We start from the raw sequence: 71,842 nt of genomic DNA on the forward strand, positions 1-71,842 counted from the left end.
GCAACATTTTTTTCAGTCTTTTATTGCCCAGTTTTGATAAGCCAATGTGAGTTGTACTCTCCTCAAACTCGAATAGGACCCAGCATGGTCTTCTGCTGCTGTAGGCCATCTGCCACATATTGTATGTTCAGACATGCTCCTCTGCATACCTTGACTGTGACCGCAACTTTGTAGTGTGCCTGATAAAGCAGTCGGTGAATATATATATATATATACAGCACGCCCCTGCGGACGGTTTATCCTTCAAGTTCGGGTCCTCTACCAGAGGCCTGGGAGCTTGAGGGTCCTGCGCAGTATCTTAGCTGTTCCCAGGACTGCGCTCTTCTGGACAGAGATCTCCGATGTTGTTCCCGGGATCTGCTGGAGCCACTCGCCTAGCTTGGGAGTCACCGCACCTAGTGCTCCGAGTACCACGGGGATATATACATATACACAAACAAATAAGTAGGAAAGAACTGTGTGCATCAAGACTCAAATTCATGACTGCTTGACACTTCATAGGAAAATAAAGATATAAATTTATGTTTAAAGGATCAACATAAAAAGAAAGTATGCATGCCTTGATGTCATTGAAACTCCCATGCAACCCGTGGTAATGACCAATACTGCTATTACATGTCTGTCTCTCCTTTTGGATAGTTTTGGCTCCAATTCTGAATCAAGCCTGTACCAAACCTGGCAGGCAACTAACCTCAAACTGGATTACAAAGTCCCAGAGGCTTTATCTAAAGTTCAATTTAGCCAATACAACAAAGTTCTAGACGGGGTGTGCCCTTTAAGGTAAAATATCTGAAAACACGGCAAAGCACTGAATGAATACCTATCTTATTTAATACACCCGCACTGTCACGGCAGGGTTGCATCCACACAGACTTCACCGGGTCAGATAACCAGAGAGACTAAACTTTACCTTCATCAGTTCAACAAAAGCAATAAGGACATATAGGAAGGAAGGGAGAGTGATAAAGAACTGCTCGAATCCTGTTTTTTTCTTTTTTTGCCCAGTTTATCCTTTGTTATTTTCAGTTCTCCACTCTGACAACCACATACCAAATCTCTGTCCTGATCTAAACCAGACCATTGACCCCTGACCTCCCTTTTTGTCTGTGGATCTGTTCACTCCTTCTCTCTGGTAAACCTGGAGCCTTTCAGTAAAGACAACACCCTTATTTAACCTGTGACACCCATGTGTTAAATTAGCTTTCCAGCTGTCAGACTTGACTCACATTCTACTTCACAAAAACACTCAATCCCTCTCTTTTTGTTTGCATCTTCCTCTAACATATTCTCTCTTCAGTTTATTTCATATTAAACACGTACAAAATTCTTCTGTCTTATCTTGGCCACCTGCAGACTTCCCGCCTCCATACAGACTCTAACAATTACATCTAGAGCTTCTTGGAATCAAGCAAAGTCATTCCTTTAATCATGAGCAATTCCTCAAAAACACCCTCTTCCATTGTGTCTGCTCTTGTCATTTTCACGACATGGGAACAATGGCAAAGACATTTCCCGACATCTGATCTTGTGCGATTAGTGCTTTAGTGGTGTCTGAGTCAACCTCTGCACCTGGTGGGCATGTTGCACACACCTGTAAATTGTCTACACACAAGTGCTTACCATGTGAGTCTTTATGAGCTTCTTAACGGCTCACTCACACTAGAGTAAAAATATCACAGCAACTTCTGTGCGACAAAGAAAATCTGTGGTTTCCTGGTGATTGCATCCATTTTTTATTTTTTATTTTTGCATTGAAATAGTTATAGTAACAACTTTTGGTCACAAAGTGATTCTACGGCAGTAAACCTGTCTCCAAACCACTGTGGTCTGACTCAGACTGACTGCAATCACTCTCAGACAGATTGGCGAAGGTTTTTTCAATGCTTTTCCTATGTAAGTGCTTTCTATCTAACATTTATACGCCAATCGATGCATCAGAGAGCAACTAGGGGTTAGTATCTTGCCCAAGGACATTTGGCGTGCAGACTAGAGCGACGGGATTGAACCACCAATCTTCTGATCAGTAGGTGACCTTCTCTATATCCTGAGCTCCAGCCACCCCAAGCAGGTATCTATGTAATTTTGCAGCTAAATCACCATCCTGCAGCAACTTTCACTGTTTATGAAGGAAGTTCAGTTTCACATCTATGACGTTTTGGCTGAACACTAAATGTAAGCAGTAAATGTCAATTTCTGTCTAATGTTAATTTGTGTGTATCACCACAGTTAGTCACCATGTTATCACAAACAGATTACATGTTTGTGCCATGTAATCTATTGAATGGAGCCAGTTTGACTCCATTCAATAGCAAACTTATCACAGACTGATGCCAGGCTGAATCCTTATCCCTTCTTATTGAAGGGATAAGGATTCAAAGTCACTGAAGACTGAAACCACTGTGGTCACGTTTTCCCTAGTGTGACTGTACTGTTATGCTTCTGTGTGGCATCTTGCCACAGGCTGTTTTTAGGTATTCTCTGTGATTCTCTGCTCATTCATGTTATTTGCATATTCAGGAATGACTGCTGAGTAGAAGTACACCATGAGGGTCATAAGAAGGTTTTAATGGTGTGGGTTAGGGGTTAACAATGTTATCTAACAGCAAGGGAGTCCTTGTTTTCAAACCTGGGAGCTATGTGTTGCTTGCATGTCCTCTCTGCCACTGAACAAAAACCACTCTAGGTTAATTATTGCTATATTTACCCAGAAACACTACTAAAAGAAATGCTTGTATCTCATTTTCTGGTTATAAAATTCTGTAATTGTTGGGCTTTTTTGCCCCCTAATTAGTTTTCTGAAGTGGTCACAACATGGGCTCTCCCTTGCTTGTTGTTGCAGTAAGAGTTAATCTGTGAGACATCATGAATGAAGGTCCTTGTGTCAGTAGTTTTAATGGGAGTTCCACAGAAATTCCTCAGTGATGGTTTGTCCTCCTAATGAATAAGGTGCTGAGTGATAAAGTGCAGCCAAGGTCAGATGTTTGACAAGTCCTTGGCCCGGCCAGTGCATTAGACCTCTCGGCGGTCTTCCTTTGCTTCTGTCAGGCCTGCTCTGATTTAGCACTTTCTGTGGGTGTTCTGGACCCTGAGGCCAGAACAGGGAAATTATGGTCCAGCAGAACAAAATCCCTACAGTCCCTCTGATCTGCTCAAGCCAGCCAAGCTAATTTTTACCCCAGTGAAGTTTCAACTCAACATCAGATGATCATGAGTCAAACTCAGGCATTTAACAACAAACACAACCCTTGTGACCAAAGAGAGTGCCGTCTAAACAGAAAAGCGATGACCTTTCAGGTCACTTTCACACTGCCAGATTAAATGTCATATATGAGCATGCACATGTGACACTTTTCCCATCTACATACAGTATTTAACAAGAGTGAGAGCAGAGCCATTGCAGAACATTGATCATAAGGCAAGTATGACTAGCTTATGAATTCCCAGACTCCATCACAGTCAACTGCATTATTACACAAGGCTGATAAGGGTGTTGAAGTAGCGTAAACAGAGGCTGAGCATTGCTCAACCCATTTCCAGTTAACTTTTCTAAAAAAGTGTCACTCTTTCCTGAGCATTTTAGGATGGAAACAAACAAGTCTGAACAATAATTTGCTTTGACTTTAAATCCTTATAATGATTTCTTGCTGTACATAATAGTTAATATTGAATGGAAAACATAGTTGTAAACACAGCTATGAAAATGATCAAAGTGTATGCACAAAAATGGAGAGGAGGTGATTGCACCAGTTTATGCCCAGTCTATGCAATTTTGAAAAAGTTTCACTTATTTTTTAAATTAAAATATGTACAGATATATTTACATAAACTCTGATGTGCCCTTTGAAGTTTGTCAGGTTAGCGTGCAAGTAGGAGGGGAACTTGCGTGATGACTATCAGGGCAGTAATGGGCAAAGATTCTTGGCACTGGGCCAGGACCTCTGAGCTTTCGCCCTAACTGGCATCAGCCAAACATTGTGACTAAGGATAAGGGTTCAACATCAAACAGTTGGATGGGCACTTTCCCGTTCATATTTCACAATCATCAGTCAGGTAAACCAATGATGTCATAATGTGATTTTTATTTGTTGTGCAATAGATATCAGACCCAGAAATCAGACTAGTATTATCTGTGCCTTCCCCTTATCATAATACGGGTGGTTTTCCTAACACCATGACAATGTTTATTTTACGTGAAATCAATGCTTTATTGTGAGCAAAGAGTAACATTTAGATCCTGCAAGAAAAAAAGAAAAACACCTGAAGTAGAGGTGTGGTGCCATTTGTTCAAGTCGTGGAGTGTGTCCATGTGATGGAGTTAGTTCACAAAGATTTCAGGTTTATATTGTGTAAAAGTTTGAAATTAAATTAATTCACATTTATATAAAACCATGCTGATTCTTTTTTAGCCTCCTTTCATTTTTCTACATTGATGCACTGTTTTCACAAAACTAACACTACAATCCTGCAGCAGCTTTTTGAAGCCATTAGCGGTTTGCTAAGTCATTACCAAATCTGGCCATAGATATCTTCATGGCAGCTTTTACTACTCAATTTCTGTTTATACATTTCTTACATGAAACGGTCTACTCTTAAAGTGACAAGTGCATTTCAATTGATTAAGCTTACTGTAATTATTTTATATGCTCCCTTAGAAAAAAAAAGTGATGAAGAGTGGCTCCTGATCTGCTAGCGCTACATCTAAATTAGAGATGTTTATGGATCATCAAGATTTGTGAAACAACAGGAGGTCGCACATTTTCAATATTTAAACTGTTCTTTTAATTTTCTGAGGTTAGCTAAGGTGTTAGGTACCACTGTCATGTCAGGATGTTAAGATGCTGGAATGATGACTTTTTAGCTTAGCAACTAGCTTGAATGACAGAGAGAGTGTTAACAAGCTAGCATGATTCTTTTTATTTCACGCTTAGAAATTTACTGACCTAGTTAAAGCCCAATTTATTTTTAAATGGTCATTGTTATATAAAAAGCAAAAAAAAAGCATGTTTTTGGATATTCAAATATTTAGTGAGCACAAATATCAGCAGCTGCTAAATGTAATAATGGTCCTCTGTTGATCTCTACAAGACCTCCAAAAAATGTGTTTTCACATTTTTTTATATACATTTTAAGCAAATAAGAAATATGTTAAGTGGTGATATTCTAAAGTGTTAATTTCCATATTATTTCATGTTCAGTGGAGCTAGTTTTTTCCACTACTTCCAGTGTCAGTGCTATGCTAACCTGGCACCAGCTTCATACTTACACTGAACTACTCGTTTAAGATAGGATTTACAAAAAGGCTACAAGGCCACATTTTTATACCGGAAAGAGCTGCAGCTGAGGCAAATTTTCACCAACTGGTGAAATTCTAAAATGTTCATATTCTGTTTCCGTTCTCAAGTTTAGCTAATTTTGTCCTGTGCTGTACTTGCGTTATGTGTTCAAAATAAAGTGTAAAACCCACATTGTTGTTGTTGTTGTTGTGTCAGGCTTAAGGTAACCCCTGTTATTCACCTTACAAATAATGTACACATACTATGGTCAGCTATTATCCTCAAACCTTAATCTTTGTTTTCTCTGCTGGGTGTGGCAGCCATTAGATTCAGACAAAGCACAATCATTCTCCACCACTACAAGACAAACAAAATCGTGGGAAAAAACAAAACAAAAAAAACAGTCATCCATAAAATGATCCTAGCTAGTTTTCCATATTTACTAATTACTAATTTCAGAAGAAATAGAATTTCTTAAATCTATTTGTAGATCAGAAACATGTTTTTTGTCTACTCTCTTATCTCTTGCTTGATTTGTGTCTGTTCTTCAGTTTCTACTGACTGCCCTCAAAATATCTCAGAGACTTACAGGTAAGCTTAAATACATGTTTGTGAAGCAGCTTCTTATGAAGCCACTTTATTGCAATGCTTACGACAAATCCATTTGTTTACCGGCTCATCTGCAGAGCAAGAGTATTTCTGATTTTGTCAGGGGCCCTTTATCCTTTAATATCCTGCTGCATATTCCTTCCTAAAAAAAAAACCCCCCAAAAAAACAGAAAAATGTGGAGCAACAATAATACTGAACAACAAAACCTTAAGCAGGATCTTTATCTGGGAACAAGTCGATGATGATACAGACGACTGTGCGTAGGAAGATAACTTTGAGTATTAAAAATGATTAATTGTTCTGCAAAACAGAAATCTGACAGTGACGCATATTATAAAATGCATATCTGTACAGTTTATGTAAAACTGTGAAGAAAACAAAGAAAAGAAGTTATTCCTTGTTTTAAGACCACCAAGTAGAGGAATGTGTCTGGAATGTTCTTGTGTTAAAAAGCTGCAGGGGGGCCCCTGAAGTATGTTTACTGGTGTAGAAAAGTCATTGTTCTTACATATCTACTAACCAGACTGCAGAATTGTTCCTTTGTTTGACCATATCCTTTATGGGAGGGGGGCAATCAGGCACACATCCGGCTAAGCAGGACAGATAACATGCTGGAGTACACATAACATCTGGAGTTAACACCTTGAAAACTTTTTTCTTATTTAACTGATGTTTTTTATTCAGGTTTAAACACCAAAGATCATGGGTTGTGTTTGTGGTATGTTAGATTTGAAAATGTACTTTCACATCAAACCAACAGACACCTGGAATGGTATAAAAATACCTTTAACAATAATTAGCTGGATCCCAAATAATGCTTTTATAAAATACTATGATTGCAGATGTTTATTGAGAGTTTTGTTTATGTTAAATCAGTAAGAGTGCTGACAAACACAAAAGATTACATTTTTAAACGACAGCTAATGCACTTCTGCATTAGCTGTCGTGTCTTCCTCATGTAGGTATGAAATGACCTGATCTCATCAGCTCCGATGAGTAGAGCAGTGATGACATCATTTGAGCATGTGATCACTCACTGAATCTGTGGGTCACTTTTGGGTGTGTCACTCCTATAGGGTGGAGATTATGATGAGTCTAACGTGGAGCCAAAAGGAGGTATAGCTGTTTATGTAACTCAGTACTGTTAATCCTATTACTGTTGGAACCATTGTTAATAAACATTGAGTGCAAAGGCCTAATATTATTTTAGGCATTCCTTAACTGTCAGTGTGGGTTTTATTCTCTTTAAAGGTTTTGTTAGTAAAATTAACAAGCAGAACTAATCTTAGACTTTACTGTTGTGTCAGTAAAGTCCAAAATTAAGGCCACTCTAGTCCCATATAGGGAAAAAAAGGTTTTATAATTCTACCAAATATCAAGTTACTGAATACCACAGAGTCAAGATTTACTAACTTAGGGAGCCTTCAAGGACAAAGGCAGGTTCTGAGCAGTAAGTATGGCTGAGGCCAGTGGAAAAAAAGGGAGGTGACACAGGCTAGGAGGAGTGGTCAGAGGGGCGGACCTGAGGGCCCACAAGGTTTATATAGTTTAAAACTTTCCCTCTCCTCCTGCCTTGTGTCTGTGAGCTCCAATTTCTGCCTGCCCAGGCTGTGCCTCTGTCTCTCTTACTGACAGTCTCTCTCACTGAGTCTCACACTATAGCGACAATGCAAACCTCCAGACATAGTACATACTCTGTGCGCTCCTCCTCTAGTAGCAGGGCTCCTGCTATGTCCATCACTCGCACCTCTGCTCCGCTCTACAAATCCAGCAGCATTCATGGTGGGGCCGGTGGGACCAAAATCAGCGTCTCCTCCAGCTACCGCAGTGGACTGGGATCCAGCATGGCAGCTGGCTCTGGAGCAGGAGGCTTCTCCAGCAACATCCAGGTGAGCGGGAACAGCGCCGACATCATGGGCAATGAGAAGTTTGCCATGCAGAACCTGAATGACCGCCTGGCCAGTTACCTGGAGACGGTGAGGAACCTGGAGCAGGCCAACCTCAAGCTGGAGATTAAGATCAAGGAGGCCCTGGAGAAGAGCGGACCCGACTTCAGAGACTACAGCAAGTACCAGGCCATCCTGGATGACCTGCGGAAGAAGGTGAGGAGGGAAATGGGGTTGGGAGGGATGACGAGGGTAGACAGGGGAATGTGACCGTTTATGTGTTAATAAAAAAAGAACGAGAGATGAAAGAAGATGAACATGAAAAGCAGAATGAGATGTGCTGTGATAAACATTTTAAGATGTTGTGAGTGTACCTGATTGGTTATGTATTTTTGACTAAATATATCCCCATTAGTTCTCAGGGTCTCGTATAGTTTGTAGAATCCTAACAAAGTGGATTCCTGCTAGTGCTTGGCATAGCGCCACTGCTGCTTTGAGCTGGGGGCTGAGGGTTGGACCGGAAACAGTATGGAGGAGGAATGCTGGATCATCAGGGGTCACAGACACAGGAAACCAGAGAGAGAATCCTGCGACTACTTATAAACCCCATACTTCCCATCCTTAACTACCCTTTCCCTCCTTGTTTAGTCTTCTTAAATTGAGAGTGTGACTGTAACAATTTCACTCTGCGTTCATCCAACAGAAAGTGAGAGATAAAAGGGAAACTTATTAGACACAGAAGGATCTATCAGCATTTTATAAGTGACTGAATGTTAACTCATGCTTAAATGACAAATGCTATGAAGTCAGTTCAGCTGTAATTTCCACACAGTTTCAAGATTTCAAAGTAAAGGTACTACTCATGCAGCAAAAACATGTTAATCATTTATTCGAGATTTCTTGGTATTGCGTGCCACAGAAAAAAACAGCAGGATCCCTGAAGCACAAAATCCTGACATTCTACATTCAAAACTGCTATTTGACAGCATTAAGTCAGACTTGCCACATGGAACATTCTGGACTTTCGACTGTAGCATAGCGTATCTCTGCATCTTATCACTGTGGGGAAACATATTTGTAGTCTAATCTTTGTAATAGGATACTAGCATCAAGGTCGGAAAATTTCTTTTTTGAATAAGCGGCTTTTCCCCCAATCCTTTACTTCTCAAAACATTACATAAGATCAAACGCTGTCTGGAATTGGGTTTTGTTTGCTCTACTAACAACTGAGGACCTCAGCTTAGCCAAACAGATAAAGGTCGAACACACCTAATATTTCGTCTGCAATGATGCAAAGAAATCACCCATAACCTCAGAAAAAAACCCAAAAAATTCTCACAGAGATTTAACAGAGTCTAAAAATAAATTTAGTTCTGACATGAAAAGTCGACTACCCTCAGAATCACAGACTTGCATGTGAAGTGAACAAACACACACACAAACACACCGGCACAGCCATAGTCACCACCATCCTCATGCAAATTGTCTGCCGACAAGATCCTGTTTCTTAGCACCAACAGCCCGGCAGCCACTGATTGGCGCATTCTGCATACCTCCCTTGCCATCCATCCCAGCCTTTATCTGTCATATCTCTCAGCTAGAACAAATATTCTAACCATTTAGTTTTTGAAGCAGCTGCCACTATTCACATTTATACACACAGACAGTGACACTTATCCTCTAACAGTAAACCCCAATAAACTTTTATAGTTTTCTATGAAAACTTAAAACTAAAAAGCACACATAGCATGAGTAGAAAATTATTTTTATCTATATATAACATCAGGCTAGTTTTGAACTACGCTTTTTGAGTTTGATTGAGCAAAGATGTTTGTTTGCTAATAGCATAGCGATAGCCAGCAGCTGGTTGACTTAGCCAAGCAGCACTGAAAAACGCAAAATAAAAAAAGAATACCTAGCTTAGTCATTAACTTGGTATAATAATCTTTTTTTCCCTTTACATGAAGTCTTACCAAAGCTAAAAGGTTCTGAGGTACAGCTGTTTTCAGGCTTTATGCTAGGCTAACTGGCTGTTAGCCATAGCTTAGCATTTAGCAAACAAATGTAATTCTAGTCTTCAGCTTCTCATCTAACTTTTCAAAGTACAATATATGATAATATTAAATATAATATTCAAATTTTTATACACTACCAGTTCAAACTACAGGTAACTTCTGGTGATTCTAATAGTATGAAAAATACATTCTTAAGCAATATTACAAAACTACGCTAATAAAATATATACAATAGTCATTGTCTCTCTTTGTTGATTCTTTTGTAATTGCTCGCTCTACTGTTAGCTGCTTCATGTTTTAACTTTGCAGTTGAAATAAAGTTTTTCTTTTGTTATCCGATTCTAGGTGTTTGATGCCACTATCGACAATGCTCGTCTGGTTCTCAACATTGACAACGCTCGCCTGGCAGCTGATGACTTCCGAGTGAAGTAAGACCCGCCTGCTTTACCGCTGACATTGTAAAACACTGAAATAGACAACTGCTGGCACACCCTCTTTTAGTGCAGGATGGGTTGTAGGACGAATCTAGTGTGAAGATCTAAAGGAGGAGTCAGTCATCAGTCATGTAGTCGTAAATTGTCACCTTTGAATCACAACTGCTGGAGTTGTGTCATAAATTATGTGTAGTTGCAAACAGAGCTGACCATAAAGTTAACAGTATTATACGCTGACCAAATAATGATGTACACTGACATTTTCTAAACATACACAGTTCACACAAACACATAAATAATCATGAGCAACTCAAGACAAAGTACGGCAACTCTCTAAATAAGTGTAGCAAAATATTTAACAAAAATTTACAGGTAGACTAAGTTCATTAAGCCTCTGTGAATGTGAGCAGCTGCGCCAAACTCTGACGTTATCCTGACTGCTTTGCCCTGTCCTGTTTAGATATGAGTCCGAGCTGGCCATTCGCCAGTCTGTGGAGGCCGACATTGTTGGTCTGAGGAAAGTCATCGATGATACCAACTTGACCCGCATGAACCTGGAGAGTGAGATCGAAGCACTGAAGGAGGAGCTCATCCACCTCAAGAAAAACCATGAAAATGTGAGTTTGATTACTTTAACTTATTTCAAAAACAAAATTTCAAATATAAAATATTTAATTCAGGTCTATAGGCTATATTTGTGCTGCTTTCAACATAGTCGAACTCAGAAAGATACATAATTATATACATATTATTTGCAGATCTGTTCATCTCATTAATCCTTCTCATTGAAACCATATGTGCTTAAGTTCCATCCACATGCAGTGAAAGCCACGACTACAGCCTACACCTCCTTGAGTGGGATGTTGTGGAAAACAGTCTTTAGAAAACTTTGCTGGGAATGCAGAGGTTGCTTAAGAAATCTGAAATATCTGTATGTGAGATCTGTGGGAAGCCTCATCGTAAAAATGGTTCCCAGCCACAATTGGCAACAGAGAAAGCTCCAAAGATTTCAAATGACTATGATTTGAGTGCATAAGCCAAAACACAACCATTTGTTTACTGAGGGAAATATTAAATTAAGTGTTAAGGGACTCAGGCACAGACCTGTATATTTGCCTGACCGAAGCGTGTGATTATGGTTGGATAGAGGCTAAGGGTCACCGCTGGGTCATGACTCAGTTCAAGCAGTAGAATGAAAAAGAATTAAGAAGTATTCTATAGACCTGGAAGTAGTTAGGTAAGGTAAACAATAAGAGTGACTTTCTATTGACTTTCTTTTTTTCTTTAGGAAGTTATCGAGCTTCGTAACCAGATCGCCCAGTCTGGAGTCCACGTGGATGTCGACGCTCCTAAAGGCCAGGATCTGGCTCAGATCATGGCAGAAATCAGGGCCAAGTATGAGAAGATGGCAAAGAAGAACCAGGAAGAACTGAAAGCATGGCATGAATCTCAGGTAAACCATTAGCAAAAACAAATCAAGTTAAAAAATGTAAATAAATAAACTCTTGACTAACTTGTCTTTTAACCTCAATCAGATAACAGAAGTGCAGACACAGGTGACCCAGAACACAGAGGCCCTGAAGGGTGCCCAGACAGAGGTGCACGAACTGCGCAGACAGATACAAACGCTGGAGATTGAACTGGAATCACAGAAGAGTCTGGTGAGCAGTCTGCCCCTCATTTACCTCTAAACACGCTTATCTGAACTCTCCACATTGCCCAACTCAGCACTCTCACTTCAAGTCTCTCGGGTGTATTCTGTTGACACAAGCGTTGCACTCCGGTGATTTGTCTCTATGGAGCTGTCATCACTAATCTGAGTCCACTGTAAAAATGTAACCCCTTCTTGTCACTTACAGAAAGCCTCTCTGGAGGGCACGCTAAGGGACACGGAGCTCCGTTACAACATGGAGATAGAGTCTTTAAACACCATCATCCTGGGCCTGGAGGCAGAGCTCACACAGCTGCGAAGCAAAATCCAGTTGCAGACACAGGATTACGAGGCCCTGCTCAATACAAAGATGAAGCTGGAGGCTGAGATCGCAACATACCGACGGCTGCTGGACGGTGGAGACTTCAAGTGCGTAGGATAGTTTTCCTATCATTTAGAAGTCTAAAAGTAGAAACTACCTGGAAGTTAACTGAGTATTAATGTTTTTACTTAGGCTCCAGGATGCTCTGGAAGAGCAGAAAACAACAGTGACCAAGACCAAAAAAGTGATGACCGTCACACAGACGCTGGTGGACGGCAAGGTGGTGTCCTCCAGCACAGAGACAAAGAACCTCTGAATACAAGGAGCAAGCAGCTGATTCTCTCACCAGTCACTGTCACAGCATTATAACACTAGCATACAACTGGTCAAATTTTACCTCTTTGCTTCTTAGTGATAGAGCACTAACAACAATAAGACCCTTCAGCCGTCTCTACCAATAGTTTGACTTCCTGGGTATACAGCTCTCCCACAGGCTGCTAAAAAAAAACTGGATCAAAAGAAAACAAAGTCATTTTTTATTTATTTCATCATGAGTTATTTATGTGTTTGTGTGTCGACATGCAGATGTTTACAAAAGTTTCAAATTGGAGAACTTTTTCAAAAACACAAAAAGATTCAAGACGTTATTTCAAAGTCATAAAATTCTCAGAAAAAATGAAATTATTTTTATATTTCATCATCTTTTTTGTTTTCTTTCTGTCCAGTTTTGTCTGCCTGCTTTGCTGTTATGTTCAGACATTTCAATAAAGTCCATCTGAAATTATACTTGCTATCACGGTGTCTTGTTCATTCAGAAATCGCTCGAGATACAGATTTGTTTAGTCTGCTGAGCAGACAAGTAAACAGGAATCCCAAACCCCTGTTCCCATTAACACACACTGAAGCAGCTTAAAAATATTAATAACATAAAAAGGGGGATGGGAATAGGAGATAAGAATAACATAACAACATTGTTCGCATAATTGAGCTCCAGGCTCTTCCAAAGCGTTCACTGAACCCCTCAGCTGAATTGTACTGACAGACTTTTACAACATTTACCATTTGAAGTTATACAGCTTGGACTGTTTAGAGTATTTAGGGTTTAACACTTCACGGGCAATAAATTACTGCAGTAACAACCAAACTTGAGCTAATTATTCAGCTGATGGTAGCATAGTGAAATAACTAGCAAACCTAAGTAAGAGTCTGATGGAGACTGACCTTCGCTCCTGTTATTCATCATATACCTGTACACTGGATTAATATCGCTGCCTTTTGCAGTACTATTATGAATCCAAATGTAAGATAATTCCTACTTTTACAACTTAGTGTCTGACTTTTCTTGTGATATAATTATAGATACTGTGTGTGAGTGCACCACAACTTTCCCTCTCTGTCACGGTTTGTGCCTTTTATGAATCACCAAAGTAAGAATATCCCCACACCTGTGAAAGTTGGTGCCAGTACTTACGTTCTGAAACCAACCCATTGTAGTAGCCCTTGTTCTAGGTCTAAGCATCTACTGCTTCAGATGAGCGTCTGGTCTTTTTAATGTACCAATTGCTTTTGACTTTTCTCTGGAAACATACAAGCACCAAGTCTCTCCCAGAAAGGACTATTTAGTTCACTTACCATTCTTTGACTTTCCAGCTTTTAATTGATGCTGTTTATGAGTACCACGTCAACTAAGCTAGGTTTTAATGCACACTGCAGCCTATAGACTCACTGCATCTCAGACAGTACAAACCAAATCCCAACAAAAGGAGAGAAAGAAAGAAACTATGGCATTTTAAGGAAATGGTCACTTATTTTGATTTTGACGCCAGCAGAAAAATTGTCTCAAAAGAAGTTGGGACAGGGATAACACAAGACCAGAAGAGTAAGTGGGAGTAAAAAGGAAAAGCTGGAAGAACGTCTAATTAGGGTAACTGTCTTCCTCTTGTCTGTTATTCAGTCTTACTGTCTTGCTGTTTTTATTTTTAATTTTATTTTATTTTTGATTTTGATTTTTCCATGAACGGTTGGTGTAGCGCACCCACAATTTTGTTGTACATGTACAATGACAATAAAAGGTTATTCTATTTTCTGATTATTATAAAAACACTTTCAGAAAAATGTGCAACATAAAGTTGTGAAAAATTGTGCTAGAGGGAGAGTAAGGGTTAGAGATGCTGCGATTCTCAAGAAGAGGATGGACCAAGATTAAAATGCACTACAATGATGGGATGAGAAAAGTACAGAGAAGAAATGAACCGCTCACGATCCAACACACATCAAATCATATGAAATCCTATGTTTAAAAAGAAATTTCTGTAATTCCTAAACAATTAATGAAATATTTAAATCCTTTGAATTAAAGTTGAAAGTCTGCCCCTCAATCTTATCTTGGTTGTTTGATTTAAAATCCACTGTGGAGGTTTAAAAAACATTGTCGGGTCACCGAAACACTAAACGACCTAACTGTAAATGTGAAATAAGTTGCTAACTTAATGCCAACTGCTAACTTAACCAAGCCTTTAAAATCATTTTTCATGCATGTGTGAAAATGGAAACTCACTTCTCAGTTTATTTCTATCTCGATATACAGCTATGTTATATTAAACTGCATAGTTAGCAATTAGCATTAAGGCTTATGGATATTGGCATGGCAATCACTTTGCAGGGTTAAAAACTCTAATAGCCCGAAAAAACGGGAATTGGCAGGCTTTTGAATTTGCACAAATGAATTTAGTTAATGCTACACAAGCTTTTCATGTTTCTCTTATTTACATGATTAAATAAAGTACCATTTACTTGATTATAAACAATACTGAGACTACTCATTTTTCTTGCATTGATTTAAAGTGACTAAATTAGATTACTAAAACCATTGTAATCATGTTTGACCGCAACCGGAAATGATGCAATATATTCAAAGACAACAACTAAATATGATTGGATAATACGACCTAGAGTCTTATCCAATAAGACAACAACATAATTTAAGGAGAGCGCAATTGACCGCCAGATTCTGGAAGACTGTTTAGCCACATGCAACCTTTGGCACCGAGTCAGGCATACTGAGAAGGTAAGTAATTTAAATACATTTGTTTTAGTTTGGTACGTTTTCACAGAATTGTTGCAGTGCATGCTATATAAAAAGTAATCTGTAATGCATCTACATGTTGTTTTTACAGTGCTAGCTAAAGTTGGTATTAGCTTTGTGGCTAAAGCTGAAAAATAGTAACAAATTGCACATAGTCGGAAGAAAGCAGCTGTTGTCGGTCAGATATGGAATTTATGCATGTGACAGAGAGCACTGACGTTTTTGATGGCTTAGCAAGTTAAAACGTCACTGAGAGAGCACAATAGTGTTTGTGTTACTGGTGCTAGTTATTATGGCTACATTGGCTAATTAGTCTGGCTGTAACCGTCAGAGTTTAAGAAGCTGGGAGCCCCACAGTGCTATACCTTAATTCTTGCTGCTGACACGCACTCAAGTTATAATAAGGATCCTGCCACCTTAGACGTGGGTTTAAGAACCTGTGCCCATAAACGCCAAGTCATCTTTCCATTTAGTCATTGTTTTAGATGAAGTGTCACTTACTTGACTATTCTATCGGTCATGCCCAAATAATACAGCAGATATCTACAAGGAGATAAGTTTGTTCAACAGACTATGTCTTATTAAGTGATGTATTGTGAATTTTCCAACATCGTCCTAACAAAAATTAGGATCCCCCCCCCCCTTTTTTTCTACTTTGTGTTGAACATATGTGAGCTCATTTATACATTATGTATAAATGAGGGAAAGATTGGTACTTTAAAGAAACCATTGTATCTCTTCTGGACTGGAATACCGTTTTTCAATTAAAATTAATGTTTTTTGTGATGGTGAAATTGTTACCTTTATGATTACAGAAGTCAAAACATCAGATGATGATAGCTTACCATCTAAACTCCCCATCTCTTGGCAAGTCTGAAGTAGAGGTCTCAGCTGTATCGGCCTTTCTAGTGGATTTGCTTAAAGAGGAGATAGCTTAAGTCATTAGGTATATATTCCCTGACATTCTAGAGGTCAACCTTGCACAATATGTGACATTAAAGGGCATAACTTATAGAAATGGAATGGTACTGGCCCAAAGGGCAGCAGGTGGATTGCCAGAATACTGAAAAACCATATCTGCATTGTACCACAGCATATTCTACATTGTCAGAGAGCTTGGTGGCTGGTACAGAGAGCACGACAGAGCTTTTGAGCTCCGCCCAGTATCCATAAGAATATTCATTCTCGCCTCACTCTGTGAACTCCTTGATACTTATCCATTGGTTGACTATGAGATTGGATCAGTCCACATTGTGACTTTAAAAAGGCATATAGAAATAAAAGGTGTTCATATAAGTGTAATAGGTTCAGTCGCATGTATTTCATTAGATAAATTCTTTTTTTTATGTCTGATCTTTGTAACTTTGACTATTGGGTATGGATAGCTTTATGAAAACTAAACTGAAATGATTCTTTCTGAATGTCTGATATGTAATTCTTTGTTGCCTACAGAGTCCTATGGGGAGTCCTATGGTCCTAAAGACTGTTTTGGCTGATGGAACCTGTCGAAGGCTCACTCTCTAATGGAGCGCCTGAATCAACTGAGGATCTCACCGTTGAAGTCAAGAGACAGTGTTGTCTTCAGGGCAGTTTCAGACTTCAGTTTATGGATTCCTTGTTTGGGAATGAGTTTCTTAACCTTACCTCAGTTTCAGAAGTAGCAGACAAAGGGACTCTTAAAGCTATTGACATGTCAAAGCCCACAACATGGACATAAAAAAGAGTAACAGAGTTGGTGAAACTCAAGATGGAAAAGACTTTTTCATACAGAAGACATGAAGGTGTTCGTGATGCACCAATGGTGGAGGCTTTCATGGCAAGATGGCCTGCTCTATTTGATTTCCATGAGGTAAGGTTTGCCTCATACACGGTGTTCTTGTGGTATTAGCCTAAAATGGTTAAGGCACAGCCCATTGACAGCCCATTTCTTCAGCATGAGTGATTGCAGCCTTCTTCCAGGTATTAAACCTTTGAAGCTCATTCCTCTGTGCTCATGTTTTCAGATCAACGCTGAGTTTAAGAGAATTGCCACCATCCCCCCTTAAACAAAGTTCCTGGCTCAGCTGGCTCTCCACTTGGACAACCTGGTGAAGTTGGTCAACAGAAGAGGAGAGCTTGGACTAATACTGAAAAGAATTGTGGCATAAATGGATAGTGTAAGTGATAAATCCTGAACATTCACTTAACATGGTAAATGGCCTGCATTTGTATAGCGCTTCACAATACATTCAGTCATTCACCCATTCACACACACTGGCGATGGCAAGCTACATTGTAGCCACAGCTGCCCTGGTGCATACTGACAGAGGCGCCACCGGGCCCTCTGACCACCACCAGTAGGCAAACACGGGGTTAGTATCTTGCCCAAGGATATTTGGCATGCAGCCAGGAGGCAGCCTGGGATCGAACCACCGACCTTCAGATTAGTGGCTGACCTGCTCTGCCACCTGAGCTACAGCCACCCATAATCCTCTTTGGATGAAACTTTATTATTGTGGAAGATTTCAAATGTTTCCATGATAAATTCTCTCATTTTGTATTTTTACATCTGCTTCTTTTTTTAACCTTCACTTTGTCAACTTATTATTAATTGCCAGTAAACCTATTATTAATTTGTGTGCCTTTACTTTAAAAACATTCATGTAAAGTACACTATTAAAACTTAAATGAAGGACAAGGGCTGAATGAAGATGCTAATTACATACATTTCATTTCAGTGTGAAGATGTTGATGCTGAGTGTGTCAAGGGAGTGTGTATCTACATGGGTGAAGACCCTGGCATGCTTATCCGGGAGTATGTGGTATGTACTTGTCTTTTTCTTTTCTTTTTTTTTTCTTTTTTTCAGACTTTCCACAGTTTGTCATATTACTTACTTGGCATGAAATGACTAACATGGCTTCTTTTTTACAGGGCATGGAACAACGTGCCATCAGTGAGACTGTTGAAGACACCACTGTTTGAATTTATCTTCTTAAAGAGCAAGCTTCAGCAGATGAACAAGAGTTGTCCTTGCAGGCATCAGGGTGGCGAAGACTTTGGATAATGTAGCATTTGCTGTGATAATGCTATTTGGACTAATGTATGCATTAAACCTTGCCTACCCTGCGGACCTTCGCTACAACTTTGACGTTTTCCAGAAGGTTTTCATGGAACTGGATGGAGCTAAACTCTCTAAAGTTCTTGCTTTCAAAAACCATCTGTTTCATTGAGAAGTCAAAGACTGCACTTCTGCAATTCTTTGCAGTTTTTCATTTTGTGTTCAGTAACGTTATACTGCTTATGTTTTTATTGCTTTCCCCTCATGTGACTGCAATGCAGGATGATTTTTCCTTTTGGTATCATGTTCTAAGAAATTTTTACTGACGATTTTTAGCAATATGTTCTAAGTCAACCTTAATGTCCTGCTTAATGAAGATTAAAATTCATGTAGGTGTTTGGTATTAGTTATGTAACAATGTCATTTAAGGCTCAACTTAGTTGAAATCTTGTACAGGTAAATACTTGTACAGAAGCTGAAACTGTTGTCAAATAACACACAAGTTATATTTGTGTAAATCTGTTTATTCATAATAGCGTGTTGCTTTTTTTCAGGTAGTCTTAATTTAGTTTACATTTTCAATTGTGTAATTAATACAAATGTTATATGTAAGAGATGACAGGATCATCTATAAGCACTTTCTTTTATTTGCTGCTAAGGTCAGTTTTTTGTGAAATATTTGCAAATATATTCTCAAACTAACTTTTTCTTTTAGTTATTTCTGCAGGCTATCTTTAAAAATGTGTTAACAAGTTTATATGGATGTGATTTTGGACTTGTTCATGGCAGAATTGCTGCTTTCACTGCTGTTACAGTTTAATAAAGGTGAACTGTTCAGTAGCACTCAGTCTTTGCCTTTTTTGTCAATAATGATCAGTTAATATTTCAATTGAAAAAATTAAGTAGGATTTAAAGCCATAATTTGTGTTGCAGGAACATAATTGCAATGTGTTTACATTACATAATATCATTGCATACCACTGGCAAATAAAAATAAGTTGGTGTTAAACATTAAAATATATTGACATTATGCAATACATTGATATTATGATAACAGATTAATATTAGTACATCAAACATGATTTTTTTAAAGTAATCTGATGTAAATAAAATACTTTGATTTGGCAAGCATTAATTACTTGAGGGAAAGTGGAAAATTAAGTCAGTCATACTTATTCATATTATGTGGGACCGATGTACACAATAAAATCAAGTAAATTGAAAGAACTTTTTTTTTCAGTGTATTAATAGCCAACAATATGACCAAATAACCCTGCATAGTAAAACCAACCAGTTTTGATTGATTATTTATTCTTGACACAGTAAACATATTGTCTGCCTTGCAAATTTGGAAGGCTTATATTATTATTAATAGTCTTACTAGTAGTATTTTAAATTCTGTGCAGTGTTTTAGCTTGTGCCTTATCAAATCCGCCTGTTCTTCCTACATTTCCTGGATTCTTTTTCTTTGGCGCATAATGAAGCATGCCACAGCCAACACAAGCTAATACATTGGTACCAGTCATGTTTGTGAAACTGATATCCTCAACTTGCGAGGTTGTGCGTGCGCGTTTGTTTTGTAGTCATGGTGACACCTGCTGTAGTGAGATCTACCACATGGTTTCAAGTGCTTGGGCCAGGTGTTTTTTCTGCCAATAAAATAAGATTGTGTTAGTAAAACAGCGTCACAGCCATTCAAGAAAAAAAGATTAAGCTTTCAAGTTTCAGATTAGGTGTAATCTGACCCATCCAGAAGGGCTCATGTTCCTTTACCAGTATACTCCCCTCTCCCACAGTGTTTTTCATGCTCAATTTGTAACTACACTATACTTGTTTGTAATACATGTATCTTTTGGGGGGTGGGTGTTAGGTGCAATCCAATGGTGTGTAACAAATATATATTTCTATTTATTTATAGTACTGCAGGGGGCATCTATAGTAAAGAGAACATTTTTAAACAGATTTGTTGCCCCCTCTCAAAAAAAAATAAAATAAAATAGAACATGTCCAGCCTCACTGTGTCCACTGTGAGGCATATCAGGTTATCAGTTTATTTCCACACTATCAAAATGAAAATGTCAGTACACTTTTTACCTGTGAAGTGAGTGGGTGGAGGACAAAGTCTAAGCAAGAAGGTCAAAGGTAACAATTTAATATAGATAGGAGAGGAGTTTCAGGAAGAAATATTGCTTTTCAGAGTTGTATATAAGGCCTCAGACTCCACCTTCATACTCCACCCTGCTGCCACTCTCCTCGGTGCCATTTCTCACTCTGATTGATCAGCACACTTCCTTTACCAATGGAGCTTAGACGCCAGTCTTCTCAAAATTATGGTTTAAGTTCACTTGGAGGTCCCAGATCCCTACGGATGGAAACCTACGCCCACAGTGTGACTGGAGGGGCAGGCGGCCGTGGAACCAAGATTTCCAGTGCCAGCTATGGTTCGCGTGTTGGCAGCGGTTTTGGCGGAGGATACGACTACCAGTCCTTGTCCTCTGGATCGACTTCTGGCGCCATGGGCATTGGAAACGAGAAGCATGCCATGCAGTGCCTGAATGACCGCCTGGCGAACTATCTGGAGACGGTGAGGAATCTGGAGAAGGCCAATGCAGTGCTGGAGGTCAAGATCAGAGAGGCCACCGAGAATAGAGGCCCCTTGGAAGGGAGGGACTACAGCAAGTACTACGTTATCATCGAAGGCCTCAGGGCCCAGGTGAGCCAACGAAACATTTACAGTTTTTCTCAAATGTTAAAACACAAAAGCCAATCCTGTAACCCAAATGACCAGTAGTCTAAACACATTTACTAAATGTAGCCACCATATTCCAGTACCATAAACACATGTCACATGAAGACACAATTCACAAAACACAACCCTCTGTACTCATAAATCTAAACACATTTTTCCTTGCTAAAACACATGTTGCAAAACAACTCTGCTCATATCCTCAAATGAAAGCCCATGTGATGCAAAATGCTTGCCACAGTCACCAATCTTTGAACACAGGGAACACACCTGGCGTCATTCACTACACACAATGACTCAAAATTGAAGACACTTGTTGCTAATGCTGTACCCACATGTAAAAGCAAGTTCAGAGTGCACAGTATGCTGAAGGTTCCAAACAAACACAATGGATGAAGGCAGAGTCAGGGGAAGAGGAATTTGATGCAGAGGAGGGAGAAGAGCTGGCCCTGGAAGAAGAGGAGCAGGCCAATGAGGAAGAGGAGTTCAAATGAGAGGAGGAAGAGGAGCGACCAACGAGGAAGAGGAGAAGGCCAACATGGGAGAGGAGAAGGTCCAGGAGGGAGAGCAAGACAACCTCGTACCATCATTACGGACGAGATGCGAGCAACAGCTCAGCGACATGATGCCGCACAGTGATTGTGGTGTGTGTGTGGTGTGAATAACGTAAATAAAAAAACTTCACACCCTGTTCATGTTTTCAAGATTACTGTTGTGTGCAATAGATTCTGTTTTTGCATTGAGTTGTGTTACAGTAGTGTACGTACATGCAGGATTTTCTATAGATTTATACTACTCATATGAAACTCACAAATCTAAATGCCTAATCCTCTGCAGGGATCTACGACGATCCGTTACTGTATAGTTTCTAAAATATGCATTGGCAGTTATGAAACAAAGAACCTTCTCACAAATTGAGCATTGTGTTTTCAATTGTTTTGCTGTAGTGTGTAATGCTGTGTATAGTGTTTATAGTTTTGACAGCTTCGAGCTGCTCTCTTGGTGTGGGAGTTTGAGTTTTGCAGTGGGAAGGTGTGGTTGTGTTTATGTAGCTTTAGAGAAGGGTGTTGTGTTTGGGGGACCTGGTGGTAACGTTTGTGACATGTGTTTTAGCATTTGAGAAAAACTGTAATCTAGATGATAGTCTAGGCATCTAAGGGCTCTAGAGTAATAAAAATTTTCACAGAATCTGAAATGTCCTCAAAATAAATGGTCTGAAATTAGTTGATTAAGTATCCAGTCTTTAAGTCTGCCGTCATTAGCTGTGCCAGGGCCCAAACTCTGCTGCAGGTACGTAATTCACACAATCACTGCAGCATCACTGAGAGTTAAAAACTGTCTAAATTCTTTCATCTGTAATAAAATGATCAGCGTTCTGCTCTACCAGGTGTAACAATTAAGTTTAACATCCAGGTATCCATGAAAACCAAATTTATGACATTTAACAGAGTTAGAAGTTAGCAGGAAGTTAGCTCGCTAGTTTCCATCTAAATATAATATACCACGTCCTGACTGAGAGATTTCCAAAACAAATTAAAATGTACAGTTTTGCTATCACTTCCTACGGAGCCCCGCAGGGCACATGGGAGAAAAAAAATGAAGACAGACTTTTGCAAGATCTCGCAAAACTTTTGCGAGATCACGCAAAACTAACTCGGGATCTCGCAAAAGTTTTGCGAGATCACGCAAAACTAACTCGGGATCTCGCAAAACTTTTGCGAGATCACGCAAAAATAACTCGGGATCTCGCAAAAGTTGAATTCCAACAATGGCGGCAGCTACTTAGTTATAATATTACTCTTTCTGGGTCACAAATTACACTTTTAAGATATTTTGAGGCGTGAATGTAGTTGTGTAAACGTCAGATAGCTGCTCGGTTTACAAGACATCACATATTTGCAAAAGTGCTCCGACGTTTTCGGAGATGTATGAAACTTTTGCGAGATCCCGAGTTTGTTTTGTGAGATCTTTCAAAAGTCCGTCTTAATTTTTTTTCTACCATGTCCCCTGCGGGGCTCCGTAACTTCCAACATAAATGAAGACAGAAAAGTAAACAGCAATGATGTTTGTAAGGTTAATGAAGTTGGAGTAGCTCATAGGTGTCAAACTCTGGCCCGCCTAATTACATTTGGCCCGCGAAGACATACCAAATTACTATTAGAGCTGGCCTACTGGTATTATACAGCTAATATATATGTTGTTTAGTATTAAGCTTTGCTTGTTCCATATTCAGTTTTTTAGCAAAACTTGTTTGAGTCCATAAAAAGAGTAAAAATAAGATTCATTCTTATATCTGGAGGAAGATTTTTTTTTCAATAAATATTAACGTTAGCCCGCGACTTTGTTCCAGTTTTGAATTTTGGCCCACCGTGTATTTGAATTTGACACCCCTGCACTAGCTGGTATATAAGGATGTGCTACGTAATTGCTAGCGACACAGCTATGTTAGCATATTATAAACAGTGAAGCTGGAGGATGAATGCTAACTTTTTTCCACTCAATAAAAGTTAACGTGAGGGTTCCCGGTGGTTAGGGACAAATGCATTCGCATGGCATGGACCAAACTTCATTCAGGAGAACAACTGAGACAATCCATCCTCAACACGAGGTTAGTTATTAATATACTACTGCATGGGCTGGGCTGTAGTTAGATCGTAAGGTTTTAAAATCTGAGCTTTAAAATGAATAGCGGTAATAAAAACCGAGAGAGGCCGACAGTGATTACCGACTGTTTTTAGGGGCTTGTTGAGATGAAATATAACAAGAAACAAAGCATTAAAACATGTTAAAACACAACAGCCTTATTAAACGCAGAGTACTTTGGGCCTGGAATCAGGTTTTATCAGGTCATCACTTAAAGACCGGATTGGTTTAGGTAGCTATGGTATACTAGTTCTCACAAATGATTCTTAAGTTGTAGTTTTCTTGCATTTCAGTTTTTTCAGAATGTTAAACGAACCCAGAACTACAACAACTACAACTCTTTTCTTGTAAATGCCACATACTATTGTTCAATCGAGTCACTGTTAACACATAAACTTTATTATTATAGTGTCCTAGATATCGCTTGAATACCTGATTTCACAACATTTATTACCTGTGGGCTCCTATCGCTAAGCAGTATCAACCATTTGCAACTCATCAAATTGAAAGTCACAGTTTGCTTTCCACCAAAACGATCTCTTCATACAGTTATGTCACCAAAAATACCATTGCTGTTTTTTAGATTCTTGACATGACCAGGGCAAATGCCCAGTATGCTATCAGTCTTGACAACGCAAGTCTGGCTTCAGATGACTTCCGAACCAAGTGAGTGTCGAGATTTTTGTGCAAAATGAAGGTAATCTCTTCACCAGCATGAGCAGATCTAGCATTCACTCCGTCTCCATAGGTATGAGTATGAGTTGTCCATGAGGCAGACAGTGGAGGCTGATGTTTCAAGACTGAGGAAGATCCTGGATGACACCAATGTTACTCGCTTGCACCTGGAGAGTGAAATCGAGTCCCTCAAGGAGGAGTTGATCAGCCTGAAGAAGAACCACGAGAGAGTATGCAATCATTGTAAAGTTCAGCAGAGCAGTTCAAAGAGAAAAACCTATCTGATAACCCCAATACAGTACAGTGCACCTTTAAAACAAATTTTTCCTTAACCACTTAGCACAGGAAAATCCTATTAACCAAATGTTCAGGAAATCACTCCCTGACTATTTCCTCCCGAACAGGAAGTTGATGAATTGCGAGTTCAAAACGCACAGGCTGGGGTCCATGTGGATGTTGATGCACCAAAAGGACAGGACCTGGCCAGAATCATGGAGGAAATAAGAGCAAAGTATGAGAAGATAGCGCTACAGAACCAACAGGAGCTTGAAGCGTGGCATAACTCCCAGGTACAGCTAAACTAGGCTGGTGAAAAACATCTTCTTTTTTTTCCTTGACTGTGAGTTGAACAGTATTTGTAAATTCTTTATGTATATAATCTTCTATTAAGATCACAGAGGTGCAGGTCAAAGTCACAGAGAGCTCAACAGCCCTGAAGGAGGCCGCAGGTGTAATGACTGAAACTAGGAGGCGGCATCAGGCACTGGAAATTGAGCTCCAGTCTGCACATAGTCTGGTAAGTCTTGGTTACGTCATTAGTTTCCCGTTCTGGGTTGAGATTTGACCCTTCCCTTAGTATAAATACTCATCATTAGGTCTTCTCATAGATTGAGCCTGGTTCACACCTGGCAGTTCCAGAGCATGACAGGCATTACAGCCAAGAAAAAAATTAAGTTGATCCTAGCTCTGTTCAAAAACAATAAATTTCACCAATCAGCACATCGAAAATTCACTAATTGCATTTTTTCACAGGTTGTCAGAAGTGCTGGTACATAATTTTGTATGCAAGTTTTTATTTCTAGGCTAAACCATGAAGCTAACTCTAGCTTTGTGTTCCTGTTTAACACATATCAATTGCCCAGACTAACCTAATGCAAGATAGCCACAAAATTTTTACAATGGTGCTTTTCCTTAATCTCTTCACAGAAAGCGTCCCTGGAGGCTGCCCTTCATGACATTGAGAGGCGTTACAATTTAGAGCTGGAAAAATACAATGAGATAATCCTGAGACTGCAGGAGGAACTGGCACAGATCCGCAGCAGCATCCAGCAAAACACGAATGAGTACGAGGCCCTCCTCAACATCAAGGTGAAGCTGGAGGCTGAGATTGCAGAGTACAGAAGGCTGCTGGATGGTGAAGGAGACTTAAAGTGAGTATTAAGGTGAAGCAGCAGAAAGTATGGATGCAACATACGCTCAATGAGACAGAAGCCTTCTTCATCTCGGGGGAGCATTTGCAAATTTGATTTAAAGCAGCCTCATGCAAACATGGAGCAGCAATGATATGGAAAGCAGATGTCACTGACCTGTGTCTATGTAATCCTATTACCATCATTTAAATTTCAACTGCTCAATTTCATCATGTCAAAGAAAAGATCACTCAAAGGTGGAAAATATATTTCTGTTCTGTCTCCGTATGACTAACCTTTTTATATTTCTTCATTTTACCAGCCTTGAAGATGCAGTTGACCTAAAGAAAATCCAAGTGGTGACGGTCACTCAGACTGTGGTGGACGGCAAAGTGGTGTCAGAGAGCAAGGAGAGCAAGGAGATCGGATCCACTGAAAATCTGACATTTAGTTAAAAACAACTGAAAGAAAAACAACTATGAAAAAAATTAAATGGCAACATTTTATTTTGATTGCTTTCTGTCAATGTCTTCAGCGTTTCTTTTAAAGGCAAAATAAGCATATCAACCATTGCTTTGACTGATATTCATAGAAACCCATTGATTAAACTGATAAGACTTATGTATTATTTCATTATTCTGTTAAATTATTAGTTCAGAGGAGCCAGTGTAGCTCAGCGGGTGAGCAGATGACAGTATGCCACATGGCTGGAGTACAGCAGCCTAGCTTTTTGTTGCCTGTTTTCTGCTTGCTTGTCTTTACTGCTCCATTGTCAAATAAAGGCAAAAATGCCCCAAAATAATCTTTAAAAAACAAATTAATAGTTCAACAGTTTAGAGAATATGTCTACTGCTTCTTTGTCAAGAGATATAATGCCTTTAACTATGTGTTAAAGGAAGCTATAACAAACTTTCAGCTTAGGTTAGCATAAAAAAACAGCCTGACCAAGCACCAGCACCTCCATACTTCACTAGGTTGACATGTTAAATCATTTATACATACATTAAACCAAAACTTTCGACTCAAATTTCAGATTAACAGGAGGTCATGTGCTGGACTACTTTTTTCCTGGGAGGAGTTACCTCTCTAAATCTCTATGGGCCTGTGCTAATGTAGTTTTATAGTAAAATATTGGTTTTAAAATATACTGACAAGCAATATTTACAATTGTGAAATTTCAAAATATATGTTCAACATACATTTGAGGGGGAAAAAAAGGTTCACTGCCATTCACATACACCAATGGCTGTCTGGCATCCAGCCATCAACTTCCCACACATCAGAGTCTGCAGGAAATTCTTTCAGCTTCTGAGAAATTCACTTTGTGACCTGCAGTTCTTTAACCTTGTCCAGTTATAGGCAGAAGGCAGCCATTCCCATGCCATGTCCAAGCAGCTCAGTGAAGTCCTCTGTCCCGGTTTATTTACATTCGCATCAGTCTAATTCCTGAAGCTGCTGTGGTACAAACTGTTCTCCTCTGGAATCAGCTGATTCACTGCATCAGTTTATGTTAACGACTTCTGGTGCGTTGCCAATAGAAATGTGAGTTGCAACAGATTTTATAATTGGTTAGGAATGTTTTTGAACTGCTGTGGTTCATTACACACAAATCACAAATCAGTGCCCCGTTCATCATCGCAATGTCACGTTTTTGCACTGCAGCATTCCACAGACGGCACCATTAATCTTCCTGCCAGATTTATATCCAGATTGCTTTCTCAACTGCAGCTGTCAACAAGGCAGAATCTTCAGATTTGTGCTAGTTGCCAGTCCCCCGAAGCTGTTGTGGTGCAAAGTGTGTGTGGCAGCATGGCTGCTGTGAGAAGCTCCTTGTGCCAGTCTTACCAACTGTTGTAAAAGTGTCCTCCCGGACAGTCTGAGCCTTTGTTAGAGGGCCTGCTAACCTCTGCAGCCAGGGAATTCATGGCCTAGCTGAAAGAAGTTTAGCAGACAAACCAGAGAGCGCTAAGGAATTCCAGAAAACCCATTGAAAATTAGGGGCTGGGAAGAGTGGGAGAAATGCACCAGACCTGCACCTCCTGTTTTCTAGCCTGCAATCCTTCAGTCGGACCCCAAGATAGCAGCAGAAAAATACACCAACAGTTCACTTTAATGAATCATGTTCACTAAAAAAAGAAAGACCTTGGACAGAATACATGAAAAATACTATTTTCACTTTGCAAACGTTAGAATTCAAATCACAAAAGCATTAATTTCATTCATTCACACTGACACTGAGATTCGTGGGAAAGGCCTTGAAGTTCAGGGTGCTGAGGCGGCACCAAGTTATCTTGTGATATTCTAACATAACTCTACAAAGTGTGTTAGTCTTGCAACTGCCAGACCCCACTGCAGAATTAACAGCCAAAACTGAACTGGTCAGAGAAAAATATATCAAGAAACATCGGAGGGGAAAAACAACCCTTTTTGGCACAACACCGGCTTACACACAGTATTTTAACACAGATGCAAAAAGGGTGCACATGTCAGGCACAAAGCACGTGAGCAAATTCATATGAAAGTAAGGAAAGTCTTTCATCTACAAAGTTAGCCAGGATCTGTTCAGCCGTGTGCAAATACTTAATTATGTATTGTGACTGCTGCATCTTATCTAATATGTATATTTTACTCAGCACAGAAGCCAAAAGTACCCTTTTCCAAAAAAGGTAGGGCTGTGAAACTGCTGCTTGATTATAATGTTAAACTATGTGGTGGCGGCTCAGAATATGCCAAAGCGTTACTTTGGTGTATGCAGGTTAAAATAGTGCAGATGCAACTTGGTGCTCAGAAGTTTAGGTGATAAACTTCCTCCTGAGGGGCACTGATGTGTTCAAAACGTCTGTGAGGACATTTAGTGAGTGATAGGTAATGGCTGATAGCTCATTTAGAAAAATGCAACATTTCTACTGGTGTCAAATATGCAACATCATGTAGTGTTTCATGTTTTAACCCCTTTATTTACTTATTTGGCTTTCACATTTTGTTTAATTCAGACAATCCTGGCTTATTTTTTTCAGTCTTGCACAAAAGGAGTAGTAAGTGATGTTTCAGTTTAACATGGAAACCAGTCTCCAGCTGGACATTAGAAAGAATTCCGGTTTAAGGAATTTCTACACTCCATACTTTCTTTACAGTCCATAGTAGGTGCCTTTTGAAACATTCTTAATAGCATTATTCTGAAGAAATCGAAGTCCTGTGGTGGAGAATGCCCAACATAACATAGCACTCCACCCTCTGGTCTAAATATGGTCACTTCCAGTTCTAGAAAGATTAAGATAGCATCGTTTATCAAATTAAAGTAGAAGCATCAGAATGTGCAGTTCACAAATAGGTGGCATAATCAGTGGCTACAACCTTGCTGTGTCGTTTGGAGGTGGGCGTGCACGAAGTTAAAGCATAGGTTCGCATGTAAAAGCACGATATTAAAAAACACTACTGAAGTCTGATGACCCTCAGCTGATCTTTAGAAGGCACTTTTTCACAGGGAGAGTAACAGTCCAATAAAACAAACCGAATACAGTAACACTAGAATTGTATTTACGGCATGTCAGTATTCTATTTTGACAGGTTCGAGTTTATAACTTTCCTTCCAAAAGCAATAAAATGCAATATGAAACTTGTTTCACAAGACAGACAAAAATGTTACACATCACTATAGCTGACCAAAGAAGACACATACTCCAGTCTATATAGGTGGTGATACTGAGATGTTGCAAACACAGAAAAATGTGATTAAGGTGTACATGTTTGAGACAGACACTGTGTTGCAGTCACATTGCATCATACACAGTGTAGAAATTTATGAACTCCTGCTTCTCCTTCAAGTTTTTCAAATGAACAAAAAAAGGACTTGAAAAGGTTATCAGCAGCTATTAAGAGTTAAGATAAACAGTTTATGCTGGCACGCAGGACTTCATTCAGGACTTACACCAGGCTGTATGAGTCACTTACAACAGGTCAGCAAAAAGTTCAGCCTCTTCTCTTTTTTCGCAGTACAACAGTTAGCAGGATTAACATGGACAGGGTATAAATCAGCTCCTGCTTTTACACACAAACACACATTCTTGGTGTTTCTCTCTACCCTGCACATCTGTGGGGTGTGCCGAGTGTGAGTCAGCCAGTCATCCACTGCTCCCAGTTTGCTGAGCCTCCTCCCACTGGGAGCTAAAGATGGGGGAGAAATGAGGGACCGTGGTGGAAAAAAGGAAAGGGTGTGTCTGAGTGAGCCTGTGCAGAGGGAAAAAAAATGGAAGACCTGAAAACAGTAGGACTACAGTAATGGATCGTCCATGCAAGATCCAGAGAGCAGATTGGCCACAGGATAATCAAACTTCCTCTAACCCTCCAAACCACGGTCAGTAAGCAGATTAGGTAATAAGCTAAGATCATTTTAATTTCTGTCTTTCTACTCTTGCGAACTGCCTGTGTGCAAATGTATTTTGCGAGATCGAGGCCAAGTTCTACAGAGAGGTGACAGAAAAGACTAGCCAGGGGAGTGTGGGATTGTGGGAAAAGAAAAGCGATTATGAGGAATAAGGAGTGAAGGTTAAAATGAGTGATAGGTAAAAAGTGAGAAAAGAGGAGTGTGGGAGAGCTGAGGCTAAGGGGGAGGTGCAAAGGGCAGGTTAAGTAAGAACAAAACTGGGAGGTAAGCCAAGATCCAAGCTCCATTTACTCTCCCCCACTTTCATTTTCCAGTCCTTATTGTGGGGGGAGTGGACTCGAGCTGGAAACCCAAGGCTCGCCTCCCAAACTGGAGAGCAGAATTGGCTGAACTTGTTTAGTGACTCATTTGTCTGGTTTCCATGGAAACTAACCAAAAGAACTTGGTGACCAGAAAGTTGGAAGCTGTACACCCAAAGGAGTAAGATGATTGCCGCCTATCCGCTGCTAAAAATACAGCGGTGAGGCTCTCTGGTGGGGATGAATCCAGCCTGAAGCAGCTCCTCCAGAGAAACGCTATATAGCTGAGTTCATCACGTTTTTTTTCACTCAGATCTTGTTATCTCAGGTTCCATTAACCTCGGCATTCCTTAAATGAGTAACCAACTCACATTCCAGAGGAAGGGGTAAATGATTGCGGGCCATCGCTGTTCTGAGATTAAAGTTAGTATTGTTTCAAAGAGGATAAACTAAAATACATTTGGCTCTTGTATTGCCAGAGTGTATCTGGAGGAAAATGAGACAAAAGAACTTTGAATGAATTCTGTGAAAACAGACATTTTCATTTTTCCCTCAACAAAAATCAGTGATAAGCAAACAGCAGGTCACAAGTTAAAGGTGTAAATATACCATGTGAATTTTTAAGCAGCCCTCGGTGGTGAGCGGGAGCTATTAAAGGGTCTCACTGTGGCCACAGACCCAGCTCCACCCAAACTTTTCACTCCAACCTCGCTCACACACCCTCCCTGCCGCAACCTCCATGGTGGCCCGTAGTTTTATAGTGTGAGTGACAGAACGTACCATTCTACATTTTCACCATAGACATGAATAAACACCTCACCGAGAAGTTACACAAACTATTGTATCCTGTTCCAACCACTCACTGGTTAGACACACATGAATATGACATTTCAGGGCCAAGAAATAAGACTTATCTACTTGAGGGGGTTGATATGAGTAACTTTTTGTTCTGCCAAAACACACACACTAGCTAAGAGTTTGAGTTTTTCTTTCACCCTGCTGCACAGACCAGAAATGGCCTACTAAAGGTTCCAGTAAGTTCCTGATAATCACCAACCACTAGTTACAATTTTATTGTTAGTATTCAATTTATTAACAGAAAGGTAATAAAAATAGCAGTAGAGATCTCTGAGTGCTTTGTGGGGTTTTCTGTTTCTTTGTTTTTTTGTCATGTGAAAGGACAAATTACTTAATTTCTTTATTTCTTTCACTGTCTGAGCCCAGTGAAACCTGACGGGTTTCTTTGGTGTAATAAATGGTCATAAACTCTGTCGTCGCTAATTAATGCCGATGTATCAGGATATCTGCTGTAAAACAGGTTATTGGGGATGTTTGTACTTTAACCTATAACGAAACTAAAATAAAGACTGAAAGCTTATCAATATCTTCTCCAAGTGCTGTCACTCACTGGCTTCACCTGGTAGTATTAGTTATACAGAATGGCAAATAAACTGTATTTCCACCATGGGAAAAGGAAGTAGGCCACTGTTGTTGTGATTTGGCGCTGTATAAATAAAACTGAATTGAATTTGATACCAAACCATGACTTATTTTATATGTATGCACACTGTCTCCTAGTAGCTTTCCATCTTTTTGCTAGCAAATGTCATGGCACTGCTGTGTGGCAAGCTGGGAGCAGGACTCACAAGATTGGACTCAAAAAACAGAAAGATTTAACAAAATATAATGAAAGAGCAGAACAGGTGTGAATTGGCTAGAAGCTAGACGTGGCCAAATAGCCAGCAGCACACACAACATGAGGGAGGACGTGATGAGTAACAGAAGCACGCCGGGTGTTTAAATACTCAGGGAAGACTAGAGGGCTGAGAGGACACACCTGGGGAACACGGAGAGCTCAGACAGACAAGGCTGATTAGGACACAGAGAAGAATCTAGGACAATACTGGACATTAAAGGGACGAACAATCAAACAAGACACTAAGAACCATAGGTAGCAAACTCAGAAGCACTAGGAAACAACATACTCAAGAACATGAACAAAAACTATCTCTTAAGTCCAGAGAAAACTCAAAATACTGGGTCAAAGACCCAATTTATGATTTAGCTACATCTGTGTATATGTTATCTAAAAGTCATAAACAAAAAGTGCTTGTTGGTCAAGGATTGTCAGAAAAAGCTGTGGGGATGTAAGCGTAAATACTAAAGTGAGCTTTTTAGCTTCATGTTGTCCCTACATTACTTCGCCAATACATTTACTCAGATTTTTTGTTTGCTTGTTTTGTTTTTAGAAATATAAGCCTCGAGTCATTTCCTTGATCAATCAGTGAATATATCACTTATATCACTGAATTATAAATCCATCTAATAAAAGCACAAATAAATGAATTGTACAACCTACCAAGACCACATGCAATCTCTGAGTTAGACAATTATAAACAAATACACAGACTTCACTTTAAAATGACATAAAAAGTAAATTAAACATGATAGTGTCTCTCTATATTTATGAAATACAGGGAATAAAATATGCATTTTTATATTGTTCATTTAATAAGTGTTCTCTGTCAGCAATCCATCCCTAACAACAAACTACAGAGATTAGAAATCACTCTTCACAGGATGGATCTCTCACATGGTTAACAAACAAATCTTGTTTTTAATGAGAACAAAAAGTCCCACTGTGAGATAATTACAGAACTAGAGTAATGTCATTATTCATTTTTATGAAGAGGAAACTCAAACTACCATCAGATTTTGCTGATTTGTTTTTACGGAGACCTATTTGTTTCCTTATTAATGATCTTTACTTAACCCCAAATAATTCACTTAGTGTCCAACACCATTCAAGAGAGCGTGGGCTCTAATTATGGCAATTGTTTGGGAGAATGTTTTTTGATGGCAGGAATTCCATCACAGGAAGGGAGAGCCTGCATTTAAAAGGGTCCGCTGACCATCTGTCATAACAATATGCCCAGGAAGAGTGACGCGCAAACACACGCACGGTTCAAAGCCACAAATACTGGCACGCCTGCATTCTTCTTTCTCCTGAACTTTGCTCATGTGCAAATGGCCTGAGTAACATAATCCGCACACAGCTTTGGTTTCTTTCACTGTATGAAATCTAAACCAAAGTAAATGAGACAGAGAGAGAGAGTCGAAAGCGATGGGAACTAATCTGCTGAGGCTTTTCTGTGTGGGATTTAAGAGATGACCAGAACTGACTCAGACCTAACATGAGTCATTGGTTAATATCTAACAGTTTCCCACATGATATCTCTAAAGCACATTTGTTTTTTGTTTGTTTAGTGCATCTCCCAGTAGAGGATATGACAGTTTTATTAAAAACTGCGTGCGTGGGTTGAGGAAGCTGTTCACTTCTCACAACAACTACCCATCATGCTGTTATTTCTAAACAAAGAGATGAGCTGTAAAGAAACGTTTGAGAGCTTCAATCCAAAAAAGTAAGAGTCAAGAGTAACTTTTTTATAACTTTATCAAAAATCAAAATCTCAAATTTAGCTACCACAAGACTGTTCACATCCCTAAATCAGTTTCTGTTCTAGAAGTCCCTTTGGGAACCCAGCCTATGTAGATCGAGTCCCGCGAAGACTACAACCTAAAAAGAACGATCGGGCAGAGATGAAACAAACACATAAATCCTTATAAAATATGATCTAATGCTGTACTTACCTCAAAATATATCAAGCATATAAACATTTACAACAATAATATGGAACAAACACAGCAGTGCTATCATCCAAAAAATAATAATAATACTGACATTTATTTTCAGGTACATTCTGGTGTTGATACTTTCAGTTTTTGAATTTTTAACTTTTACTGTTCTTTGAACTTTTTGCTAGAATAAAATTAGTCTCAGCACAGTAGTAACAGACAATGCAGTTGTCTGTGAATTGTGCTACATTTGTATAGTGTAAGCGTATTTATTGCTTTAACTGCACTATGAAGGAAAAAAGTTTAATACCGTGAATATTATTTGATGTCTGTGAAGGTTTTCAGTCATCCAGGTCATCATAGTCTAAGGAACTTGGAAAGAAAAATGTCGGGACTTCTTTGAGTGTCCTTGAAGACATTTCACCTCTCATCCGAGAAGCTTCTTTGGTTCTAAGACAGACTGGTGGAAAGTCCCAGATTTTAAGCCCTATGGGATCGTCCCCAAGAGGGTCATGGACCCCCTATTGATCCTCCACCTCACAGGTGTCGAACTCTAGGCCCCGAGGGTCGGTGTCCTGCAGGTTTTAGATGCGTCCTTGATCCAACACAGCTGATTTAAATGGCTAATTTACCTCCCCAACATGTCTTGAAGTTCTCCAGAGGCCTGGTAATGAACTAGTCATTTGATTCAGGTGTGTTGACATAGGGTGAGATCTAAAACCTGTGGAACACCGGCCCTCAAGGCCTGGAGTTCGACACCCCTGCTCTACCTAATCACACAAGCCAAGGAAACATGTGTAGGTCACAATCAGCCAAGGTTTTGGGTGAATCTATCCCCACCCTATCATGTGATTTCCTGAGGTCAAATGTCCCAGGATGTGAGTGGGGGTTAAGGTGTCTGGGAAGGGATCTCAAAACTGGATTATAGATGGCAGACAGCTGGTGTCATAAGCCCCCGCCTCTGTTCAAACATGGTCGTTCACAGTGGACATAGATGGCTTCTTTCACTCCTCTTTCAAACCATCTGTCTTCTCTGTCCAAAATGTAAACATTGGCATCCTCGAAAGAGAGACCTTTGTCCTTTAGATGCAGATGGATCTTTTCTGCCACTACCTGCATTCCTAATATTTCACAGGTGGTTCAGGTGCTTAAATAGCCCTGTATTTCCTGTGATACATGTGTGCCACTCCAAATGATCGCATTTAGCCCCCTTACTGAAAATTGGCTCTGACACTGGACCCATCGAAAGGATAATGAAAGCAAAGGGGAAGCCAATGGCCATAGTTTATAGTAAAGAATGAGAGAGACAGACATCTCCATTATAATATTCCATTATAGTTTGTGTTATGATATATAGATTCTTCTTTCTAGATTCTTCAAACCTGATGGAAGGAGGAAGGAGTGTGAAGGAAATCACACTTACAGACTCAGATGTCCCTACACATCACATAAGCATTTAAAGATGCCTGGCCATGGAGAACAGAAAACAGGAACACATGTCAAGCTGCTCTCCTGTTCTAGAAGCCGTCCTGATAACAGAAACAAGCCAATCACATATGTGGCACATTTCTCTCCATATGTCACTATCTGAAACCCAGACATTGAAGGATGTGGCAGATCTTAAAAGAGTAAGACAGCATACTCGCTATGCAAGGTATTTCTCCTAAGCTTAAACAAAGGCGCTTTGTAGGTCCTTGGTGTCAGACAGCTAGGATAAGAAAACTCTCCTTAGGAGGGATGTAGCACCACCTACGAGGGGAAACCCTGCATCACAAACTCAAGAAAGTGTGACAAAAATACTAAAGTCTAAATATTTTCTGAATCAAAGATATATGAGGAAAGGTAGGCGTGTGCATTTCTGCTAAAAAAAAAAGCACTGATATCATTTTCTTTGAAATAGCCACTGCATTAGGGAGAATTTGTTGCCCAATTCTGGTTTTCGTTGCTATTTTAGCCTACTTTATGTTATAGCTCATTGCCAAGTGTTTTGCTTCAGCTTCAGTTCTGCTTTATGAATATTAATAAATCTCTGAATGCATCTGTTTTGTTGTAATCAATCCAATAGTTGCTAAGTTTCAGTCTAAACTAAACCAGCCAACCATCCAACAGAATGACGTTCAAGAAACAAACAAAATAAATCCCTGAACAAATACAGCAAAGCTAAATAAAGAGAAGAGTCATGATATGGAAATCAAAATGTAAAATGGCAGTTGGAAAACATATGCAGATGATCTTCTCTATTTTATTGACCATAAAGCTATCTACTGCCTCACAGATACCCAACAAAGAAAGCCCAGCTCCTATATGAGTACGTCAGACCACACAGTAAGCAGCATTACGAGTCCATGGAGAGAAGAGTGGGTCTGAGTGAAAACACTCCAAGCTGTCTGTTGTTTTTTTTGTCCTGGGTCTTAAAGGAAGCCGTGTGCATTCCTTTAACTTAAAGCTGTTTTCTCCAGACCCGTCTCCCTGTCTGTATAATCTCAGATAAGAAAAAAAAAAACGCTGAGGCCATCACTGTTTACCCATGATGTCTCCATCACAGTGGCTTATGGATTTACAGTTGCAGGCCAAAGGTTAGGTTTGCGCACTGCACTGTTTATTTGGTTGCCTTGGTTACGCAGACAGAGAGAAACCTATCACTCTGAATGATAAACAGTAAAAAAAACATTGACATCAGGGTTTGTTTATCTTTTGCAAAGAGAATAGTTATAAGCTGAACAACTGAGGAAGTGTGGAGACATTAATAAATTGGCAGCAGCAGAATTATGAAACAGTTTTTTATTTGCTTCACATGCGTCACTGATATGTTGGCCTTTGTCTGTTATCTCTTTGCGTAAGCAGTTCAGTGTTGGCCGTGACTGCTAGAGCGGGGCCTTCAGCTTGCCCCAAAAGTTAAGCAGATGCACCATAACTGTTCCAAATCTTGCACTGAAGCTCCTGGATTCTGTTAAATCACGTTAAGCAATTTTGTCATTAAAATAGATAAAGGATTGCTTTCTATTCCATTTCTGTTTTCTAAGAAAGAAAAAAAGGACGCAGAAAAAAGTCCAATCATTTATCGGCATGATTTACCTCATTTGTGTACTCTTCATTCTTTTCACTTTTAGCGTGAGAGTCTTTGATGTATTTTGCTGCTTTTCACGGTTTCTCTACTCCTCCTGTTTCCTGATGTGAAGATAGATTTGATCAAGTTGATGACAGCTCTGCATGTAAGTACAATAAAAACCTCCCAGTGAGTATTAAACCTTCTAAAACCACAGATTGACTCCAAACATCTGAAGGTCAGGCCAAAATTTCTTTGTTATAAATCTGCCACGACGAGCTTAGCGTCACTGATTTGGTCACACTACAAACAAGCTAGTGCTTGCCGTTGGGCAGGCCTGGGGTGCTGAGTTTGTGATTTATGTATCATATATTTCTTTATATTTCTCAACAAGCCTTCTTCTCTGGTTATGAAGTCCTTACTGATGAGTGAAGCCAGCAACAAATAATTATTTCACGGTTTTCATTCCACTGTCAATTCTGAGGGAAACTTTATAGAAGATTGGGTTAATATGAGATTTAGAAAACAATATTTTTAAAACTGATCTGTTATATTTATTTGTAATTTTATATTTTTTATCTCTGAACTCTACTAGAGCAGCTTTGTATTGTTGATGGCTCAAAAAAAAAACTTATTTTTCTGAAACTGGATGTTGATCCAGCCCTCATCTTCTCTCAAAGCAACCATTTCTTTAAATCAAATGTCTTCTGACTGGCTGTTTCTCGCAAACACAGGACCTGAACAGCTTCTTGGTTGTGTCTTTTGTTCCGTCTCTCTTGTCCTTAACTAATCGCGGCAGATGTCTGCCCCTCCCTGAGTCTCGTTCTGTCGGAGGTTTCTTCCTGTTAAACATGAGTTTTTCCCTCCCACTGTTACCAAGTGCTTGCCTATAGGGCATCATCTGATTGTTGGGGTTTTCTCTCTAGTATTGCAGGGTCTTCACCTTACTGTGATTTTGCTATATATAAATAAAAATGAAATGAGTTGAATTGTATTGAACTGTATGAAGGATATCCACTCTTTATCAAGTAAGGTTATGAGCAGAAAAACCTCAACCCTAAGCAGTCTGAAGGCTGACGTTCTGGCTTACGGTGACCTGAAGCTTTATTTAAAACATAATAGTTCCACCTTAAGTGAGAGGAATGAAATGGGACATATAAAAAAACTGAAAGTCCCAAGTTTTCCTCTCCGTTGTATTGAATTGTTCATGATGGCCCATCTACAGTGTTAACAAGCCAAATATTGTCTGTCATCACGTCAGCACTTCCCGTAACATCACAAAGAGCAGAGGCAGGACAAAACTATCACAGTGTTGTGCACATCAGTCATGCAGCAAAGCTTCTTAACTCCAGTGAGGCTTTAAGTCCTGACAGAGGAATCATCCAAACACTTCAGCTTTAGGTGACCTGCATGGGTCTAAGTCAGCTGGGTCAGGTATTAGGTAATCTATCAACATCTCGAGGTAAATGTCCACCCTTTTCCCTATTCTTTAGCACATCCTCTCAGGTGGAAGTACTATCCCCAAGGGAGCCACTTGTAGTAATGGCTAAAAGACAGGAAGTGCCACAGTCTGTTCCTTTGCACCGTATGGGCTAGACAAGACTTGCTGGTTTTCAACAAGTGCTCCGGAGCAGCCAAAAAGAGCTGTTCCCAGATCAACAGCGCACCAGTGAATTACAGGAGTGGGTGTCGAAAACATCTATTAAATATCAGCACTTCACTGCTCTTTGTGTAACAACGTCAAAGGAGTGCAAGACAACCCCAGAAAATCAGGTGCTTTCTAAAGACCTTACAGATAGACATGAAAAAGCAAATAAAATTCTTAAGACATCATGCCGCAAGGGGTACAGGGATTTACTATTTTCTAAATCTTAATTTAATCATTAGGCTCTAAGCTATTTCCTTGATCCAAATCTCCAAAAACAGCCCCACTCAGACAGCCAGTGCATGCCAGAGAGTTTTGCAAGTGGCAGGTCAAGCAGCAGTAATGCAGCTCAGTTCTGAGTCTACAGAGTTCTCCATCGCAGCTGGCTTATTTGGCCTCCAATTACTGTGATATGACCAAAAAAGGGCTTTCACTGCTCACTGCTGCTCGGAATCCGGCCTTTATCTCTCACCCACATGGGGTTGCAAGATGCTGCCAAAGGTGAACAAGGGATTCCTGGAACGTATGACAAATGGGACAACTCAGGTCATTAACACTGGCTGCTTGAATTCCAGTACATGGACCTTGAAATGCAGTTCAGGAAGTGGTGTGATCTTTCGGATGTCTTAAACACAGATAGTAATTAGTAACTAATCTAACGGATATAGCCCTTGTATATGGGGGGGATGTGAAAAGACTCATTTTATCTGTCCTGGCAAACATTCACCAGCATGGATGGCCTTGACATGACAGCTACAGTAGACATCAGTAACACATAAAAACTTTATGCTCAGCTCAGTCCTTTCTCTGATCTTTTGCTCTGTAAACACTCACGGTTATTGCACGGTTCACAAAGGTCTTAGTATGAGCAGTAATGACTTCAAACGAGTGTGAGAGAGTGAAGGAAACAAACTGAAATTACAGCAGGCAGCTTGATCACCGCCTCTTAAGGAGCATCAAACTTCTGGTCTTGGCTCAGATGCAGGGCTCTTACATAAGCGGGGGGAAAGAGCACTCTGATCTTCCTGAGTATTTTGTGCTTCTGGACACACAAGTGATTGAGGCTATGTAAGGGAGACTCCCGCAGTGATCTCATTTTAAAGACATCTTACTTTTTATTTTTTCCTTCGGTCAAACTAACACATAAATGTGTCCCTAAAATGTTTCTCCTGACTTCACCTAATCTGGCATGCTGCTGGAGATTGGCTGATCTCTGCACACAAACACTTCATCATTCTCCTCTGTATTCAGCTTAGAAAGGCTAAGTTCACAACAAGCATCCTTATAAGAGCAGAAATGGAGTCCAGTTGAGCAGTGCATCCCACTGGGAGAGATTCAATGGAATAACTATTTAGTCTGACGCAAAATGTGAAACAGATATGACTTTTCTGCTTACTGGCTTTATGAACACTGGCATTAACTTTCTGACCTCTTTTAAACTATTACAAGAAGGAACAGTCATGAGAAAGGTGATGATTAGCTTTAGCTTTCTTTGTAAAAATTTGGCACATCCACATTTTCCTGACAGGATCCTGATTTCTTTTCCGATCCTTTTCCACCTTATAGCTCCAAACGTTAAAGTTTAAATTAAATTCTGCATCTCAAAACCTCTATGTTGTACGGAGCCCCGCAGGGGACATGGGAGAAAAAAAATTAAGACGGACTTTTGCGGGATCTCGCAAAACAAACTCGGGATCTCGCAAAAGTTTTGCGAGATCTTGCAAAAGTCCGTCTTAATTTTTTTTCTCTCATGTCCCCTGTGGGGCTCCATAATGTTGGCATTTTGGTTATAAAATGTTTGTTTGAGGCGAAAAGTGACCGTATTTGTGCGTAAGAGTAGAGTTTTTAGCTGAGACTCGCAAGCTTGGTTAGTAAGCTGCACTCATAAAGCGTATGAGTGCATCACAAAAGTACTGAGTCCAGCTTTAAGTGAGATTGACAAAGTTGGAGTCTGAAATTTAAAAAAGGCTCAGTTTTCATCTAAAAATTCTTATATTGTCAACTAACCTAAAAAAACACATCTTATGCCAGGTTATATATAATTTCCATGGTGAGCAAAACTCCACTGACATCTTAACCATGCTAACTATGACTCTTTGTATGTGTGTGTATGTGCCTTGCTTAATCTAATTTAGTAAGGATGCTTTTTATAACAGAATTCTTATGACATAAATTTTTACCAGATACAAACTAATTCAATTGCTTGTGAGCTCAAAACAGCCTCAGAAGCAATGAGTCAACAAGTAGTTTTGTTTTTGTCTGTGCACCATGTTTCAAATATCAAACATAGCTTGGTTACAATTCAGAATATAGAGTGTTATCCAAGACGTTAATTTTGCATCACCTTAGTGAGGGTTATAGAGCTTAACTTAGACCTGATATCATGACGTAATTACCATGTCAACCTTTTTACAATCTCTTCATCCGTGAATAGGATTATCCTGAAAACATTTCTTTGCATTCAGCCACTCCTTCTATAATAAAGCCCTAATACCCATAGCTTTCTCTTATCCTGTGAACTGTCAAGACAAAAAGACATTTGTCTTAGCTCAATCTCACAGGACCTCCCCCACCCTCCAACAGACAATCCATCAAATCTCAGAGACACACAGACAGATAATACCAAACAAACTTTTAGCTGAGATCTGAGCCCTGAGCAAAGTCTGGGCATGTCACATAGCAACACAGTGGCAATCAATAAGATATATCAAAGAAAATAAGTAGGGTCTCACTTTTGTGTCTCATGGCAGCAGGCTAAAGATTCAGATTGTGAGTAGTTTATTTTTACCCAGTGATAATAAAAATGGCTTCACTGATGTGCACCTGCCTCGGGGAGGGTTTCAGTTTGTCATCGACTGAAGCGTTAACAAGAAAGTTTGTGAAATCTCTACACAGAGATGATGTCAGCTTGTATAACTCAACGCCTTCCTCCCAGTTACATCACCGTATCATAATCAAACAAGATTCTCTTAACCAGAGGGATTTAAATGGTATGTGTGACGTAATTATAAACATAGCAGTGGCCTCACCATCTGCAAAAATATTAAAACAACTTCAGTTTTGTTTTTTTTTTCTTAGCTGTAATGGTGTTGCGGGTTTCTTTTAGGGCGGTCAGGAATGGGTGGTATTAGATATGGAAATGTGCGCTAAATAAACTCAAGTACCTTTATCTTTATCTTCGCTCCAAACAGAATATGAATCAAACTGGCATTTCCGTGAGCCGGACCTCTGGGAAACCTCATGATGTCTGTTTGCTTGCCAAGACTGGGCTGAAAAAAGGAAGCAGAGGAAAAGGAGGGGAGTGGACAGGAGGAAGGCCGAGAAAGTGTTGAGATTAGGGAAGATATAATTATTGTACCTACTAATTAAAATGACTCAGCACCGTCATTAAATCTTTCACTTGAACTGCTTTATGTGGCACGCGATGAAAAGGCAAACAGTTTGTATCTCTGCAGGGAATCACTGTAAGGCTACAGCCAACAATACAGCACAGTGTCCTGTCTATTTTTTCAGAGAGTTAGATGCAAAGATTTGACATCAATAGTTACTGGGAAAGCATCCAACACACACCCAGTTCCACATTTTTGGTATCGTCTCCTGATCGGATTTCTTTGTACTGATTTACTAGAAACTCACAAAATCCCAAAACAATGAAGCTCTTGTTTTGAACAGGTAGCAACCTCTGCCACTGAAAGGTGAACCCATCATCTATGTCTTTAGTTAAGATGCCTCATTTCAAGAATCAAATGCAAATATTTTAAGCCAGATCTAAAATTTAAAAAAAATTACAAAAGAAAAACAAAAGTTTTGGTCTGTAATTAATTTATTGCTTCATGACATACTGCACTGTACTCACCTGCTTAAATTCTTTACAGGCCCTTTCATATACCTGCACTGTGTACGAATAATTTACTGCTATGCTAAGCAAAGCGAGTATAAGCATGAAGTGTGGCAAACACTAACAGGTTATATATAGATTATAATGTGGCAATTTTGAGCAAAAATTCAGAAATACTGAAAAATATTTTTTAGCACGACTTCTAGCAAACTACATGCAGCACTTTCATGTAGTGGAATCACTGCTACAAGGCCTCAAGTTATGTATAATTAAGGTTGTGTGTGTGTGTGTGGGGGGGGGGGGGGGGGGGTTAGGTTAATGAGGACGTTCAGACAGTGTTAAAGACAAGGTCACATTGAGATCAGCACAACTTTGAATTTGGAACTACACATCGAGAGAAAAAAACGTCAGCTGACAGTCAATCAATGTGGAAATGTTTGCTCGCTTGCATTATCTCAAACACTGATTGAATGAACAGTCACACAGTCACATGACAACTGTGAGGATTTGCAGGTAGTTACTAGGGGTGCAACGATATTCGTATCGATATTGAACCGTTCGATACAGTGCTTTCGGTTCGGTACGCATATGTATCGAACAATACAACATTTGTAATTTATTTTATCAACTTTCCTTCTGACGATGCTGTCTGTATTGAGCGCTCAGTGAATCTGCGTTCGACTACTCCGCCTAGGCTGCACTGTCGAGCGCAGATCCACTGAGCGCTCCACACAGACAGCATCGTCAGAAGGAAGAGCGCAGGGCAAGCTAGCGAGACAGAAGTTAAGCTCTCCTTGCAACAGGCAAATTGAACCTCTCCCACCCTCATTCAGATCTGGCGTTTGGAATTATTTTGGTTTTCATGTGACGTATGACCCTGAAGGTAAGCGCATCATGGACTAAAGTAAAACAGTATGTTGGATGTGCCACGCAATGCTCAATTACATGGGTGGGAGCTAGTGTGTTATCGCAGTTAGCTCGTTAACGTGTTGGCCGTCTAGCCCCATGCACGGGGCTATCAGGGGTAGCTCGTTAACGGAGATTTGCCGTGTTGTGGCGTTAAGGTCATTTTAACGAGATTAACCTGAAAGCACTAGCGGGAACACAACGAATATGACTGCACATTTACACCGACATCATCCTAGTGCAAAGACAAAACAACAAGCATGCATGCTACAAACTTTACCCGAGTCATTTAGACAGCCGTTAGCACACGATTCTCCTTATGGGGACCTGATATGTTTAATATGCTGCTGAGAATATAGCCCAGAAGAAGCGGATAGTATAGCTTTTATTTTGGAAAGAGCCATTTCTCTGTAATAAATTCTCTTTTCCAAAGATGAGTGATTCCTCAATCAGATACGGGCTCGCAATATCGCTAGCCCGACGTCCCGGGGCTAGCGATTTTTCCAGTCGGGCTACCAAAATCTATCTCTGCCCTGCCCGTCGGGCTATTGTAGGAAGGAAAAATATATGTCAATGCTTTTGCATTCTTTCGGAAATGTAGCTGGGTAATTATGTCATTGGCATCGGTGAGCCACTGTCAATATGTGACATATTGAAATCGCGTTTGAATTTGCGCTTGTTTTTTTGCTTTCACTTTGCAATCACGCGAACTGTGTATAGAGAGCGACAGTACTGATTGGTGAGTGATGATAATTTGCGCACCAATTCCTCTGACATCGTCTTATTAATCGTTAGCTTACTATGCAAACATGACAAGTGAAATCTCCCGCAGCAAGCTTAAACATGTGAGAGGTTGATCGCGCAGAGAATCGCTGAGCTTATGTGAGTGCGTGTGTAAAAGCAGCAGTATATATATTTTAGTTCTGCTGAGCCAAATAAGACAGGTCAGGGTGAAGAAGTGACAGCCAAAGAAAAGCTTACCACAAAACGGAGAAGTTATGACAAATCAGACTATAAGGCAAAAAGAAAGTGCAGCTTTATGGTTTCATGGACAAAATAATTTCTGTGGCTGCAATATGACGAGCTAAATAACCAGGGCTGCACATAAGTGGTCCGCAGGTGCGCATTCGCTGTCAAAATAAAAAACACGCACAAGGGTTAGGGTTAAATTTAAAAACTGTACTTTTGAGTTAAAATATATATTTATAATTTTAATAAATGACAAATTAAAAAGGCATGAACATTTTATTTTGTATCGAAAAAATATCGAACCGTGACACCAAAGTATCGAACCGAACCGTGAATTTTGTGTATCGTTGCACCCCTAGTAGTTACGTACTATAACAATAACCGATCGTGGCTCAAGAGTTGGGTGTCTCGGACAGTCTCGGTCGTTGTGTCCTTAGGCAAGACACTTCACCTACCGCCTACTGGTGTTGGCCAGAGGGGCCGATGGCGCGATATGGCAGCCTCGCCTCTGTCAGTCTGCCCCAGGGCAGCTGTGGTTACAACTGTAGCTTGCTTTCAGCAGTGTATGAATTTGAGAGTGAATGAATAGTGGTATTGTAAAGTGTTTTGAGGGGTCCCGAAAAGCGCTATATAAATGCAATCCTTTATTATTATTATTAAATTCCCATTTATGTTGTGTTTTCCTGCTCACCTATTATACTAGATTTAGGTTAGCTTGCAGGCTGCATGCTAAGCTAAACCAGTTATCTTCTAGAGCTACAAAACAAGCATGAGAGTGTGACACAGTTTTGCTAAACTCAGACCAGTTTTTGACAGTATAATATTCAAATAATCAAATATTTTAAGTGACTAGTCAGGCTTGATGCAGCACGCATAAAAGCCAGCCAAAGCAATGATGCAACCACAAAGAAATAACTTTCAAGACTTCCAATGTTTGTTTTCTTAACTGCTTCTCGAAACTGCATCAGAAAAATCAAGTTTATTGAACATTTTCAAAAGCATAAACTGCAAACAAACAGTTTACCATGTTCTGGTAAATATCTCAGTCACGAGGGGGAAAACACCCATTTCACAAGCCTGGGGGTATGACCTGCTCAGTCAGACAGGGAAATCACCCCCCTTTTAGTGTTGGCGACTTTAGACCGTGGCAGTGACGCTGTGTGGATTGAGATCGATCACCGAGTTCTTGTAAACCGCACAGAGTTTTATTACGAGTTTAATCATTTACCGTGTGTTACAAGTGACTATTTATAGACAGTGACATCTTCAGGTTAAAAGGTTGTAAAACACAAACAGTAAAATAACCCTTAATAAGTTTTTGTTTGTTTGTTTGTTTGTTTTTTGCAAGTTTTGGAGTTTCAGGAAACAAAAAAGTACGACTTTAGCCGGTCACATATTGACGCCTTGTTTACCCACATGTCAACACACGATTTAAAGTACATCTCTGTGTTAGAAGGGTCAAATACAGGCTCATCTCTGCCCACTGTGCAGGTGCCAAGTCATTACCTTTATCATTCTGCTTGTGGTCCTGTCAGAGCTTGCAGGAATTCATTTTCCTATATTTACACCCTTACAGTTTATGGCTGTAAAACTAATGAGGGTCTGATTCTGTTATTGTTATGTGGCGATAAATCAGTTGGCTTTGTTTGCTCATTCTGTGCTTAAGAGAATAAATCCTCTTTATGTGAGGCTCTGCGTCTCCCTGGGTTATGTAACACTGACAGGGGGACTTCCGTGAGGGTTTCACACGCTCATGCTTCAGCAGCTACCTGTCATAATAATCTGGGACACTAGTTTTAAAACTCTTAGTGTATACACACACGCACAAATCCCACCATTACACAAGACGTTATGTCAGTCTAACTTAAGGCCTGGCAATAAAAGCTCTCCAGGGTCAGACTTAATTGTTTTAATTTCAGTTTGACTCCCATGAATCAAGTAAAACAAAGATAGTACTGTATCCTTCTAACCAAACTTTAATACCAAAATGTTCAATGAATTCTTCCGAACAATTTAGCTGGTTCATTTTGTTCCGAGTACGCTGTAAAAGAGACGTACACAATAGTTCTTTCTCTGCTCAGTCCGAGTGCAGCCTGGCTTGCCTTAAGGGGGTTATGTGGTTGGCTGAATCTGAGTTTCTGAAAGGCTTTCGGTTTACATTCAGCAAGGAGTCTTTTGGAGCTCAGCGTCTTCATGCGGAGGAATCCGAGAGGCCACTCTGCCAGGAACCACACAGAGGTCTTACTCAGATCGAGCTAGGTTTCCCTCCAGAGAAATAATCACACGGCACCTGCAGCCGAGGATGGATGTGACGCCCTGTTAAGTGTTCATGTTCATTTAGCCCGTGACGCAGAAAAATATGTGAAGATTTGTGAGAGTAATCATGAGGGAAAATGCACAGGGCCAGTACAGGAAGCAGTGTGGGTTTTTTTTGCAGGAGTTGTGTGATGTCAGAGAGCTGCAACTAATTATTCTTTCTCCTCCAACCTTCAGCTCAGCTGCATGCTCAAAACTAGGTTTGATTATCTCTGACTGTGGGATGCTTGAAAGATTATATCATGCATTCATTTTCCTCGTGCAAACGAGGACGCCATCGTGAGATCTTGTTTTTTGGATTTGTTTTAAAGTCTCCGCATGAAATATAATGAAAGTACCTTTAAGTGCATGCTAAACTCAACAGGTGACGATATAACCACAGTGATTATCGTTTATTTTGTAACTAGGTTTTAATTGTTATTTGAAGTTTTATTATAATACTACTATTATAGACTATTTAACTAATGGCCTTGTGCATAACCTAAAATGATACTGAACACCACACACCAGTTGTTCCAATGGCTAAACATCCGCACTAGTTACTAGTGAAAAACTACCAGAAAAGACACTCGTTATTGGCCGTATTATCTAATTTTTTCTATCATGTGACAATAAAGCAAGAATGTTTTTTTCATTAAAGAAATTTTTCAAACATTGTCTGTAATCTGAAATCAATATCACCATATTTGTCTGCTTTCCAGCTATCCACAAACTCTGCATAAAGTCTAATGATTACTCTTCCTCTTCTTTCATTTTGCACTTTCACTAACTTTTGCCATTTCTTTTTAAATACTGTAAAATCTTCAACAGTCAGTTGCTGTCTTTGTCTACCTTGAGTCATTTGCTGGAGGTTTCTAGCAGCTAGCACACAGTCACAATAAGATATACAAAGCTGCAATGAAAACCGTGCTTTGGTCCTTTTGGTCAGATCGCCTCAGGAGATGCCAACTTGTCTGGAAACTGCTCACTAAGCAGTAGTGAAAACTGTGAAGAGTGCAATGCAACACACAGAGATTGTTGACATAAGCCATGCCCCAGACCAACAGGTTGCAGTGGTAAGGCTCAGTTTTTACTTTCTGCATTTCTCCAAGTTTCAGCTCAGAACGTAAACAGCATTTGCAGTTTGCAGAAAGATACTGACGTGTGTCAGACATTATTGCATAGTAATAAATTGTATTAGTATTAGACAGGCCTATGTATGCATCTTACACAATAGTGAATCTACTATTGAAGGAGGACAGCTGCTCTTTTATTGACATAACCTCTAAACATCTAGTACACTTCAACACATCGTTATTTTCTTATTAACACAGTCTCAACTTCAGGCATAATACACTCAAACTCGTTGTGTAACATCTGTGAGCATCTAAATATAGGCAAGTTGATGAAGTTCAAAGGTTTGTTATGAGTGTCGATTAGGAGGTGACGACTGACACGTCAATAAAAAAAAAAAAGTGTAGTCATCTCCCCGAGCTTCATCTGAAACTGAGTCCACAGCTCCAACACAGGCCTCTGCTGAAGTTCAGCTCTGGAAAATGAGCACTGGGGAAAAAATGACAGTCAAAACCACTCTGGGAAATTTTCCACAGAAAAGCAGACACATTGCCTCCATACACACTCAAATACGCACACGTACCCATTTCAACTATTTGACGCACAGTGATTTATGTTTTCCAAGCTAAAAATTAAATAAAAACAGTGGACACACAGTGCCACATGTTAGATAAATTAAAATGTCTTTCTATTCCTCCTCACACTCCACAAAGTCTTCTAACTACGACTACTGAAGATGCTAACTAAAGCTTCAGGCACACAGAGCGCTGGTCCAGAACTGAAAGAAAAACTCAGTATTTAATTGTATGACACCAAATTATTAACACAAGCAATTTATAGACATTGTTCATTTAGAAACTGTAGCTAAAAACAAAATTAAGGAATTGGTTCTAAAAAAAAAAAATAGAACACGTGAATGTGTTGAGATTTCTAAATGATAACAAATGTAGTTTTTATAGGACTGAGCAGGAAAGGATCATTCATTTATTCATTGGTTACACATAACATTTTGGAAAGAACTCAAGAATTCTGTATTGTGCAAAAATGAACATGATAGTATCAGTCACTATGAAAGCAAAGAAAACTATGTGTGCACTATGATTAACCTTTTTTTGTTTTATTAAGGAAATGTGCTCAAAAATGGGACCTTACAAGGCGGCTTTAATGTCTTTTTGTTTCTTTCCCAAGCAGCCAAGACTGAAATATTTATTTATATATCTGTACTAAATTACAGAAATCTCTTCTGGTTTTCATATTTAGTCGCTTTCGGGATATGCATGTTCAAAAATGCTGCAGATGGGCAGATGGGTGAAAAAATTCCCTGAGTGTATCAATGGACCATTTAATATGTGTTTATAAATTAGATCAAAATTCCCCTCTTGCCCCTTCAGGCGGTCTTTATCCTACAAGCTCGGGTCTTCTACCAGAGGGTTGGGAGCTTGAGGCTCTTCTGCACAGAGATCTCAGATGTTGTTCCTGGGATCTGATGGAGCCACCATGCCCAGCTTCAGGGTCACTGCACCGAGTGCTCCGATTACCACTGAGACCACTGTTGTCTTCACCCTCCACATCTTCTCGAGTTAATCTCTGAGCCCTTGGTACATCTCCAGCTTCATGTTTTCCTCCTTCGTGCTATATATATATATATATATATATATATATATATATATATATATATATATGAGCGACCCCCTATGCTAAGCAAGCCTACCGCAGACATGAGCGAGACAGATAAATATGAAGGCATGCCGGCTCGGACGTCGCCCGGATCAACAAGGTCCGCGTCAGGTGTTGAGGAACCAGGGCACCCTGACGAAAAGTGGGCTACTGGAACAAGAAGGCATCGGTGGGCAAGAGACGAAAACAGGGCGTTGTTGGAATGCTACTACGCAAGTAACCCCGGCGGAAGGGGCTACATGAATAGGATGAGGGACCTATGGATTCTTCGATACCCAACATCCACAATGACGGCGAAACAACTAGTAGCTCAGTGTTCCAACATTCGAAAGAAGGGACTGCTCTCACAGCTAGAGATTGACGAGGTACAACACAAATGCTACGGCAAGGAGGAGTCAGGACGCCAGGTCAGGGGGGAGATATCATCACCCCCACCCGAGATTGGGTACATAGCCCCAAGTGCGATAGGAGAAGGATCGTTGAGTGCGAGAGGAACTGACCTGAAAAATAGGATCATGGCCAAGCTTGAAACCTGGATCCCGCGTAGCCGGTTACCAAGATTACGTGAAGTTCCCTCAGAAGGTCTGCTAGATGATGTTAATGCAGCACTACGGGCAATACCTACAACCACGATTACCGACACTAACAAGCTGATCTACAATACGGCAACAGTGATCAGTGAGATGCTTGGCTACAAGTTGAACAGCCACAAGGGGCAGTACCCTCCATGGAGAAGGAGGCTAGAGGGCAAGATCAAAGTAGCACGGAGGGAGGTTAGCCAACTAACGGAGTTGCAGAAAGGTGCGACAAATAAGGTGCATAAGAAATACAGCAAGCTGTCCATACCTGAGGCCTTGGAAACTGCCAAGCAAAGACTCACAGCCTTGGCCAGCCGCTTGAGGAGGTACACCAGAGAGATAGAAGGCAGGAGAATAAACCAGCTGTTCTCCACAGAACCAGCAAAGGTGTACTCTCAGTGGCAAGGGAACAATAAGAGAACAGCACCACCAAGGCTGGAGACGGAGCAATACTGGAAGAGCATATGGGAGAAGGATGCAACCCATAACGGCAATGCTCAGTGGCTAGAGGATCTGAGGGCTGACCACAGCGACCTCCCTGAACAGGGTCCAGTAACCATCACAGTGGCAGATATCCAAGAAAGGGTCTCCAGTATGAAGAGTTGGACAGCACCAGGGCCCGACATGGTTCACGCCTACTGGCTGAAGAAGCTGACTGCACTCCACGAGCGTCTGGCAGCACAAATGAACCAGCTGCTAGTTAACGAGAGACACCCGGAATGGCTAACTGAAGGCCGGACGGTCCTGATCCCCAAGGACCCCAAGAAGGGACCGGTCCCCTCCAACTACCGACCAATAACCTGCCTCAGTACTACATGGAAGCTCCTGTCAGGCATCATATCGGCTAAGATGAACAGGCACATGGGTCAATACATGAGCGGGACACAGAAAGGAATTGGCAAGAATACCAGAGGCGCAAAACACCAGCTACTGGTAGACAGAACAATCAGCCGAGACTGCAAGACCAGACTGACCAACCTGTGCACTGCCTGGATTGATTACAAGAAGGCCTATGACTCAATGCCCCACAGCTGGATACTGGAATGCCTAGAATTGTACAAGATCAATGGGACCCTAAGAGCCTTCATCAGGAACTCAATGGGGATGTGGCGTACAACACTAGAGGCCAACTCCAAGCCCATAGCACAAGTCACCATCAAGTGCGGGATCTACCAAGGAGATGCTCTGTCCCCACTGCTGTTCTGCATAGGCCTGAACCCCCTCAGTGAGATCATTAACAAGACTGGCTACGGATACCGACTACAGAACGGAGCAGTTGTCAGCCACCTCCTGTACATGGATGACATCAAGCTGTATGCCAAGAGTGAACGAGACATCGATTCACTGATCCACACTACCAGGCTATACAGCAATGACATTGGAATGTCGTTCGGACTGGAGAAGTGTAGTCGGATGGTAACAAAGAGAGGGAAGGTAGTCAGAACTGAGGGGATTGAACTACCAGAAGGCAACATTGCAGACATAGAGGACAGTTACAAGTACTTGGGGATCCCGCAGGCGAATGGGAACCATGAAGAGGCCGCTAGAAAAGCTGCAACCACCAAGTACCTGCAGAGGGTCAGGCAAGTCCTGAGGAGTCAGCTGAATGGTAAGAACAAGATCCGGGCCATCAACACGTACGCCCTGCCCGTGATCAGGTACCCTGCTGGGGTAATAGGCTGGCCAAAGGAGGAGCTAGAAGCCACTGACATAAAGACAAGAAAGCTCCTTACCATGCATGGAGGGTTTCACCCCAAGTCCAGCACCCTGAGGCTGTACGCTAAGCGGAAGGAAGGGGGCCGGGGACTGGTGAGTGTCAGCACCACAGTCCAGGATGAGACAACGAACATCCAAGAATACATTGGGAAGATGGCCCCAACTGACCGAGTGCTCAGTGAATACCTCAGGCAGCAGAAACCCAAGAAAGAGGAGGGAGACGAGGAACCATCATGGAAGGACAGAGCCCTGCACGGTATGTACCACCGGCAGATAGAGGAGGTGGCTGATATCCAGAAATCCTACCAGTGGCTGGACAAAGCTGGACTGAAAGACAGCACAGAGGCACTAATCATGGCAGCACAAGAACAAGCTCTGAGCACAAGATCCATAGAGGCTGGGGTCTATCACACCAGGCAAGACCCCAGGTGCAGGCTGTGTAAAGATGCCCCAGAGACAATCCAGCACATAACAGCAGGGTGCAAGATGCTAGCAGGCAAGGCATACATGGAACGCCATAACCAAGTGGCCGGCATAGTGTACAGGAACATCTGTGCCGAGTATAACCTGGAAGTCCCGAGGTCAAAATGGGAGATGCCCCCAAGGGTGGTGGAGAATGACCGAGCTAAGATCCTGTGGGACTTCCAGATACAGACGGACAAAATGGTGGTGGCTAACCAACCGGACATAGTGGTGGTAGACAAACAGAAGAAGACGGCCGTAGTGATCGATGTAGCGGTTCCGAATGACAGCAATATCAGGAAGAAGGAACACGAGAAGCTGGAGAAATACCAAGGGCTCAGAGAAGAGCTCGAGAGGATGTGGAGGGTGAAGGTAATGGTGGTCCCCGTGGTAATCGGAGCACTAGGTGCGGTGACTCCCAAGATAGGCGAGTGGCTCCAGCAGATCCCGGGAACAACATCGGAGATCTCTGTCCAGAAGAGCGCAGTCCTGGGAACAGCTAAGATACTGCGCAGGACCCTCAAGCTCCCAGGCCTCTGGTAGAGGACCCGAGCTTGAAGGATAAACCGCCCGCAGGGGCGTGCTGGGTGTTTTTTTTTTTTTATATATACAGAAATCATCATATTTGTCCAAACTTTAGAGTATAACAGTTTTAGTTTTCTGCTCTCACATTTGAGCAGAAAATGTTCTAGAAATATGCTGATTCGAGACGGCATGACCCTATTTGATGTCTTAAATGTTTGGCAGTGGAGGATCTGAGAGGGTGAGTTGGGATATAAAGTGACAAACTGAGCATTTAGACTTCTGTATATGTGTAAGAGTACTTAAAATCAATTCTGTAGGATACTGGAAAAATCCTATTTTGCTGAAACTACAGTGATGTGCTCGCTATTATTTGTTTAGTCATGTAGTTGTGTGTAACGTGGCAGTTCTGAATAAGCTGCACCAGAAATAATGTTGCAGTTATCCAGCTTTCTAGAAATAAATACAAGAACAAACTCATTGCGATTCAGAAAGACTGCCTTGGTAGTGAAATTAAAGTGGTGTTTAACCCTTAACCCTTTACAGCCGATCGGAGCGGGCACGCTCTGTTTTGTGTAACTATTTTTAAATCCCGGTAGCTCTGCAACCAAGTAAGCTAGCGCAATAATTTTTTTTGCATATGAAACCGGAGGAGTTGTACTTACATCTTATGCCATCAGCTTGTCCTAAGTCACGGTTTCCTTCCACATATAGCTTTGCAAAAACTGCATAAAAATCACTTGCAGCAACAAAAACATGATATTCCAGAAACACGCTTCGCCGATCCATCAGCTGTTTGTAACACTTCCTACGTCCATCAGCGCGAACTATCACATGACCGCATGACCTGCCCGAAACCGGAAGTGACGTCATTTTGTGGAAATGTAGTTTTTTACGATCGGGGCCTTATGAGCTTGTGTTTTACTTGTTATGTGTTTTAAAAAGTTATGTTTGACTTTATGACTTTCTGTGTCGTTTCTGGGATGCTTAAGACTCATATTGCACTGCTGGAAATAGTTTATTTTGATGCATATGCTGTTATTTTGCAAATTTGCACTATAATATTTATTTTCGTTTTTCCTGCAGTATATAAAAATTGGTGTATTTCAAAAATAAAACTATGAAGACACTCAAAATAAATTTCCTGTGGTGGGAAACTAGTTTGTGTAACTTTTTTGTATTTACAGTTTTGAGGGATAAGCCTCTTAAATTTCTCTAACTAGAAATATATGTTAAAAAAACAAAAACGATTTTCAATTTTTTTGTAGTTTATTGCACTTTTTTGCAATTTATGTAATTACTATGCACCTAATGCAGACATATTATTAAAGTTTGGGCTATAATGGTTGTATTGATGTATAGCAACTTGAAATGCTCCCAAAAATGGCTCCACACCATGTAAAAATATAATATAAGCTCTGGCGAACTTGGTTCTATGGTAGGTCTTAAAGGGTTAAGTCACTACGTGAAATATCTCCAAGACTACTAATTTGTGGTTTTACCCCGTTAGCTAATTTTCCTAACTCATAAATGATCAGTTTATGTTTGGGTTTTAGACCAAGTAGAAGACTCCCAGAAACTGAAGCTGTCCATATGGACATAACATTTTCAGTGGGAGAATTTTCTCCCACTCGCGAATCCTTATTGGATTATTGAGCCCGCATGCCTCAGATATATTTCCATTCTGTGTTCCTAACATTTTGCAAAGTTTTTGGTCAGCTACTGGCTAATGTCAGTTAAACAGGGAGTTAGAGAAGTTAGTAGTCTTTGTCATCTGCAGCTACAGAGTCATATAGCTCTGCTACTATGGCAACAGATATTATGTTGTCCGATAAAGTAGCAGACCAAAACAACTGCCCTGCGCAATACCACAGGAAGTGTCTCGACTGACACCTGATCTCCACAGGTGAAGAAGAATTTCCTGTCAGTGATATATGATCTGAACCACTCAAACGGAACAGTAAGACCTGCTCAAAGCAGTCAGAGAGGATTGCATGATTAGTTGTGGGAAGTAAAATGAGGACAGCAACCTTAGTCCATCATAAGTTAGTCTAAGAGGCCCGTATATGATGCATATGAATTATGTAAAGCTACTCCAATAGAGTCCAGAAATAATATTTATTTTTAAAAAGTTGTAAATTAGTATTATTCATTTCATTTATTTGTTCATTTTCAGGCACAACAAATACCTATATTGAACATAAAATGCACAAAACAAAAAACAAAAATTGCCTGAAAAAGGAGTGGGACGAAGAAAACTTATTAAATCCCACCCCTATACTCACTCATCAACAGTTATTTCATGTTTACGAAGAAAGCATCTCTATCCATTTCAGAGTGCTCTCTCTCTCAAGCCTTAAACATCTCATTCACTAAAATGTCAAAAGAAAAAAATAACGTATTTCCTCTCCCGTCTGTCTGGCACTGACAACCAACCACACATTTTATTCTTTGCTCAAGCGTTGCCATGGCATTTGGAAACAAACGGGAAGTACTGTACATGAATGTCATGACTGCGGTTCTAAAAGCCGTCCATTAACTGGGTGAAAAATGGATCTCTTTCGCAGTACGAGTATCCTGTCACTTCCTTTTCTTGCCAGCTCATGACAGGCTTAGTGTTTGATTAGCCAAACAGAAGCTGTAATATCCTGGAAGGAGGGAGACATTTGTTTCTGGGTGGTGCATTTATGAAAACTACATTTAACTGACATGACTTCAGGTCCAGCAGCCAATGCTGGAATGTACGGGGGTGTTACTGTCGTCAAAACAATGATCGAACTGTTGTGGAGTTACCAAGACTCCCAGGCTTCGGTTTTGATGAGCAGCAGTAACGAATCTGCAAAAGAGTGAAAAAACCCTCCTTCTGTCTCATGACCTCTTCTTTTATGTTCACCCTCATGTTCATGCACATTTTAGTCCTCTATAAACACAGTTTTGTGTTCTAAGACAAATTTGTATGTACACAGACGACACCCTGTCCGTCTGAAGCTGTACCAAACAGATAATGGTCAGGTTATAGGCAAAACAAAGCATTTATTCAACCTGCTGGAAGTGGCAGCAGATGTGCTGCAACGACACAGGAACTAGTGGTGTGAGCGATCTATTAATACACTGAAGAGAAACAAATCCAACAACCTTCCGACAATAGCAGCTGTATTCATTCACCTCACCTGACTTGAGACGTTAGACATGCATCTTTCATTCTTCTTTAGAACTATAGAAACTGTTACATATGTGATAACTATAGCATTAACATATCTTGAGCATCTTTAAACACTGGACGGTGCAGATATTTCCCCAGAAAATTATTGGAGAGAAGTAACGACCACATTTACAGAACTTGTGTAGAGAAGGTAAAAACAGAAGTCCAGACAGAAACAAACTAAACTATGGCTGAAAATGAAAGCAAGAAACGAAAACACTTTGACTCAGCAGCACCATTTTCTTTGCCTACACTGCTCCCTAGTGAACTTTAGGTGTAAATGTTTGAGAGTATAAAAGTCACATTATAGACGCACACACCGATCATGCATGACATTACAGCCACCAGCCTAATTTTGGTCCTGGTCCCCCTTTTGCTGCTGTCATTGAGGCATGGATGCCACTAGACCTCTGTGCTACACATTAATTAAAAGCTTGTCTGTATAGAAATATCTTCAGCTGTTTTTTAAAAGATTCAGTGGAGTCTGTACAGCGTAAAGGGAGTAGAAGAGAATTCCACAACCTTGGTGCCACTGCCTGAAAAGCCCGATCGCCATGTGTTTGAGCCTAGTACATGGAGTCAACAGCAACCTCAGGCCTGAAGACCTAAGTGCACGAGAAGAAGCATGAGGTTTCAGCAGGTCAGAGATATAATGGGGAGCGTCACCATGTAAGAGTTAAAACTAAAATTTTAAAATGAAACCAAAAATTTACTGGCAAACAATGAAGGCCACAGCCATCGGGGAAAACCGTTTCCATAAAAGGGTGTAGATGGTCTGCAACAATTATTAGGTAGGTAGTAAGTGGTGGTTCAAGGGAAAGTTGCATCAACATGGATGGCAGGACTCAAGCCAAACATTTCCTTAATAATCACTCAAAAGATCACAGTTCCTCTACCGATTCAGTTCAATTAAATTTTATTATACAGCGCCAAATCACAGCAATAGTTGCCACAAGGTGCTTTATATTTTAAGATAGACCCTACAAAAATACCTATAGAGGGAAACCCAACAATCAGATGACCTGCTATGAGCAAGCACTTTGGTGACAGTGGAAAGGAAAAACTCCCTTTTAACAGGAAGAAACCTCCAGCAGAACCAAGCTCAGGGAGGGCGGGGCCATCTGCCTCAACCAGGTTCTTACCGTGGTGCATCCTTGTGCCAGGTGTTCCCCAGTAGTGATGGGATTTCCGGCTCTTTTTAGAGAACCGGCTCTTTCGGCTCTGAACCGGCTCTTCAGGTTTTTTTGTTGCTTTAATTAATTTATTATTAACAATAATATAAAATTATGCACAAAAGGAATTACTAATGTAAAAAAAAGTGGTTTTATTTATATATGTTTATATATAAATATATGTGGTGGCCCCAGAGACAAAGCACGTACAAATTCCAAAGCACGTACAAACTCCAAAACACATTTCTAGCTTTAACTGAACTTCCAAAACAGAGCTACCTAGATCACTTAAATTACACAATTGAAAGCATATGTGTATTGTTTGTGTATTTATACACAAGCACTCATATATATTTAAATAATTTTTAAAAAAAAGTTAATTTACCTGTTACTACCACACACCAAATCCGGTCATTGGTACTTGCTGGCTTGTGTAGCCACTAGGAAACAAAAGCTCAACACGGCGCCCTAGCATCCTGGAGCGCTTCTGTTGTGTTTTGGACGTGTTTTGGAGTTTTTACGTGTTTTGGAGTTTGTACGTGCTTTGTCTCTATGGGCCACCGTAAATATACTTTTATTCATTCACTCCACATAAAATGTAATAAATAAATCATATAATACAAAAACCAACTAGTCAAAATTCAACTTTTAACTATTTAAATTTTCAGCTTTTTCCTTTTAAACAAATTTAATGTGAAACAACACAAAACACTGCAAACCACAACACAATTAAATATAAATTACAATATGAAAACAAAAAGAACATGCATATTCTCTGTCATATGGGCCCGCATGAATAAACTTTCTGAATCCTTTATCATCTGCAACTGAAAATAGTTGTGGATGATTACTATACCTTTCTAATGTGACGTTGTTGTTCCTGGTTTCCTTTCTTTCTCTCTCCCTCCTGCTCTGTTCCTGTGCTACTGCCAGTGTAACTACCGCCCCTCCCCCCTCTGCCCAGCGCAAACCACAAGGCTGGCATGCGGAGTGAAGCGGAAAAAAAGTGCAAGAGAGAGGGTGAGAGAAAAAAAAACAAAACAAAACCCACGGCTCGCGATAAGGAGCCGGCTCACAGCGCTCACGTCAAAGATCTGGCTCTAAGAGCCATTTCGTTCGCGACCGACACATCACTAGTAGTGAGGAGCTTCGCGGAGTAATCTGGGTCCAAAACTCCATCCCTTCAGGTCCCGAAGTCAAACGAACACTAAGAGTTAAACATTCTTTCATCTTTAATTAAATCATCAGCGTTGCTGCTTTATCGGGTGTAACAATTAAGTTTTACATCCAGGCATCCATGAAAACAAAATTTATTAAATTTAACGGAGTTAGAAGTTAACAGGAAGTTAGCTCGCTAGTTTACACCTAAACATTTCATACCATGTTCTGACTGAGATATTTTTGAAACTAATTAAAACGTATAGCTCTGCTACCACTTCCAACATAAATGAAGACAGAAAACTGAACAGCAGTGGCGTTTGCAGGGTTACTGAAGTTGCACTACCTGGTATATAGGGATAGCTCAGTAGGTAGAGTGGTAGCCCCATGATCGGAAGGTCGGGGGTTCGACTCCACTGAACGGCTACCCTGAGGTACCCCTGAGCAAGGTACCGTCCCTACACACTGCTCCCCGGGCGCTGCATTGGTGGCTACCCACTGCTTCACTGGGTGAATGGGTTAAATGCAGAGGAACTATTTCCCTATGGGGACTAACACACACACTTTTTTAAAAAATATAATGTTGTGCTACGTGATTGCTAGCGACACAGCTATGTTAGCATAACATTAGCACAGTGAAGCTGGAGGATGAACGGCAACTTTTTTTCCACTCGATAAAAGTTAACGTTGTGGCGGACCACCAGGTGGCTCCACTCACACACAAGTTGAAAGGAAGTGTGGGGGTGGAGATTTTGGCGCTGACTATATGTGAAGTTCTGTCAGTTAATAAAGTTGTTGGAGTGAGACACTGAGACCTCTCCTGTCGTTGTTACATACCTCCACATTGGTGACCCCTGTAGTGAACATGCTAAGGCTCGACGACGAAGCCAGCTCTGGCCTGGAAGCATCGGCGGCCGCCGGACCTTCACCTCCGCCGATGGCTGCGTTTGCTGTGGCGCTTAAATTGCCGGATTTTTGGCTTCACGATCCTCCTTCATGGTTCATGCACGTAGAAGCTCAGTTTGCTCTTCGTGGAGTTTCAGCCGACGACACTAAATACCACCATGTGGTGGCCTCACTTGACCCGCTGTCAACCCGCCGTGTGATGACTCTCCTCCGGGATCCCCCAGCCCAGGGCAAGTACGCCGCCCTCAAGGGGCTGCTGCTGCGGCGTTACTCCCTCTCTGATGCTGAGCGGGCCGAGAAACTCCTTTCCATCGCGGGCCTGGGCGACGGCACCGCCCTCGAGCTCATGGAGAGCATGCTGTCCTTGCTGGGCGCGGAGGACGGAGGATTTCTCTTCACCCACCTCTTTCTTCGACAGCTGCCGGCTCCAGTGCGCGCTGGCCTTGCCAACTCCCCGCTATTGGCCACGAAGGATTACCGCTCCCTTGCGGAAGAGGCGGATCGCATCCTCCTGGCTACCAGGACTTTCGGCGTACAGACGGTTATTCAGGACCCACCAGCGTTTTCCCCCTCCCCCTCACCGATGCTCCACGGGCCCTCCGACTCGTCCACTGTGGCCGGAATCGCTGCACGGCGGCACCGTGGAAAGGGGCTTTGTTTTTATCACCAGCGTTTTGGAGCGAAGGCACGGCGCTGCCTCCCGCCTTGCAGTTTCCAGACCCAGGGAAACGGGCATGTCAGCGCTCTGTAGCAGCCGCGACCGCTGGCAACAAGGAAAGGCTGCTTTTCTTAGAGGACTCACGCTCGGGGAGGCGTTTCCTGGTGGACTCCGGCTCACAGAAGAGCCTTCTTCCCCCGGCTGGCTCGGACAGGCTAGCTGAGGGTTGCGGGCCATTGCTAACAGCGGCTAATGGCTCTCCCATCAAAACCTTCGGTGAAAGGTTGGTGACTGTTTGCTTTCACGACCGTGACTTTCAGTGGAACTTTGTTGTTGCTGCTAGCTCTGTGCCTATAATAGGCGCTGATTTTCTTTGTGCTCACGGACTACTGGTTGATGTGGCTAACAGACGTTTAATTGATGCTGTGTCCTTTTCCTCATTACCCTGTTTGACTCGGGGTGCTCAGCCCGTGGTGCATGCTAACTCAGTAGATTCGGGTGACGTTTTTCAGTGTTTGCTTTCTGAGTTTCCCTCACTCACTGTCCCCACTTTCTCGAGCACGGTGACGAAGCATGGGGTAGAGCATTACATAACTACAGTAGGGCCCCCGGTGTTCGCGCGCGCGCGCCGCCTCGACCCCGCCAAACTGGCTGTCGCTAGGGAAGAATTTGCCACCATGGAGCGTCTGGGCATCGTGCAGCGTTCGAACAGTGCCTGGGCTTCTCCGTTACACATGGTGCCTAAATCTGATGGTCGGTGGCGACCTTGTGGGGATTTCCGCCGTCTTAATAATGTCACGGAGAACGATCGTTATCCCATTCCCCACATCCAAGATTTTTCCGCCCATCTTGCGGGGACCTCGGTTTTTTCTAAGATCGATTTGGTACGGGGATATCACCAGGTGCCCGTGCGCGCGGAGGATGTCCCCAAAACCGCCGTAATTACACCTTTCGGCCTTTTCGAGTTTCTGCGCATGCCGTTTGGCCTGAAAGGTGCCGCCCAAACCTTCCAGCGGTTGATGGACTCGGTCTTGCGCGGGCTGCCCTTTGTTTTTGTATATCTTGATGATATACTGGTGGCCAGCAGCTCGAAGGAGCAGCACATGTTCCATCTGCGTCAGGTTTTTCAGCGTTTGGCGGAGCATGGACTGATTATTAATCCGTCTAAATGCCAGTTTGGGTTGCCCGTTCTCGATTTCCTTGGGCACCGTGTTTCCGCCGAGGGCGCGGTTCCGTTGCCTGACAAAGTCCGAGCTGTTTCGGAATTTCCGCGTCCCACGACTGTTAAGGCACTGCAGGAATTTTTGGGGATGGTGAATTTTTACAACCGTTTTCTCCCCAGAGCGGCACATCTGCTGAAGCCCCTTTATGGGGCGTTAAAGGGTAAAAAAGCTAATGACCCCGTTGACTGGTTTCCGGACAGCATCCAAGCGTTTTCTGATGCTAAGTCAGCGTTAGCTAATGCTGCCCTTCTGGCCCACCCATCCCCCTCAGCGCCGATTGCGTTGACCACTGATGCGTCGGACATAGCGGTGGGTGCGGTGCTGGAACAGCGAATCTCGGGTGTCTGGCAACCGCTCGCCTTTTTCAGCCGTACGCTACGTGACAGCGAACGCAATTACAGCGTTTTTGACAGGGAGCTACTGGCGCTCCACCTGGCGTCTCGTCATTTCCGGTTTTTTCTCGAGGGTCGTCACTTTACCGCATACGTGGACCACAAACCCTTGACGTTTGCCATGTCCAAGGTTTCCGATCCATGGAGTGCACGCCAGCAGCGCCAGTTGGCAGCCATTTCTGAGTTTACCACGGACATTCGGCACGTGGCTGGTAAATCCAATCATGTGGCTGACTGTTTGTCCCGTGCGCTGGTTTCTCCCGTCTTTCTCGGCATAGACTACTCCGCCATGGCTGCCGATCAGAGCGGTGACCCTGACATCCTCGCGCTTAAATCCACCCAGACGGGCCTCATACTGGAGGACAGACCCGTGCAGGACGGTGGTCCCCTCCTCGTCTGTGACGTTTCCACCGGCCGCCCTCGCCCTGTGGTTCCCGCTTCCTGGCGTCGTCAAGTTTTTGACTCGGTACATGCTCTCTCTCATCCAGGGGTCCGGGCCTCTGTTAAACTGGTCAGCTCTAAATTTGTTTGGCCAGGCCTTCGCAAATCTGTTAAGGAATGGGCGTCGGCGTGCATTCCCTGCCAGCGCGCGAAGGTTCATAAACACACCAAGGCGCCCCTGGAGCCGTTCTTCATACCCGGCAAACGTTTCGATCATGTGCATGTCGATCTGGTGGGTCCCTTGCCCCAGTCACAAGGTTTTACGCACCTTTTGACTGTTGTTGACCGGACCACCAGGTGGCCGGAGGCGGTCCCCCTGGCGTCCACTACCGCAGCAGTGGTGGCCAAGGCGTTTTTGTCGACCTGGGTCTCGCGTTTCGGCCCACCCGCGGACATTACGTCAGACAGAGGCCCCCAGTTCATTTCCGAGCTTTGGTCGGCCATGGCTGATGGACTGGGGGCTAAAGTCCACCGCACAACCGCATACAACCCGCAGGCTAATGGGATGTGTGAACGGTTCCACCGGTCGCTGAAGGCTGCCTTTCGCGCCTCCTTAAAGGATGGCAATTGGGTTGACCGCCTCCCGTGGGTTTTGCTTGGGCTGCGCTCTGCGGTTAAGGAGGATCTCGGCGCTTCCCCAGCTGAGCTAGTGTTTGGTCAGCCCCTCCGCGTGCCTGGAGAATTCTTGCCTGAAAATCCTCCTCCCTGCTTCGATCCATCGGTGCTCTCTCTCACCCCGCTTTTGCACTCGCTTCGGGTTCCTGGTCCGGTGCACCATTGCGTGCCTGACACCTTTGTTCCAAAGACTTTAGAGACTGCTAAGTTTGTTTTTGTCAGGCACGATGCCCACAGGACACCGCTGCGGCCGCTGTATGACGGCCCGTTCAGGGTTATTGAACCGGGCCAGAAACATTTTGTTTTGGATTTTGGGGGTCGAAGGGAGACTGTGTGTGTTGACAGACTTAAACCAGCACATGTTCTTCCGGACAGTGATGTAGTGCCGGCCCAGGCCCCTCGCCGTGGCCGACCTCCTGCGCTGGGGTTGACAGTCTCTGGTTTTCCCCCCAGGACTACCCCCGGACCACCAACGTTTGAGCCTCCTCCTGCCTTTCCTGCTCGCCTTCACCAGCCTCGTTCACAGGATGGACCTTCCTCTGCCTGTTCTCTCCCTCCCAGGTTCAGTCGTGCGGGTCGTTTGCTTAGACCCAGGGTCCTGGACTGAATGGAGACCTGACTGTGTGTTCAAGGGGGGGTATGTGTGGCGGACCACCAGGTGGCTCCACTCACACACAAGTTGAAAGGAAGTGTGGGGGTGGAGATTTTGGCGCTGACTATATGTGAAGTTCTGTCAGTTAATAAAGTTGTTGGAGTGAGACACTGAGACCTCTCCTGTCGTTGTTACATACCTCCACAACGTGAGGGATTCTGGTGGTTAGGGACAAATGTAATCGCAAAGCAGGATGCTATACACGGGCCAAACTTCAGTCAGGAAAACAACTGAGATTATTCATCCACAATACGAGGTTAGGGAATAGAGCAGCTGCGAGAGAATTCAACATTAATGAATCAATGTTACAGAAGTGGAGGAAGCGCAGTTTTTGGCTTTCCCCATATTTCAAAAGTGCTTCATCTCTTTGCTATGACTGTCGCCCGCTATAATTTGCAGATGATAATGGTTTTAGCCTCTGCGATGCTTTCGACCAAAACAGGCGCAGCTTGTGACATCATCAACATGCGCTATCGCGATAGAGCGATATAGTCAAAATCTCTATCGTTGGCCAAATTTATATCGTTTCTATCGTATATCGCTTATATCGCCCACCCCTAACAGTATGTCAAAATGAAAACATAACTGTAAATTCAGACACGTGAGGTGGTGCCGAAAAGAATGATACCAAACAAGGCAAAATAGTTTTTAAAGGGAAAATGTGGAGGGAAAATCAAAAGTAGTTAAAAATGGCCAATTATACCCTGGACCCCAGAGGGGTAACGCAATAGTTACTTTTCATTATGGACTTCCACAGGGTTCAGTGCTAGGACCAATTCTGTTTACATTATACATGCTTCCCTTAGGCAGTATCATTAGAAGACATAGCATACATTTTCACTGCTATGCAGATGACACCCAGCTCTATCTGTCCATGAAGCCAGATAACACACACCAATTAGTTAAACTGCAGGAATGTCTTAAAGACATAAAGACCTGGATGGCCTCTAACTTTCTGCTTCTTAATTCAGATAAAACTGAGGTTATTGTACTCGGCCCTGAAAAGCCTAGAAATATGGTATCTAACCAGATTCCTACTCTGGATGGCATTACCTTGGCCTCCAGTAACACTGTGAGGAACCTTGGAGTCATTTTTGACCAGGACATGTCCTTCAATGCACATATTAAACAAATATGTAAGACTGCGTTCTTCCATTTGCGCAACATCTCTAAAATTAGAAATATCCTGTCTCAGAGTGACGCTGAAAAACGAGTTCATGCATTTATTACTTCCAGGCTGGACTACTGTAATTCATTATTATCAGGATGTCCAAAAAACTCACTGAAAAGCCTTCAGCTAATCCAAAATGCTGCAGCAAGAGTACTGACAGGGACTAGAAAGAGAGAGCATATTTCTCCTGTTTTGGCTTCCCTTCATTGGCTTCCTGTTAAATCCAGAATTGAATTCAAAATCCTGCTCCTCACATACAAGGTCTTAAATAATCAGGCCCCATCTTATCTTAATGACCTTGTAGTACCATATCACCCTATTAGAGCACTTCGCTCTCGCTCTGCAGGCCTACTTGTTGTTCCTAGAGTATTTAAAAGTAGAATGGGAGGGAGAGCCTTCAGTTTTCAGGCCCCTCTTCTGTGGAACCAGCTTCCAGTTTGGATTCAGGAGACAGACACTATCTCTACTTTCAAGATTAGGCTTAAAACTTTCCTTTTTGCTAAAGCATATAGTTAGGGCTGGACCAGGTGACCCTGAATCCTCCCTTAGTTATGCTGCAATAGACATAGGCTGCCGGGGGATTCCCATGATGCATTGAGTTTTTCCTTTCCAGTCACTTTTCTCACTCACTATGTATTAACAGACCTCTCTGCATTGAATCATATCTGTTATTAACCTCTGTCTCTCTTCCACAGCATGTCTTTTATCCTGTCTTCCTTCTCTCACCCCAACCGGTCGCAGCAGATGGCCGCCCCTCCCTGAGCCTGGTTCTGCCGGAGGTTTCTTCCTGTTAAAAGGGAGTTTTTCCTTCCCACTGTTGCCAAAGTGCTTGCTCATAGGGGGTCATATGATTGTTGGGTTTTTCTCTGTATCTATGAAGCGCCTTGAGGCGACTTATGTTGTGATTTGGCGCTATATAAATAAAATTGAATTGAATTGAATTAATTACTTTTAGAATATTGTAACTCAGTTACTCAGTTACTTTTTTGAAGAAGTAACTAGTAACTATAATGAATTACTTTTTCAAAGTAACTTGCCCAACACTGCTGACTACAGAGTGGAGCAGTTGTCAGTCGCTTCCTCTACACTGATGACATCAAACTATATAGCATACAAACTCAGACATTGCCCGATTAGCAAGGTCTGCATCAGGTGTTGAGAATAGTGAATAGCTGGAACTTCGAGCTAGATTAGTGGCTCCAACAGATATTAGAAATGACATCCAAGATCTCTATCCAGAAGAGTCAGTCCTAGACAAAGGAACTATAAAAACACTCAAGCTCCCAGGCCTGAGGTTGAAAGGTAAAGACTGCCTGCAGTTCGTAATTTTATATATAAATATGTTTCTTTCTTCACCCATATCACTGGAAAAATGCTTACCTGTTGACAGCGTAACCAACCCACATTACAGCGTGTTATTTGGCTTATTTTACCTCGCTGTGCTTAGTTGGGAGCACCATTTTCTCCTGAAACTAAAAAGAAAATTACTAAGCTGCTCAGATATGTGTAGAAGGGCTTTCTAAACACTAAAATAATAAATCTGAGGCCAGATTTATTTAGAATAAGTTTGTTACTTGGTTCAAAGAATTTTTAGACGGACAGGAAGTGGTAATTGGAAGTGGCATTTACTATGCATTACTTCCTTCCTTATATCAGAACAGCTTGTATGGAGAGCTCCCTTGTGTGCCTTATTTGGGAGCACCGAATATGATGATTAACATTTTGAATTTTTCCAGAACATAAACTCTTCGTGATAAAGGAGGTAAGATTAACTGGGCCTCAGGCGAACTCACTTAAGCTTTGCTTTTTTTTTCTTTTAAATATTATAGTTTATATATAAACTATAGTATAATTTTATATATAATTCAAGATTCAAAGTGTTTATTGTCATGTGTAAGGAAGAAATAGCATTTCCCTGTTCAATGAAATTCTTCCTTTGCTGTCCATACACAAATGCCAAGTTAGGCTGAAGGAACAAGATAAATAAGAATAGAAATAAGACAAGATATTAAGACGAAGATGAAAATAAGGATTAAAATAATGAAAGATAAATAAGTACAAAAATAAGTAAGTGAAGACAAGTGAGGTATGCAGATGTCGCGTGTAAATGGATGTACAAAGGAGTTTAATGTGCAAAATGAACACAGCGATGTGAAAATTGCAGTTGAGGTCGGTCAGCTGCTTAGGAGTAATGATAGCTCTTCTGAAAATAAATGTATCGGCCAATTTATTATGTACAAATTGGTCCTGTGTACTCCATATATCCGTCACGTGGATGCAGTCTTGTCTAATCAGTGGTTGGGAGTGAAATTCTCATCGTCATGTAGGCACCAGTTTGGTAATGAAGTGTGTCATGGCCTTTAGCAAAGCTTACAGTTAGAATGTATGAAGACTGAAAAACAAATACAACTTTGTACAAGAAAAGTTACAAATGCATACCAATAGTACCCAGAGGTTAGAGGTGAAACACAAATTTTCCATCACATTTGTCATTCCTCTTCATCAAGACCAGGTATTTAAGGAGCGGCTGTGGAAGCAGCTCGTTGCCTGATCATTGTGTCCTCTACAGCATTGACTCATGCACGCATCCCTGCAGTGATTATCAGTTTGCAAGTGTGACACAGAAAGCAAATAAGTTATTTTGTCCTGAGTGAAGGCCCTTTGAAACTCACCTATTTCCAGTGTTGGGACTAACGTGTTATTAAGTAACGCGTTACAGTAACTACGTTATTATTGTGGTAACGAGCACGGTAACTAGTTATTATGCCAAAACCAGGAACGCGTTACTCGTTACTGGGATTTAGATAGGCTCGTTATTCGTTACTTCGTGTGGTGGCTATTGCGGAGCTTCCACAGATTCAATAACATTAGCAAGTGGTGGAGGCCAGCAGGTGGATGAAGGAAAAGGGAGGCAAGAGGAGAGACCCGAAGAGGCCGCTGGTCCGAGAGTGTCAGGTGAACTGAACTTCAGGTAAGAAGTTATAACCTGCAGTCCATCTGGGTCAGATATAAACAAAGTTTAGTTGGAGTTTATTTTCGTTGTGCTGACTTTTTCGTACTGCGTGCTAGCTAGCATGACGGAGTTTCTATACAGCTGGGTGGGTGCTATGTTACTGATGTTGAACTTTATTTTGTTCATAAGGTTAATTATTAGAGTTGCCAACCGTCCCGTAAAAAATGGAATCGTCTCGTATTCAGAGAAAATATTACGCGTTTCGTATTGAGGTGAAAAGGAACAGTTTGTCCCGGACTTCAGCTACAATGAAAAAGACACAAAGCTGGATTTATTCTGTGTTTACGCTGCACAGCTGCCTCTTCTTCTCTCATTCTCTCACCCTCCCTCTCCTGTTTCTACTTCAATCATGAAACTGATCAATGATCAGCTGATCGGCTCTCTTGTTTGTTTATCGCCCACTTTGCGCCAGAAAGAGGAAACCAGCGGATGTCGCGGTAAACAACAGCAGCACCTTTAAGCTTGATCAGCTGTTGTTAGAATTTATTTAATATTAATTTCTAGTATCAGCTGATGTTTGCTGGAGCCACAGCTGTAAAGCTGCTGGTCATGATGTCGGTTTGTATATGTGGTGAGAGGGAAACATGAAGATGAAACCAGGAGATGTCCTTACTGAATCATCAGAGCTGAACAGGTGATGGAGAAACAGGTTTACCTTTTAGGTGACATGAATGAGTTGAAGGGAAGTTATGAACTGTTTCTGAGAGACAAATAACACCAGGATCCTTTTCTAAGCAGCTGACAGCTGGTAACTGTGCAGGGGCGGGTCTAGCAAAGTGTTGCCAGGGGTCCATGTAGGGCATTAAAAGGGAAAGGGGGGCACAAGGAAATACTTTCTTATTCTCATTTAAAATGTCGCACTTTTAAAAAAATAATTATCTGAGTCTTGCAACAAACAATTGATAGATTGATACATATATACCATCAGAACAGTGTACATCACTGTCACAACAGTGTTTATTTTCATTCAAAGGCTTTATGATTTTTCCTATAATGGTGGGCCGGTCTCTAGTCAAAATGCCCGGGACGATTTTTTTGTCCCTGTCCAGCCCTGTATGCAGCTCATCTGCAGTCTGGTGTTACCTACATCTTCCTATTCAGAAGGCAGAATTTCCGAGTTCTGAGTACAATCGAAAGCACCACGACTGCAGTTTTTGTGTTGGATGTAAAAAGCAGGCTAGGATAGAATCAGGCGTGGGACTTCTCTCGTGGTAATGTGTACATTATTTTTTCCTTTCTATTGGTAGGTGGCACAGTGCACTTGTGGCAAGTAAGCAAGTTAGAAGACTGGCAGTCTGCCTGGGTATCCAGTAGGGCTGCCACAAACGATTATTTTGATAGTCGACTAGTCACCGATTATTTTTGCGATTAGTCGACTAATCAGATCATCATCCATTGAACGTAAAAGTACAGCTTATTGCACCAGCAGCATCTGCTCTTATATAACTATCATTAGCTTACAGCTTTAAGTGTTTAAGGTCTGTGCTAACTAAAAATAAAGACAAGATGATAGTTAATTGAATTCTAATTAAATGTGCAGATTGTTTCGGTGGAGTTTAATAAACTCAGCCGATTTACTCAGGAACAAATAAAATACTGAAAAAAGCCAAACAATAACATTTTTAAGTTATCTAAGTGACTTGTATATGTTTAACCTGAGTAGGGCGGTGGGTTTGAAAACGATCTGCCGGGAGTCCGGTGCTCTCATGGCCCCCGGCTAGCTATCGAGCTAGTGGGTAACAGACGCCTCCGAAAACGTCGGAGCGCTTTTGAAAATATGTGGTGTCTTGATAAACTGAGCAGATATTTGAGGTTTACACAGCTACATTCTCGCCTGAAAATATGTTAAACGTTTATTTTGTGACCCAGAAAGAATAATAAGAGTAATATTAAAACTAACTAGCTGCCGCCATTGTTGACAACTGCGCTGGGCCGCGCTATGAATTCTGGGACACAGTTTCTTCTTCTTCGGGGTTTAACGGCAGCTGGCATCCTTGTACATGCAGTGCTGCCATCTTCTGTTTCAGTCCGTTATTACACTCTTAAATCCTGCTACTTATTCCTGCTTTTGGGATCTTACAAAGCTTCAAATGACGCGTCGACTATTAAATCAGTCGTCGACGATTTTGATAGTCGACGTAATCGTGACTAGTCGACTAATCGTGGCAGCCCTAGTATCCAGTTATGGAAGCAACACATTAACAAGAGAATTCTGAGTAAAACCAAAGTTACTTTCCCTAGTAACTAGTTACTCTGAAAGTAATGAGTAATTTGAAGTAACTGAGTTACTTTTGATAGATTAACTAGTAATGTAACTAAGTTACTAATTTAAAGTAACTTACCCAACACTGCCTATTTCAGACTTGCAGTTTAATACTAAAGAATATAGCAAATGTCCAATGGAATAGTGTTAAATAAAATGATTTTCTTTTAAACTTGAAGCTTTGAAAAACTCTCCTTTTTGCATTAGGACTGAAATTAATATGACAAAGACTCTTTTCAAATTTGTTTAGGCGAATAGAAAATATTTTTAAAGATGTATATGGAAAACATGTTGATGCAGAAACATTTAATGAAGCTTCTGAGCTATTTGTGTAATCTTCTCCTAAAGATCTCGGATAGATTTGGCCTTTAGATTGGGAATTTAACATCTCGTACAAAATTAAAGCTTTTAATTTAAGTTTGGTAGAATTCTATTTCAAAGACAAACAAGATTCTCTGCTAAGTTAATGACATCACATTCTACATTCTAAGCAGATGACATCACACTCAATTTGCTCTATTAGATCAAAGGAAACAGATCAAAGGAGCATGATCAAAGGAGATGATGTCATCTTTTCAGATGACATCATCTCAAAAGTCCTTAAACAGGACCACCGCGTGCTCTCAGTATGTCTCAGAACTGTGCGATTCTTTAGGAACACACCGCGAGCCAACCTTTAGGAAAAAGATTTGAAACGTTCAGTGTATGCCACGAACACAAGTCCAAACCCTGATCGAATAGAAAAAATCTTCATTGTACATTGTAAGAGCAAAGACAAGAAGAATGCAGAGTGCAGGAAAACCTTGATCCCCAGGAAGGAACCTCATCGGCCGCTGTTCGCCCTAACACAAAAGCGAAGCAGCCAAACCCAAAGCAAAGAGGGAAAAACCAGGCACCAAATGAGGTGACTCCATCTGCCAAACCAAAGGGTAAAAACAAGAATAAAAAGCAAAAAATGCAAACCCCAGAACCAGAAACCCTGGACCCAATTGAGGGCCTGTACCACATCAGACCAATCCCCACTTTAACCCCAATAATGGGCCTGGGCAGCATTGGTACAAGCCACAGTTTTTACCGAACTGAGGGCCTGTGCATCATCAGCCTGACTTTAGAACCAATGATGGACCATCTCAACCACAGCCTAATCCTCACTTAATGCCAAATGATGGCAGACGTCCATATAGTGAGACCGATGAAATGGCTGCACTGAGATTCCACCTGCAGGAGGCTCAGCACATGAGTAAAACCAATCTCTACACTATGACAGCCACGAACCACAAAGCTACTGCGGCTAAAACCCAAAATGATTGGCTTCGCCTGCAGCTACAGTGCTGCAGAGGAAATGCTGAGAAAACCATTCTTGAGCTCCAAAAACAACTGGAACAGGCTCGCAGAAGCAGACCCGAGGAGAATCTCACCCCTGATGTGAGTGAGGCTCCTGTTCAAGACAGCAACACAGCTGTCACAGCTGCAGAGCTGAGTGTGGACGCTTCAACACAAACTACAGAAGCTCCGCACACAGACTCTACAGAGGTGAAAACTGTTCAGGAAGCTGAGTTGGAGGTCCAATGTAAAAAACAGCAGGAAGAGATCGAACAACTCCGCGAGCAACTCCTCAAAACACAGAAAAACCTAGAAGAGGAAGTTGCAAAACGTAAAGAACAGGAAGAAAGAGCCCTCTGTGAGTTCGCTGAGCTCATAGTCAAACTCTGCCTCAGTGAGGCTGTTTGTGAGGCAAATAATTTGGAGGTGCAAAACTTAAAAGAAGAGCTGGAAAAAAACAGCTTTCTACCTGGAGATTGTAACGAGAAAAAACCAGGAGAACACAACAATCCGCAAACAACTCAAGCAAACAGAAGATGAAAAGATCATTCTTCAGGAGTCTTTGCGGTCCCTGCAAGAGACAAGAAAGAAGGAAGAAACCGAGTCCAATGTTGGCAATCAGGATCATTCTCCAGCCAAAAAAGAGACAATAGATCAAAAAGTACGGTGGCCCCTAGAGACAAAGCACGTACAAACTCCAAAACACTTGCAAACTCCAAAACACATGCAAATTCCAAAACACATGCAAACTCCAAAACACTTGCAAACTAAAAAACACATGCAAACTCCAAAACACGTACAAACTCCAAAACACATGCA

The 71,842-nt window shown here is 41.4% G+C and overlaps 3 protein-coding genes and 1 pseudogene across 5 annotated transcripts; all 4 read left to right on the forward strand.

The window, feature by feature from the left end:
* The first annotated feature begins 5,233 nt into the window (after window positions 1-5,233).
* On the forward strand, window positions 5,234-12,977 carry LOC146550510 (keratin, type I cytoskeletal 18-like). Its single transcript, XM_085260452.1, has 7 exons — window positions 5,234-7,985; window positions 10,130-10,212; window positions 10,679-10,835; window positions 11,507-11,671; window positions 11,754-11,879; window positions 12,078-12,298; window positions 12,384-12,977. Exons 1-7 carry the CDS (start codon window positions 7,551-7,553, stop codon window positions 12,505-12,507), a joined length of 1,311 nt encoding a protein of 436 aa, XP_085116578.1. The 5' UTR covers window positions 5,234-7,550; the 3' UTR covers window positions 12,508-12,977.
* A 133-nt stretch (window positions 12,978-13,110) lies between these two features.
* LOC146550511 (uncharacterized) lies at window positions 13,111-19,123 on the forward strand (annotated as a pseudogene). Its single transcript, XR_014890223.1, has 4 exons — window positions 13,111-17,125; window positions 17,280-17,432; window positions 17,994-18,077; window positions 18,188-19,123. The product of XR_014890223.1 is annotated as an uncharacterized LOC146550511 (transcript).
* Window positions 19,124-20,496: 1,373 nt separating this feature from the next.
* Window positions 20,497-26,620, forward strand: LOC146550512 (keratin, type I cytoskeletal 18-like). Of its 2 annotated transcripts, XM_085260455.1 has the most exons (7): window positions 20,504-21,027; window positions 24,287-24,369; window positions 24,452-24,608; window positions 24,783-24,947; window positions 25,049-25,174; window positions 25,585-25,808; window positions 26,110-26,612. In XM_085260455.1, exons 1-7 carry the CDS (start codon window positions 20,614-20,616, stop codon window positions 26,240-26,242), a joined length of 1,302 nt encoding a protein of 433 aa, XP_085116581.1. In that variant the 5' UTR covers window positions 20,504-20,613; the 3' UTR covers window positions 26,243-26,612. The 2 variants fall into 2 exon arrangements, with proteins under 2 accessions (XP_085116582.1, XP_085116581.1); XM_085260456.1 differs by lacking the exons at window positions 24,287-24,369; window positions 24,452-24,608 and having other exon boundaries at window positions 20,497-21,027; window positions 26,110-26,620.
* A 32,611-nt stretch (window positions 26,621-59,231) lies between these two features.
* Window positions 59,232-63,323, forward strand: LOC146550513 (retrovirus-related Pol polyprotein from transposon opus). Its single transcript, XM_085259883.1, has 2 exons — window positions 59,232-59,502; window positions 59,562-63,323. The coding sequence occupies exons 1-2, from the start codon at window positions 59,232-59,234 to the stop codon at window positions 63,206-63,208; spliced, it is 3,918 nt and encodes a 1,305-aa protein (XP_085116009.1). The 3' UTR covers window positions 63,209-63,323.
* Window positions 63,324-71,842: the final 8,519 nt, after the last annotated feature.

Source organism: Mchenga conophoros, linkage group LG20, assembly GCF_057382185.1.
Source record: "Mchenga conophoros isolate Kocher_MC1m ecotype Shallow Benthic linkage group LG20, M_conophoros_male_GT1.1, whole genome shotgun sequence".
In the NCBI taxonomy this organism is placed as follows: domain Eukaryota; kingdom Metazoa; phylum Chordata; class Actinopteri; order Cichliformes; family Cichlidae; genus Mchenga; species Mchenga conophoros.

Coding starts and splice junctions, on each gene's coding strand:
- LOC146550510 (XM_085260452.1), top strand. CDS start 7,551: ATGCAAACCTCCAGACATAGTACATACTCTGTGCGCTCCTCCTCTAGT. Junction 10,836..11,506: donor TCAAGAAAAACCATGAAAAT/GTGAGTTTGATT, acceptor TTTTTTCTTTAG/GAAGTTATCGAGCTTCGTAA. Junction 11,880..12,077: donor TGGAATCACAGAAGAGTCTG/GTGAGCAGTCTG, acceptor TGTCACTTACAG/AAAGCCTCTCTGGAGGGCAC.
- LOC146550512 (XM_085260455.1), top strand. CDS start 20,614: ATGGAGCTTAGACGCCAGTCTTCTCAAAATTATGGTTTAAGTTCACTT. Junction 21,028..24,286: donor TCGAAGGCCTCAGGGCCCAG/GTGAGCCAACGA, acceptor GCTGTTTTTTAG/ATTCTTGACATGACCAGGGC. Junction 25,809..26,109: donor GATGGTGAAGGAGACTTAAA/GTGAGTATTAAG, acceptor TCATTTTACCAG/CCTTGAAGATGCAGTTGACC.
- LOC146550513 (XM_085259883.1), top strand. CDS start 59,232: ATGCTAAGGCTCGACGACGAAGCCAGCTCTGGCCTGGAAGCATCGGCG. Junction 59,503..59,561: donor CCGGGATCCCCCAGCCCAGG/GCAAGTACGCCG, acceptor TCTGATGCTGAG/CGGGCCGAGAAACTCCTTTC.